General features: G+C 40.7%; 1 protein-coding gene across 8 annotated transcripts; it reads left to right on the top strand.

Moving 5' to 3' along the window:
- Positions 1-25,342: 25,342 nt before the first annotated feature.
- ZNF674 (zinc finger protein 674) lies at positions 25,343-59,748 on the top strand. 8 transcript variants are annotated; one of them, XM_070365430.1, is made up of 8 exons: positions 25,349-25,485; positions 26,438-26,546; positions 27,850-27,918; positions 28,480-28,522; positions 30,382-30,466; positions 30,753-30,851; positions 36,523-36,597; positions 56,599-59,748. In XM_070365430.1, exons 4-8 carry the CDS (start codon positions 28,508-28,510, stop codon positions 58,089-58,091), a joined length of 1,767 nt encoding a protein of 588 aa, XP_070221531.1. In that variant the 5' UTR covers positions 25,349-25,485; positions 26,438-26,546; positions 27,850-27,918; positions 28,480-28,507; the 3' UTR covers positions 58,092-59,748. The 8 variants fall into 8 exon arrangements, with proteins under 8 accessions (XP_070221526.1, XP_070221531.1, XP_070221529.1 ...); XM_070365426.1 differs by having other exon boundaries at positions 25,350-25,485; positions 30,340-30,466; positions 56,599-59,747; XM_070365425.1 differs by lacking the exon at positions 27,850-27,918 and having other exon boundaries at positions 25,343-25,477; positions 30,340-30,466; positions 56,599-59,746.
- Positions 59,749-72,089: the final 12,341 nt, after the last annotated feature.

Here is a 72,089-nt window from a genome sequence, read left to right as displayed (position 1 = left end):
ATATTAAAGCTTCTTTGTGAACCAGGGACAGAGGGAATCTTTCTTAAACTGGCAACCGATTTTTACAGAAATTCTACAGCAAAGACTTCTTCCAAATATGACAGGTTATTGTCTCTCATAGAATTCTTTGGCTGATAGAAACTATGACAACTAGATAAAATATGAAAAGAGCTTTTTAAAGGTATCATAGATAAAGCAAGGAAACCAGCATTGCTGCTGCTGCTGCTAAGTCACTTCAGTCGTGTCCGACTCTGTGCAACCCCATAGACGGCAGCCCACCAGGCTCCCCCATTCCTGGGATTCTCTAGGCAAGAATACTGGAGTGGGTTGACATTTCCTTCTCCAATTCATGAAAGTGAAAAGTCAAAGTGAAGTCACTCAGTCATGTCCAATTCTTAGCAACCCCATGGACTGCAGCCTACCAGGCTCCTCTGTTCATGGTATTTTTCAGGCAAGAGTACTGGAGTGGGGTGCCATTGCCTTCTCCGAAACCAGCATTAGAGAGGTCTAAATGATTAAGTGAAGGGAAACACATTGAGGTGAGCTGCTTCTTTTTCCCCTGAGGAATTTGTCAATTCCTAAGCTGTGTGGAGCCAAGGTGAGGAGCAAAAGGTAGTGATTCAGAACTTTGAGAAATTTAATGAAATAGGACACAAAAATTGGATTTATGGTTATTAAGAAAGCCAAGACTTCAAGGTCAAGATCCAATTAAAAAAAAAAAAAGGAACCACAGAAAATGGAGCTCCAAATTTTGAGCATAATTTCTAAACTACATAAGACAAGATGTCATGAAATCAAGTGGAAAGCAACAATTAAAAAGCTAAAAATTTAAGCAGAGCTTTTGGAAGTCTCATAGCAATAGAGGCACAAAAACTAGAAAACTAAAGATCAGGGTCTTCCAGGCTTTCAGGTAAAAGTTCTGAATGGTTTTGTCCTAGGATAGGCAAACCAGTTATGGATCAGCCCTCATGAAGACAAAATAGATTCTGAAATCATTTTAATCCTTGATGACTAAGGTTATCTTCTTATACTATATCTGGCCCCAAGAAGAAAAGTAAATTGTTTCTAGAGGATGAAACATCATCCAGAGAAATTTTTTAAACTCTTCATATACAATTTATGGCATTCAACAATAACAAAATATCACAAACATGCCATAAGTCAGAAGAAGGAAACCAAGATAAAACAGATAAGACAAATAAACCCAACAGTGATCCAAGATAAATAAACCCAACAGTGATCCAAGTATTTGAGTTATCAAATATTTAACACAACTTAAAAAAAAAAAACCTATGATTACTATGCTTGAGAAATTAGGTGACAAAATTACTGACATTAGAAAGAATCAAATGGAGATTCTAGAGCTAAAAAACACGCCTTAAATTAGCACTAAACAGATACTAAATGCCAAAGTCCATGCTCAGTCATGTCCAACTCTGCGACCCAAAGGAACATAGCCCGCCAGGCTCCTCTGTCCATAGGATTCTTCAGGCAAGAATCCTGGAATGATTAGCTGTTTCCTCCTCCACAGGATCTTCCTGACCCAGAGACTGAAACCACATCTGCATGGCAGGTAGATTTTTTTTTTTTTAATTAAAGGGTAATTGCTTTATGGAATTTAGTTGTTTTCTGTCAAACCTCAACATGAATCAGCCATAGATATACATATATCCTATCCCTTTTGAACCTCCTGCCTGATTTGCATCATCTTCTGGCCCAGAGGCCTGTTAACATTTAAGACCTTTTCTTCAGAAAACTTATTTTTCTCTAAAGGTGGTTGGTCAGAGCCACCCTCCAAAAGCATTAGATAAAGTTGCATTCCTACAGAGCAAGGTGTGGTGGGCTATAACAAGAAAAAGAATTAACTCAAGGGTCCCAGGTTACAAACATTAAAGCTACTATTTACACCAATTATATTAATCAATACACTGCCAGGGACACAGCAGGTAAGGGATATGGAAACTTAGCAGCAAACATTGGCCCAACAAGTGAAAAACCCTTCACCAATACAATTTCTAATCAATCTTTTAACTACTCAAAAATTTCCAGGAGACTCCTGAGGCTTGATCCCGCTTTGCGTATGCCAAGCCTCCTTCCTCATGACCTTTGTCATGGGTGGAGTTCCTCACGCTGGCTACCGGCAGTGATAGAATTCCAGTTGAGCTATTCCAGATCCTGAAAAGTGCTGCACTCAATATGCAATATGCACTCAATATGTAATATGCCGCTCCAGGCAACCTCCCTCCCTCCCCATCCCACCCCTCTAGATTGATACAGAGCCCCTGTTTGAGTTGCCTGAGCCATACAGCAAATTCCTGTTGGCTATCTGTTTTACATATGGTAAAGTAAGTTACCATGTTACTCCTTCCATACATCTCATCCTCTCCTCCCCTCTCCCCATGTCCTTAAGTCTATTCTCTGTTTGCTTTCTCCATTGCTGCCCTGAAAATAAATTCTTCAGTACCATTTTTCTAGATTCCGTATATATGCATTAGACTATGATATTTAACTTTCTCTTTCTGACTCACTTCACTCTGTATAATAAGTTCTAGGTTCATCCACCTCATCAGAACTGACTCAAATGCATTCCTTTTTATGGCCAAATAACATTCCATTGTGTATATGTACCACAACTTCTTTATCCATTCATCTGTCGATGGACATCTAGGTTGCTTCCATGTTCTAGCCATTGTAAATAGTGCTGGGATGAACAATGGGATACATGGGTCTTTTCCAATTTTGGCTTCCTCGGGGTATGTGCCTAGGAGTGGGATTGCTGGGTCATATGGTAGTTTTATGTCTAGTTTTTTAAGGAATCTCCATACTGTTTTCCATGGTAGCTGTATCAATTTAGATTCCCACCAATAGTGCAAAAGTGTTCCGTTTTCTCCACACGCTCTCCAGCATTTACTGTTTGTGGACTTCTTGATGGGAAGCCATTCTGACCAGTGTGAAGTGATATCTCATTGTGGTTTTGATTTGCATTTCTCTAATAATGAGCGATGTTGGGCATCTTTTCATGTGTTTGTTAGCCATCTGTGTGTCTTCTTTGGAGAAATACCTGTTTAGGTCTTTTCCTACTTTTTAGTTGGGTTGTTTATTTTCCTGGCAGTGAGTTCTATGAGCTGCTTGTATATTTTGGAAATTAATCCTTTGTCAGTTGTTTCATTTGCTATTGTTTTCTCTCATTCTGAGGGTTGTCTTTTCACCTTGCTTATAGTTTCCTTTGCTGTGCAAAAGCTTTTAAGTTTAATCAGGTCCCACTTGTTTACTTTTGTTTTTATTTCCATTACTCTAGGAGGTGGGTCATAGAGGATCTTGCTTTGATTTATGTCATCGAGTGTTCTGCCTATGTTTTCCTCTAAGTTTTATAGTTTCTGGTCTTACATTTAGGTCTTTAATCCATTTTGAGTTTATCTTTGTGTATGGTGTTAGGAAGTGTTCTAATTTCATTCATTTACACATAGCTGTTCAGTTTTCCCAGCACCATTTATTGAAGAGGCTATCTTTGCCCCACTGTATGTTCTTGCCAACTTTGTCAAAAATAAGGTACCCATGGGTGCATGGGTTTACTTCTTGGCTTTCTATTTTGTTCCACTGGTTTATATTTCTGTGTTTGTGTCAGTACCATACTGTCTTGATGAATGTAGCTTTGTAGTATAATCTGAAGTCAGGAAGGTTGATTCTTCCAGCCTCATTCTTCTTTCTCAAGACTGCTTTGCCTATTCAGGGTCTTTTGTGTTTCCATATAAACTGTAAAATTTTTTGTTCTAGTTCTGTGAAAAATTTCATTGGTAATTTGATAGGGATAACATCGAACCTGTAGACTGCATTTGGTAGTATAGTCATTTTCACAACATTGATTCTTCCTACCCAGGTAATCTCTCTCCATCTGTTTATGTGGTCTTTGATTTCTTTCATCAGTGTCTTATAATTTTCTGTGTACAGTTGTTTTGTCTCTTTAGGTAAGTTTATTCCTAGATATTTCTCTTTTTTTTGCAATGGTGAATGGGATTGATTCCTTAATTTCTCTTTCTGATTTTTAATTGTTAGTATATAGAAATGCAAGTGATTTCTGTGTGTTGGTTTTGTATCCTGGAACTTTGCTAAATCCACTTATTAGCTCTAATAATTTTCTGATTCTATCTTTAGCGCTTTCCATACACAGTATTATGTCATCTTCAGTGAGAGCTTTACTTCTTTTCCAATCTGGATTCCTTTTATTTCTTTTTCTTATGATTGCTGTAGCTAAGACTTCCTGAACTATGTTGAATAGTAATGGTGAAAGTGGACACCCTTGTCTTGTTCCTGATCTTAGGGGCAATGCTTTCAGTTTTTCACCATTGAGAATACTGTTTGCTGTATGCTTATCATATATGTCCTTTACTATGTTGAGGTAGGTTCCTTCTACACCCATTTTTTGAAGAGTTTTCATCATAAATGGGTGCGGAATTTTGTCAAAGGCTTTTTCTACATCTATTGACATGATCATATTTTTTCTTTCAAATTGTTAATATGGTGTATCACAGTGATTGATTTCTGTATATTGAGGAATTCTTGCATCCGTGGAATAAACCCAACTTGATCATGGTGTATGAGCTTTTTGATGTGTTTCTGAATTCTGTTTGCTAAAATTTTGTTGAGGATTTTTGCATCTATGTTCACCAATGATATTGGCCTGTAGTTTTCTTTTTTTGTGTTGTCTTTGTCTGGTTTTTGTATCAGGGTGATGGTGGCTTCACAGAATGAGTTTGGAAGTGTTCCTTCCTCTGCAATTTTTTGAAAGAGTTTTAGAAGGATAGGCATTAGCTCTTCTCTAAATGTTGGTAGGCTGCAGTCCATGGGGTCGCTAAGAGTCAGACATGACTGAACGACTTCACTTTCATTTTTCACTTTCATGCATTGGAGGAGGAAATGGCAACCCACTCCAGTGTTCTTGCCTGGAGAATCCCAGGGACGGGGGAGCCTGGTGGGCTGCCATCTATGGGGTTGCACAGAGTTGGACATGACTGAAGAAACTTTGCAGCAGCAGCAGCAAATGTTGGATAGAATTCTCCTGTGAAGCCATCTGGTCCTGGGCTTTGGTTTTTTTTTTTTGGGGGGCAGATTTTTGATCACAGCTTCAATTTCAGTGCTTGTAATTGGGTTTTTCACAATTTCTATTTCTTTCTGGTTCAGTCTTGGAAGATTGAACTTTTATAAGAATCTGTCCATTTCTTCTAGGTTATCCATTTTATTGCCATATAGTTGTTCACAATAGTCTCTTATAATCCTTTGTATTTCTGCATTGTCTTTTGTAACCTCTCCTTTTTCATTTCTCATTTTGTTCATTTGATTTTTCTTTTTTTTCTTGATGAGTCTGACTAAAGGCTTGGCAATTTTGTTTATCTTTTCAAAGAACCAGCTTTTAGTTTTATTAATCTTTACTATTGTTTCTTTCATTTCTTTTTCATGAATTTCTGCTCAGATCTTTATGATTTTTTTATCTTCTACTAATTTTGGGATTTTCTTGGTCTTCTTTTTCCAGTTGTTTTAGGTGTAAAGTTAGGTAGTCTATTTGATGTTTTTCTTGTTTGTTGAGGTAAGATTATATTGCTATAAACTTCCCTCTTAGAACTGCTTTCACTGCATCCCATAGGCTTTGAGTCATCTTTTTTTCCGTGTCATTTGCTTCTAGAAATTTTTTTATTTCCCTTTTGATTTCTTCAATAAACTGTTGTCTATTTACAAACATGTTGTTTAATCTCCATGTGTTTGTGTTTCTTACAGTTTTTTTCCTGTAATTGATATCTAGTCTCACTGCATCGTGGTTGGAGAAGATGCTTGATACAATTTAAATTTTCTTAAATTAACTGAGTTTTGATTTGTTACCCAAGACGTGGTCTATTCTGGAGAATTCTCTATGTGCACTTGAGAAGAAGGTGTATTCTTCTGCATTGTCCTCAAGATATCAATGAGATCCATCTCATCTAATGTATCATTTAAGACTTGTGTTTCCTTATTAATTTTCTGTTTGGAAGATCTGTCCATTGGTGTGGGTGGGGTGCTAAAGTCTCCTACTATGATTATGTTACTGTCAATTTCTCCTTTTTGTCTGTTAGTGTTTGTCTTATATAGAGGTGCTCCTATGTTGGGTGCATAGACATTTACAATTGTTATGTCTTCCTCTTGGATTGATCCCTTGATCATTATGTAGTGTCCTTCCTTATCTCTTGTAATCCTCTTTATTTTAAGGTCTATTTTGTCTGGTATGAGGATTGCTACTCCATCTTTCTTTTGCTTCCCATTTGCATGGAATATAATTTTCCATCCTCTCACTTTCAGTCTATATGTGTCTTTAGTTCAGAAGTGGGTTTCTTGTAGACAGCATATGCATGGGTCTTGTTTTTGTATCCATTCAGTCGGTCTGTGTCTTTTGGTTGGAGCATTTAATCCATTTAAGTTTAAAGTGATTATTGATATATATGTTCCTATTGCCATTTTCTTAATTGTTTGTGGATGATTTTGCAGATCTTTTTTCTTCTCCTGTATTTCTTGACTATATAAGTCCATTTAACATTTGCTGTAAAGCTGGTTTTGAACTACTGAATTCTCTTAACTTTTGCATGTCTGAAAAATTTTACTTCTCCATCAATTCTGAATGAGATCCATCCTGGGTACTGTAATGTTGGTTGTAGATTTTTCCCTTTCAATACTTTAAATAAGACTTATCAAGAAAAAAAGGGAGAAGAATCAAATCAACAAAATTAGAAATGAAAATGGAGAAATCTCAACAGAGAATACAGAAATATGAAGGATCATAAGAGACTACTATCAGCAACTATATGCCAATAAAATGGACAACTTGGAAGCAATGGACAAATTCTTAGAAAAGTATAGCTTTGCAAAACTGAACCAGGAAGAAATAGAAAATATTAACAGACCCATCACAGGCATGGAAATTGAAACTGTAATCATAAAACTCCCAGCAAACAAAAGCCCAGGACCAGATGGCTTCACAGCTGAATTCTACCAAAAATTTAAAGAAGCGCTAACACCTATCCTACTGAAAGTCTTCCCGAAAATTGCAGAGGAAGGTAAACTTCCAAACTCATTCTATGAGGTCACCATCACCCTAATACCAAAACCAGAAAAAGATGCCACAAAAAAAGAAAACTACAGGCCAATATCACTGATGAACATAGATGCAAAAATCCTTAACAAAATTCTAGCAAACAGAATCCAACAACATATCAGAAAGATCATACATCATGACCAAGTGGGCTTTATTCCAGGGATGCAAGGATTCTTAAGTATTTGCAAATCAATCAATGTGATAAACCACATTAACAAATTGAAAGATAAAAACCATATGATTATCTCAACAGAGGCAGAGAAAGCCTTTGACAAAATTCAACATCCATTTAGGATTTTAAAAAACCCTCTAGAAAGCAGGAATAGAAGGAACATACCTCAACATAATAAAAGCCATATACGATAAACCCACAGCAAACATTATTCTCAATGGTAAAAAATTGAAAGTATTTCCCCTAAGGTCAGGAACAAGACATGGGTGCCCACTCTCACCACTACTATTCAACATAGTTTTGGAAGTTTTAGCCACAGCAATCAGAGAAGAAAAAGAAATAAAAGGAATCCAAATTGGAAAAGAAGAAGTAAAACTCTCACTGTTTGCAGATAACATGATCCTCTACATAGAAAAACCTAAAGACTCCACCAGAAAATTACTAGAGCTAATTAATGAATATAGTAAAGTTGCAGGATATAAAATTAACACACAGAAATCCCTTGCATTCCTGTATACTAACAATGAGAAAACAGAAGGAGAAATTAAGGAAACAATTCCATTCACCATTGCAATGAAAATAATAAAATACTTAGGCATAAATCTACCTAAAGAAACAAAATACCTATATATAGAAAACTATAAAACACTGATGAAAGAAATAAAAGATGACACAAGTGGATGCAGAAATATACCATGTTCATGGATCGGAAGAATCAATATAGTGAAAATGAGTATACTACCCAAAGCAATCTATAGATTCAATACAATCCCTATCAAGCTACCAATGGTATTTTTCAGAGAAATAGAACAATTTCACAATTTGTATGGAAATAAAAAAAACCTTGAATAGCCAAAGCAATCTTGAGAAAAAAGAATGGAACTGGAGGAATCAACCTGCCTAACTTCAGACTATACTACAAAGCTACAGTCATCAAGACAGCATGGTACTGGCACAAAGACAGAAATATAGATCAATGGAACAAAATAGAAAGCCCAGAGATAAATCCATGCACCTATGGACACCTTATCTTTGACAAAGGAGGCAAGAATATACAACGGAGAAAAGACAATCTCTTTAATGAGACGTGCTGGGAAAACTGATCAACCACTTGTAAAAGTATGAAACTAGAACACTTTCTAACACCAAACACAAAAATAAACTCAAAATGGATTAAAGATCTAAACATAAGACCAGAAACTATAGAACTCCTAGAGGAAAACATAGGCAAAACACTCTCTGACATAAATCACAGCAGGATCCTCTATGACCCACCTCCCAGAGTAATGGAAATAAAAGCAAAAATAAACAAATGGGGCCTAATTAAACTTAAAAGCTTTGGCACAACGAAGGAAACCATCAGCAAGGTGAAAAGACAGCCTTCAGAATGGGAGAAAATAATAGCAAACAAAGCAACTGACAAAGAATTAATCTCAAAAATATACAAGCAACTCCTGAAGCTCAATTCCAGAAAAATAAGCGACCCAGTAAAAAAAAAAAAAAAAAAGGGTCATAGAACTAAACAGACATTTCTCCAAAGAAGACATACAGATGGCTAACAAACACATGAAAAGATGCTCAACATTACTCATTATTAGAGAAATGCAAATCAAAACCACAATGAGGTACCATCTCACGCTGGTCAGAATGGTCTATCAAAAAGTCTACAAACAATAAATGCTGGAGAGGGTGCTGAGAAAAAGGAAGCCTCTTACACTGTTGGTGGGAATGCAAACTAGTACAGCCACTATGGAGAACAGTGTGGAGATTCCTTAAAAAAAATGGAAATAGAACTGCCATACGACCCAGCAATCCCACTGCTAGGCATACACACTGAAGAAACCAGAAATGAAAAAGACATGTTTACCCCAATCTTCATTGCAGCATTGTTTATAATAGCTAGTACATGGAAGCAAACTAGATGTCCATTGGCTGATGGATGGATAAGAAAGCAGTGGTACATATACACAATGGAATATCACTCAGCCATTAAAAAGAATGCATTTGAATCATTTCGAATGAGGTGGATGAAACTGGAGCCTATTATACAGAGTGAAGTAAGTCAGGAAGAAAAACCAATATAGTATACTAATGCATATATATGGAATTTAGAAAGACGGTAACAATGACCCTATATGCGAAACGGCAAGAGAGACACAGATGTAAAGAACAGACTTTTGGACTCTGTGGGAGAAGGCAAGGGTGGGTTAATTTGAGAGGGTAGCACTGAAACACGTATATTATCATATGTGAAGTGAATCGCTGGTCCAGGTTCCATGCATGAGACAGGGTGCTCAGGGCTGGTGCACTGGGAGGACCCTGGGGGATGGGATGGGGAGGGAGATGGTAGGTGGATTCTGGATGGGGAACACATGTGTGCCCATGGCTGATTCATATCGATGTTTGGCAAAAACCACTACAATACTGTAAAGTAATTAGGCTTCAATTTAAATAAATAAAAATACTTTAAATATATCCTGCCATTCCCTTCTGGCCTGCAGAGTTTCTGCTGAAAGATCAGCTGTTAAGTGTATGGGATTTCCCTTGTATGTTACTTGTTGCTTCTCCCTTGCTGCTTTTAATATTCTTTCTTTTTTAGTCTGTGTTTATTCTTTCTGTGTTTCATCTTTGTTAGTTTGATTAGTACGTGTCTGGGAGTGTTTTTTCTTGGGTTCATCCTGTATGGGACTCTTTGTGCCTCTTGGACTTGACTGACTATATCCTTTTCCATGTTGGGGAAATTTTCAACTATAATCTCTTCAAACTTTTTCTCATATCCTTTCTTTTTCTCTTCTTCTTCTGGGACCCCTATAATTCGAATGTTGGAGCATTTGATATTGTCCCAGAGGTCTCTAAGACTATCCTCAGTTCTTTCCATTCTTTTTACTTTATTCTACTCTTCATAAGTTATTTCCACCATTTTATCTTCCAGCTCACTGATTTTTTTCTTCTGCTTCAGATATTCTGCTTTTGATTCCTTCTAGAGTGCAGTGGCACCCCACTCCAGTACTCTTGCCTGGAAAATCCCATGGATGGAGGAGCCTGTTAGGCTGCAGTCCATGGGGTTGCTAGGAGTCGGACACGACTGAGCAACTTCACTTTCCGTTTTCACTTTCATGCATTGGAGAAGGAAATGGCAACCCACTCCAGTGTTTTTGCCTGGAGAATCCCAGGGACAGGGGAGCCTGGTGGGCTGCCATCTCTGGGGTCACACAGAGTCGGACACGACTGAAGCGACTTAGCAGCAGCAGCAGCAGAGTATTTTTAATTTCAGGAATTGTGTTGTCTCTGTGTGTTTATTCTTTAACTCTTCTAGGTCTTTGTTGATTGATTGTTGCATTTTCTCCATTTTGTTTTCAAGGCTTTTGATCACCTTTACTGTCATTATTCTGATTTTTTTTTTCAGGTAGCTTGCCTATTTCCTTGTCATTTATTTGGACTTCTGTGTTTCTAGTTTGTTCCTTCATTTGTGTAGTATTTCTCTGCCTTTTCAATATTTTTTTTTTAACTTATTGTGTTTGAGGTCTCCTTTTCCCAGGCTTCAAGGTTGAATTCTTTCTTTAGGTTTCTGCCCTCCTAAGGTTGGTCCAGTCGTTTGTGTAAGCTTCATATAGGGTGAGATTTGTGCTGAGTTTTTGTTTGTTTCTTTTTCCTCTGATGGGCAAGGCAGAGTGAGGCAGTAATCCTGTCTGCTGATGATTGGGTTTGTACTTTTGTTTTGTTTGTTGTTTAGATGATACATTCTGCACAGTGTGCCACTGGTGGTTGGGTGACACTGAGTCTTGTATTCAAGTGGTTTCCTTTGTGTGGGTTCTCACTATTTGACACCCCCTAGAGTCAGTTTTCTTGTTGTCAAGGGTCTTGGACTCAGTGCTCCCACTCCAAAGGCTCAGGGCTTGATCTCCCTCCAAAGACCAGCCTAGGTCCGATCTACCAAGAGGAATTTCACCTGCAATGAGAGGGCCTTTACTTGAGTTCCAAAAGCCAGTGCACAAGAACACAACGGAGATCTCTGACTCAGCGGAAACTCGCTATTGCCTTCCACATGGAATGGCCTCCTTGGATTGCAACAGATGACTAGACGATCTGTCCTTGGCAGTGGTCAGCAGAACTGAAGCTGAGAGGGAACTAAAGGCAGAATCTTTACCACTGAGCCATCAGGGAAGCCCAAAATAGATGTTAGATATAGCACTAATAGAAGTTTAGTGAACTGAGAGAGTTAGTAGACACCATACAGGCTGGAGCATTATGCAAAAAAAGGAATGAAAAATAATGGAAAGGGTGTAAGAGACATAGTGTATATGTTTAATTGGAAGTAATAACAGATCAAAGAGATACTAAAATTGACAAGTGATACCAAGCCATTGATTCAAAAAAAACTAGTGATCTGAAGCAGAATGAATCAGAATGAAGCAGAATGAATCATAACTAGGTACTTCACAGTGAAACTGAGAAGACAGTAAAAAGGAAAATATAATTGCAGCCAGAGAAAAGAAAGCACACTACATTCAAAGGAGAAACAATAAGAAGAGCAACTGACTTTCAAGAAATACAATGAAATGATATCTTTAAAGTGCTGAAATAAAATACGGTACCTGCTAAGCCAGGACTTGACTCTCAGGGAAAATACTCTTTTAAATGAAGATGAAATAAAGTTTATTTGGTGGCTCAGATGGTAAAGCGTCTGCCTGCAATGCAGGAGACCCAGGTTCAATCCCTGGGTTGGGAAGATCTCCTGGAGAAAGAAATGGCAACCCACTCCAGTACTCTTGCCTGGAGAATCCCACGGACGGAGGAGCCTGGTAGGCTACAGTCCATGGGGTCACAAAGAGTCAGACACGACTGAGCGACTTCACTTTCACTTTTCACTTTCAGAAAAGTCAAAAACTGGTACAACTTATTGCCAGCAGACTACACTAAAAAAACACTAAAGAGATTTCTTAAAGTTAGGAAATACTGATCCTTAAAAAATAAAAAGTGAAAAAGTTATGAAGAATACTTCAAAAAGTAAATATGTGGATAAATCTATATGAACACTGACTGTATTAAGGAATTATAATAATACATTGAGAGGTTTAAAATATGCATAGAATTAAAATTCAGGTCAACAATAGTACACTAGATGAGGAGGGATTGAGTTAAAATATTTTATATCATTGAATTATGGAGGAAGTGGTAAAAGTATTAGTCTATAGAAGGCTAATAACGTGAGGATGTATGTCATAATCTCTAGCATAACCACTAAAAGAATAATTAAAAACTGAAAAACTAACAAGTCAATAGAAGGAAAATGGAATAATAAAAATTAACTGATCAATCTAGACAAATTGCCCATAATCTCCCAAGATTTCTTCAGCCCTTCATGGTATCAGTGTTATATCTTCTTATATCCATGAATTGTCACATTTTTACATGTACCTGACTTTCCCAAAAAGTCCTCTATCTGGTACATTCTATGATGATAAAACCTGAGAGTTTGGGCTGCATCAGCTGCCACAGTAGTGTCCGGATTTGGGGGGTCCTCTCTTGTCCCTTCCGAGAAGGCAACGGCACCCCACTCCAGTACTCTTGCCTGGAAAATCCCATGGATGGAGGAGCCTGGTAGGCTGCAGTCTATGGGGTCGCTCAGAGTCGGACACGACTGAGTGACTTCACTTTAACTTTTCACTTTTCACTTTCATGCATTGGAGAAGGAAATGGCAACCCACTCCAGTATTCTTGCCTGGAGAATCCCAGGGACAGGGGAACCTGGTGGGCTGCCGTCTCAGGGGTCACAGAGAGTCGGACACGACTGAAGTGACTTAGCAGCAGCAGCAGCAGCTCTTGTCCCTTTCTCATCATCTTTAAAAGAAGAGTAGCTGAGAGATCTAACAACGGTTAGCCTTGTTTCTCAGTGTCAATTTTTCATAGAAACATAGCTAAAGTATCTGCCCATTCTGTTGTGCATCTGTGGCCCCTAGATATTTTAACCACCCGGTGACTAGCCATCAAGAAGCAAATGAATTGCCCATTCGGCAATATTTTGGGGACTTACAGACATTGTGGCCATATCATAAGCACTAGTGGTGATTTGCCCTTGACACCAGAGAATATGCTTCCCACCCCTCGAATGAAACAGTTCAACTTTTCTGCCATGTTCATTCCACATTTGGTACCACTGTCAAGAAAAGGGTTCAGTCAATCACCAGTAAGATACATTGAGGCAGGCTGAGTCACAGACACATGGGTGAGCAAAAAGCACAAGTCCCATTCTCTCCTTATCCTATAAAGAGACATGCTTGGGTTGGGTGCAGCTGGAAGACCCGGACCACACTATGTCGATCTTCCTTTCCATACCATGAACATGAAAGTGCCACAGTAAGCACAGGATAAATATTTGAGCTCGGGTGCTGGTTGTTCAGGAGACATGTTGAAAACGAGAGATGTCCAGCAACCTTGAGGGAAGTTGAGATCATGAGAAGCCCCTCACTTTATTAGGGGGATGGAGGAGCCACTGGTCCCACTTAGACCACTGTCAAGTCACCCTGAAGAAGCCTGTTATTATTCCGTATATAATTTTTTTTTTTTAAATTTCCCAACATGTTTTCTGGGAAAAGTTCTATGGTGAAATACATTTGGAAAATGCTGTATTTTATAGACCCTTTGGGAAATAACAGAATGATCTCTGTTCATTTCCAAGGCAAACCATTCAGTATCATGGTAATCCAAGTCTATGACCCGACCACTAATGCTTAAGAAGCTGAAGTTGAATGGTTCTATGAAGACCTACAAGGCCTTTTAGAACTAACACCCCCAAAAGATGTCTTTTTCATTATAGGGGACTGTAATGCAAAAGTAGGAAGTCAAGAAACACCTGGAGTAACAGGCAAATTTGGCCTTGGAGTACAGAGGAAGCAGGGCAAAGGGTAATAGAGTTTTGCCAAGAGAATGCACTGGTCATAGCAAACATCCTCGTCCAACAACACAAGAAGACTCTACACGTGGACATCACCAAATGGCCAACACCAAAATTAGATTGATTATATTTTTTGTGGCCAAAGATGGAGAAGCTCTATACAGTCAGAAAAAACAAGACTGGGAGCTGACTATGGCACAGATCATGAACTCCTTATTGCAAAATTCAGACTTAAATTGAAGAAAGTAGGGAAAACCACTAGACCATTCAGGTATGACCTAAATCAATTCCCTTATGATTATACAGTGGAAGTGACAAATAGATTTAAGGGACTAGATGTGATAGGCAGAGTGCCTGAGGAAGAATGGTTGGAGGTTCATGACACTGTACAGGAGACAGGGATCAAGACCATCCCCGAGAAAAAGAAATGAAAAAAAGCAAAATGGCTGTCTGATGAGGCTTTACAAATAGCTGTGAAAAGAAGAGAAGAGAAAAGCAAAGGAGAAAAGGAAAGCTATACCCATTTGAATGCAGAGTTCCAAAGAATAGCAAGGAGAGATAAGACAGCCTTTCTCAGTGATCAATGCAAAGAAATAGAGGAAACCAATAGAATGGGAAAGACTAGAGAGCTCTTCAAGAAAATTAGAGATATCAAGGAAACATTTCATGCAAAGATGGGCTCGATAAAGGACAGAAATGGCATGGACCTAACAGAAGCAGAAGATATTAAGAAGAGGTGGCAAGAATACACAGAAGAACTGTACAAAAAAGATCTTCATGACCCAGATAATCACGATGGTGTGATCACTCACCTAGAGCCAAACATCATGGAATGTGAAGTCAAGGGGGCCTTAGGAAGCATCACTACAAACAAAGCTAGTGGAGGTGATGGAATTTCAGTTGAGCTATTTCAAATCCTGAAAGATGATGCTGTGAAAGTGCTGCACTCAATATGCCAGCAAATTTGGAAAACTCAGCAGTGGTCACAGGACTGGAAAAGGTCAGTTTTCATTCCAATCCTAAAGAAAGGCAATGCCAAAGAATGCTCAAACTACCACACAATTGCACTCATCTCACATGCTAGTAAAGTAATGCTCAAAATTCTCCAAGCCAGGCTTCAGCAATACATGAACCATGAACTTCCAGATGTTCAAGCTGGTTTTAGAAAAGGCAGAGGAACCAGAGATCAAATTGCCAACATCCACTAGATCATCAAAAAAGCAAGAGAGTTTCAGAAAAACATCTCTTTCTGCTTTATTGACTATGCCAACACCTTTGATTGTGTGGATCACAATAAACTGTGGAAAATTCTGAGAGGTGGGAATACCAGACCACCTGCGTTGTCTTTTGAGAAATCTGTATGCAGGTCAGGAAGCAACAGTTAGAACTGGACATAGAACAACAGACTGGTTCCAAATAGGAAAAGGAGTATGTCAAGGCTGTATATTGTCATCCTGCTTATTTAATTTCTATGCAGAGTACGTCATGAGAAACTCTGGGCTGGAGGAAGCACAGGCTGGAATCAAGATTGCTGGGAGAAATATCAATAACCTCAGATATGCAGATGACACCACCCTTATGGCAGAAAGTGAAGAACTAAAGAGCCTCTTGATGAAAGTGAAAGAGGAGAGTGAAAAGGTTGGCTTAAAGCTCAACATTCAGAAAACGAAGATCATGGCATCTGGTCCCATCACTTCATGGGAAATAGATGGGAAAACAGTGGAAACAGTGGCTGACTTTATTTTTTGGGGCTCCAAAATCACTGCAGATGGTGATTGCAGCCATGAAATTAAAAGACGCTTACTCCTTGGAAGGAAAGTTATGACCAACATAGACAACATATTAAAAAGCAGAGACATTATTTTGCTGACAAAGGTCCATATAGCCAAAGCTATGATCTTTCCAGTAGTCACATATGGATGTGAGAGTTGGACTATAAAGAAAGCTGAGTGCTGAAGAATTGATGCTTTTGAACTGTGGTGTTGGAGAAGACTATTGAAAGTCACTTGGACTGCAAGGAGATCCAACCAGTCCATCCTAAAGGAGATCAGTGCTGAGTGTTCGTTGGAAGGACTGATGTTGAAGTTGAAACCCCAATACTTTGGCCACCTGATGCAAAGAACTGAGTCATTTGAAAAGACCCTGATGCTGGGAAAGAGTGAAGGCAGGAGGAGAAGGGGATGACAGAGGATGAAATGGTTGGATGATATGACCAACTCAGTGGACATGGGTAAACTCTGGGGGTTGGTGATGGACAGGGAGGCCTGGTGTGCTGCGGTCCATGGGGTCGCAAAGAGTTGGACACGACTGAGTGAGTGAACTGAACTGAACCAGAGATCTATCTTGTAAATTAGTATCCTTGTGGTTCTAGAAGTCCCTCCATTAAAACACACACACACACACACACACACACACACACACACGTGTAAACAATGTTTTCCAAGTTTTCATGATTTATTGTTGTTCGGTCACTCAGTTGTGTCACTTAGTCACTCCATTGTGTTGTTCAGTCACTCAGTTTTTTGTGACATCACGGACTGCAGCATACCATTCATGATTAGAGAACCTTTTAATCACATCACTATTTTTAATAAGCCAGAGAACCACTGTTTCATTGAATAGATTCTATGAATGCTGACCCAGGACAGGCATGGCAAATAGATTTCAGCATGATTTCCAACTCTGACCAGTAGAGGTAGTCTAGAACATACTGTTGAGAAGAATATAAGAGTTTGTCTGATCTTATCAGAAAGAATACAATTATTGACAAACCATAGCTGCCGTGTAGGCAGACTATAATGGCAGCATAAGGGTAATGGACTTGCTGGTCTCGATCTAGGTTCTTTAGCTTCATTTTCTCTGGCAAAGGATTCCTCTAGTTCAGAATTAGTGACACAAGAATTCCTCCAATAGGAACTCAACTAGGAAAATGTGAAATCTTTATTCCTTATACTTTGTTCTTGTTCACTGAGTCTTTACTGAGTGGACTGGTCCTTCAGGAAGGGGAGGAGGTTCTTTATATTGAAGGGAATGCTCTCAAAGCTACCATATAAAATAAATCCTGGAATTGGAATCGAACTCCAAGCTCAGTACCCAGGAGGATACTCCATACCCAGATGTCCCCATGCCTGTAGCCTTGGTCAGGAGCATTTGAGCAGAATCCAGGAATTTCTCCCAATTCTCTGAAGCCTCTTTGGCTCTATCACCTATGAATATTTTGGGCTCTTCCACTGTGAAGCTGCTCAGGGCTTTGGAGCCCAGTGCTCTCCACCTGGGGATCTGTTGTCAGAGATGTGGTTTTGTGTGTGTACCTGCACACCTAGAAGTACATACATGTACAAGTGTGTACAAACATAGTGGGGTGCACAAACACAGTGGGGGGCACAGATTAGGACTCACCTGATATCCACAGGATCCAGGGCCAGAAGAAGAAAATTCTATGATACAAACCACTTCAGCAGCTGATGCTTCTTCAGTTTGCAGAGTGTCACTGGAGACACTGGTAGTCTGGAAGGAGGAAAAGGGAGACAAATGTTTCAGCTTTAATGGGATTTTCAAAGATGTGCCAGGTATTGTCTGCTGGGACTCCGTTGACACTCCCACCCATCCCCTCCCCTGTGCTGAAGAGACTGGAAGCATTGAGATGAGAGTTCTCAGACTCCCTTGCCAATGTGAGCTCTCTGCATGAAATTTGGAAGGGAGAAGGGAATTAGAAACCATACTTCCCCTCTAGCTGGAAAAGTAGATAAGTATCTTTCAACAGATGAGAGTTTAGTTTTCATTTTATTGTAGTTGATTTACAGTGTTGCATTAATTTCTGCTATAAGCAGATGTGGGCTTCCCAGATAGCTCAGTTGTTAAGAATCCACTTGCAATGCAGGAGACCCCTGTTTGATTCCTGGGTCAGGAAGATCCCCCGGAGAAGGGATAGACTACCCACTCCAGTGTTCTTGGGCTTCCCTTGTGGCTCAGCTGGTAAAGAATCCGCCTGCAATGTGGGAGACCTGGGTTCGATCCCTGGGTTGGGAAGATCCCCTAGAGAAGGGAAAGGCTCCCCACTCCAGTATTCTGGCCTGGAGAATTCCATGGACTGTATAGTCCATGGGGTCACAAATAGTCAGACATGACGGAGCAACTTTCACTTTCACAAGCGGATGTGAGTTTTGCAGCACCTGCTAGACTCCCTTACATGTTAATCACCCAGTCACCCTGGAGCCATGAAACTCCTGTGCTGTCAGCAATGATTTTCTGCAGTTTTCTGACCTCTGGGTCTCCGAAAAAACTTTCTGACCTTTTTCTGTACCATGGTGATCCTGAAAGGTAGTGGTGGCTCCTGATCTGTACTCCTCCATTCTCTTTTTCACTTCTGGAATGATGACAACCAGAGTTCCCTGGAAATCATGTTGAAGAGGGCAGAAATGTCAACAGCCTGGGTCCATATGGGGAATGCCATCTGTCATTATGGAATACCCATGGTTTATTTTTTTTTTCTTGTTTTGTTATTCTTTCTTTAAAAAATTAGTTTAATTGGAGGCTGATTACTTTAAAATATTGTGGTGGTTTTTGCCATACATTGACAAGAAACAGCCATGGTGTACATTCTAAACCCCACTCCTACCCCCCTCCCCATCCCATCCATCTGGGTTGTCCCAGTGCACCAGCTTTGAGTGCCGTTTCATGCATCAAATTTGGACTGGTGATCTATTTCACATATGGTAATATACATGTTTCAATGCTATTCTCTCAAATCATCCCACCATCGCCATCAGCCACAGAGTCCAAAAGTCTGTTCTTTAGATCTACGTCTCTTTTGCTGTCTCACATATAGGGTTATCGTTACCATCTTTCTAAATTCCATATATATGCGTTAATATACTGTATTGGTGTTTTTCTTTCTGACTTACTTCATTCTGTATAATAGGCTCCAGTTTCATCCACCTCATTAGAACTGATTCAAATGCATTTTTTAATAGCTGAGTAATATTCCATTGTGTATATGTACAACTTTCTTATCCATTAGTCTGCTGATGGACATCTAGGTTGCTTCCATGTCGTAGCTATTGTAAACAGTGCTGTGATGAACACTGTAAACAGTAATAAACATTATAAACAGCTATTGTACACAGTGCTGTGCGGTAAACGAGTCTCTTTCAATTCTGGTTTCCTTGGTGTGTATGCCTAGCAGTGGGATTGCTGGGTTGTATGGCTGTTCTATTTCCAGTTTTTTAAGGAATCTCCCACACTGTTCTCCATAGTGGCTGTACTAGTTTGCATTCCCACCAACAGTGTAAGAGGGTTCCTTTTTCTCAGCACCCTCTCCAGCATTTATTGTTTGTAGACTTTTTGATGGGACCCATTCTGACCAGGGTGAGATGGTACCTCATTGTGGTTTTGATTTGCATTTCTCTGATAATGAATGATGTTGAGCATCTTTTCATGTTTTTTTTTTTTTTTAGCCATCTGCATGTCTTCTTTGGAGAAATGTCTGTTTAGTTCTTTGGCCCATTTTTTTATTGGGTCATTTATTTTTCTGGTAATGAGCTGCATGAGCTGTTTGTATATTTTGGAGATTAATTCTTTGTTAGCTGTTTCATTTTCTATTATTTTCTCCCATTCTGAAGGCTGTCTTTTCACCTTGCTTACAGTTTCCTTCATTGTGCAAAAGTTTTTAAGTTTAATTAGGTCCCATTTGTTTGTTTTTGCTTTTATTTCCATTACTCTGGGAGGTGGGTCATGGAAGATCTTGCTGTGATTTATGTCAGAGAGTGTTTTGCCTATGTTTTCCTCTAAGAGTTTTATAGTTTCTAGTCCTACATTTAGATATTTAATCCATTTTGAGTTTAGTGTATGGTGTTAGAAAGTGTTCTAGTTTCATTCTTTTACAAGCGGTTGACCAGTTTTCCCAGCACCACTTGTTAAAGAGATTGTCTTTTCTCCATTTTATATTTTTGCCTGCTTTGTCAGAGATAAGGTGTCGATAGGTACATGGGTTAATCTCTGGGCTATTTTCTTCCATTGATCTATATTTCTGTCTTTGTGCCAGTACCATACTATCTTGATGACTGTAGCTTTGTAGTATAGTCTGAAGTCAGGCAGGTTGATTCCTTCAGTTCATTCTTCTTTCCATGGTTGATTCCTATGTAAGTAGGAAAGCAATTGTGTCTGAGCCATTATATATCTATATCTATATCTATATCTATATCTATATCTATATATATCTTTTGGTCTAATTCAGCCTAATACAAGTGTTTGTTCCATATGTGTAGTTACTGGTAGTCCCTGGAGTTTGTGGACAGGCATTTGAGCTTACAAATAGTGTGTGTGGGCATCTGAGAGGTGCCTAGGGTCTATTTTCCCCATGGTGTTACCAGCACAGATATGTAGACTTACAAAGAGAGCTATTTGGACCTTTTTCCTGGGCTCAGTACAGCTGGGTCCTCTTGAGTGGCTGACACCTGTACAGCATGGAGGACAAGGAGGCCTGGATTGGAGATCACTGCAGTGGTTCTTAAAAAGTCTTAAGTAATCCATCATTGAGCACCCATCCCTTTACTATTCTCCTCCCTCAGAAGGTCCTGTACAACAGAGGGAGGGAAGGAGTAGGGAGAAACATTGGCTGGGAAGTCAAGTAGATTAGGTCCTAGTCTCAGCCTATTAACAACTCTCTGAAGCTTCCTTTCCCTCCATCGGCTTGAGAGTCTTCAAACTCAGAAGGAAATTAGTGAGAAGCATCAGTACTGATAATCAGAGAGCACCCCAATCCTATCCCTCATCCCTGATTACATCTGTGTCTCTGTGTGTCAAGCAGGAGTCATAGCTGCTAAACTAGAGGGTCTGAGAAACCTTATTTGGATTCAAGGTGTATATTCTGAGGACCAGTACATTAGCACCACCTGGGAGCTCGTTAGAAACACAGACTCTCAAGGCCCACCACATAACTACTGACTCAGAGTCTGCAATTTAATCCCAAGGGGATCCCTCTGTGCCTTCAAGTCTCAGATGTACTGATCCAGAGGCGTGGGGGAAAAGACCACTGTCAGCTTGAAAATAAAGAATGGGATTTGCAGTCAGGAGACCTAGGCTCTACTTTGAGTTCTGCCCTTTACTTGCTCTACACAATTCACCAAAATATGTAACCACTCTCAACCTTATTCTTAATTGAGGTTGCTCTCATAACCACTGAATGGAGTAGAGGTTAATGGTATATATTCTGGAGCCAAACTGCCTAATCTTAATTGTTTATTTCATTTACTAGCTGTGAAGCTTTCAGTAAGTCACTTGACATGCACACCCTTCTGTTTCCTTATCTGGAAAGTATAGTTTAATAACGAGGGATTCTAATAATAATTTTAAGTTAGAAGTGAATATAAATAACATAGGACAGTGCCTAGCACAGCCTAAGTCCACAGCACATATTATTACACACTGGCTTCTTACAGCATCTTTTAAGAACACAAAGAGACCTTATTCCTTATGGGGTTTTCATGGTGCACACCCTTCTCAGCTGAAGGACACAAACATCCAAAGGCTGAGGTTCTAACCTCTAGGCCATCAGACATCCATGAGACTGGCTTCATGCTACCATTTTGGAGCCATCAACCAGTCCCCTGGGTTCGATTCCCACTTTGTCTATTCCAGCTCCACTCACTCCACACATATTCCTGCCTGCGGGAAATCTGCAGGAGTAGCGGCTCAGAGAGCTATTCAGTCCACCCAGGAGATGAACACTTGAATTGGCCTTCCCTTTTCCTACAGAAACTCATGCAGTTCAAAAAGCAGAATGTCATCAAGGCATTGCTCAACAGACCTGTCCCCACAGTCATTGCAGGGAAGACTTCCAGGAAGAGGGAGGTACCAGGGACCTTCAGCAGAACCCTACAGCTCAGCAAGAAAACAAGCTCCCTCAGCTGCCACTAGGCAAACCTAGACAGTGTATTAAAAAACAGACACATTACTTTGCTGACAAAGGTCTGTATAGCCAAAGCTATGCTTTTTCCAGTAGTCATGTATGGATGTGAGAGTTGGACTATAAAGAAAGCTGAGCGCTGAAGAATTGATGCTTTTGAACTGTGGTGTTGGAGAAGACTCTTGAGAGTCCCTTGGACTGCAAGGAGATCAAACCAGTCCATCATAAAGGAAATCAGTCCTGAATATTCATTGGAAGGACTGATGATGAGGCTGAAACTCCAATACTTTGGCTACCTGATGTGAAGAACTGACTCATTGGAAGAGACCCTGATGCTGGGAAAGATAGAAGGCAGGAGGAGAAGGGGACGACAGAGGATGATATATTTGGATGGCATCACCAACTCAATGGACATGAGTTTTAACAAGCTCCAGTAAATGGTAAAGGACAGGGAAGCCTGGTGTGCTGCAGTCCATGGGATCTCAAAGAGTTGGACGTGATTGAGCGACTGAACATCAATAGCTGCTGCCCAATGCACATCCTCAGGACCTCTGCTCCTCAGAGGTAGGAAAATCCCGGCCTTGCTCTCCGAGTGCTGCTCCTTAGGTTGGCCACCTCCTCACAAACACCAAGCAGATGTACTGCTGAGGGCACAGAGTGGATTCACGAGCCCCACCCACTGGGATGGTTGTAACAACCAACCTGGGAATCTACAGGGACAATGTGTGCAGGGTCCCCATGGCTGGATGATTCCCTAGGATGACTCAGGACTTGGAAACACTGTTATGACTTCTCAGAGTCTGGGAGTCCTACTGAATTGTTATATACATAGTTGATTTATGACAGTTAAAGTAAAATCAGCAAAGGGAAAGGCGCAGGGGTGAAGTCCAATGGAACCAGTTGTGAAATCCAGTTGTTCTCTCCCAAACAAGTCACATGGACAACACTTAATTCTCCCAGAAATGATCTGTGACAACGCATGCAGTGTCACCAATCAGGGAAGTTCAGCCATGACTAGGGGTCCAGGGATTGTACTGGAGGTCAGGCATGCAGGCATGCAGCTTCCATGTGACCACTTCAGCTACTCAGTCTACAGCCCCCAGATGTCAAATGAACACAGCATGGCCCAGGGCCTCAGACACAAAAAAGACGCTCATCATAAATTACACTGTTAGCAGGAGCTACCTGGTCAAATGAAACAGAGAGGGCTGGAATACTGAAATACCCTACTAGGCAGAACATGCCAGGGTCTTTGGGGTGGCTTCCCAGGAGTGGACAAGGACCAGTCTTCATCAGACAGGCTTTTCTTTGGAATATAAGGGTTTGAGTAACTGGGACCTTCTGGAGTTACCATTTACAATGAATTTTAACTTATTAATAATTAGAGACTTAATTGCCATTTAGAAATGTTTTCAGTTGGGTATGAGTGGTGATCCTGGACAAGGGTGGTGGCAAAGTGGAAGTCCACAGTGCAGGAAGGAGCAGTAATGGGGACTAGCATGCTCCCTAGTGTTGGGGAGAGGACAGCAAATGCTGCCACCAATTGCCATGTGCCTGCTGTGGGCAAAGTCCTGGGTTTGGAGTTCTAGAGATGTTCCTTCAAGTAATCATGAGAACTGTTTGGATGGGTGGTCTTTAGCTATGATGTAAACGAGGCTCAAATGGCCAGTAAGTGGTGGAGCCAAACCTTTTCTTCTATGGACAGAAAGGTCTTAACAGCTGGGCAGAGTGTGGGCTAGAAGAATACCTTGGCGTGTTTCCTGGATCCTGGATGCCCAAGTCACACTAGAAAAAATTGTCACTGTGTGAACAACCACACGTCCTTCACCAGCCCCTTCTTTCTGTGTGAACACTCATTCCTGCCAAGTCAGGATACGGGGAGAGTCTGACCAGGACAAAAGACCAGGTCTTTCTGCAACTAGGGGTTTCTCTACTGTCCTAGGGACACTATCACACTAACTCTATTAAATTTCTCTTGCCTCTTGACAGTGTTGTCAGAAAAGGTTATCAGGTCACTTCTTCTGGAACTAGACAGGTTAGGATCCCCAAATCTGGCCATCATTTAAAAATGCACAAAGAATTCATGGGGCGGGGAGTCCCCACTCACATGACAGTAAATAGACTCTTTTAGGACTTCTACACAAGACTGGGACAGAGTCAATTCCCAGGAGATGTCCAGGTTGTAGATTTGGGCTATGATTCATCCAACTACCCTGGGAGTATCAATTAACTCACAGGGGCAAAGGGAAAGAGAGGGAGAAAGCAATGTGTTCATATGGAAGAATAAATAAATGTATGCTGGATGCCATGACTGCTTTCCTCACTTCTATCTTTCAACAGTGCCTGGCAGATATTGGCTGTAGCACAGGAGTGGGCATCCTGAGCCCAGATTCTGCCCTGCCCAGACCAAGTTCTGCTTGCAACCAGGGAAGTGCCACAGGCACACAGCACACACTTAGCCTCTCTCCTCAAGACCCTGACAAGAAACAGAAAACTTTCCTGAAGAGCACTACAGGCTTTTTTAGCAGACCACGTTGCCACAGGCTGGCATCATCAGAGAAACCGTTCTCCCCCACTTTATGCTGCATTTTCAAAATGGGCAAAGCCCAGGTTCTCCAAAGACCCCCAGGCTCCAAGAAACCAGAACTCTTCGATTTATTTCAGGAGAATCAGGCATCATGGTTTCTTCATTCGTGCATGCTGCCGGCCCAGCAACCTGGCCCCCATCCGCTGCTCCAGGCAGCTTCTTGAACTGTGCCTGACCTCTGCTCTCTGATCCCTGACCTGACACCAGAGCCCGGTTCCAACGGGCCGGCCCCGCCTCCAAGATGGCCGCACTCATGTAGGTTGTAGTTATCGCTGAGGCTTCTTATTCTGATGATCTAAAGAAAGAGGAGACCGTGGCTTTGCGGGATGGAGGGATGGGAACTCCCCAGGGAGCACAGCCACAAGGAGGCCCGGCGGCGCAAGAGGACGGGGAAAGCAGGCCTCGGAGGCAGTGGACCCGGCTCCACTACGACAGTCTGCGCGGAGGCCGCTTGCCTCCCGCCTCCCGAGACGCTCCCCACCCCCCACGACGCTCCCCACCCTCCACGTCCCAGCCTTTCGTACGACTCGTCGCGGAAAATGGTCGCACTCCCTCGTCGCTTCATCTAACCTCAGAGGGAGCCACGTCAGAACCAGCGTCCCTGAAAGGCGCCATGTTGCCCATTGGCTGTCTTGCCATCCCCCCAGCCCCCTCATCTCCCGCCTGCGCGTGCGCAGCACTTGGGCTCCCAGGGCAACGGGGAGCGGAAGTGTTCTGCTCACCCCGAGGGCGGTGCGAATTGGCGCTGGCTGTTTTACGCCCTCAGACCTCGGGTTTTTACGCCCTCAGACCTCGGGTTCCTGGTAGTTTAGTAAGGGGAGGCGAAATTGGGGACGGGCTGGATGGGGAGGTCGGAGGGGCCGTGGGCCGTGGGTAATGAGCTCGCGCCCGGGGGGTGTTGAGTGACAGGGCTGTGGGGCGGGGAGGGGACTACGGAGTTAACGAGCGAATGATTCATTAATTGATTCCTTTAGCAACTGTTTACTTGGTGGTGGTTTAGTCGCTAAGTCCTGTCCGGCTCTTGTGACCCCATGGACTGTAGCCCGCCTCAGTCTATGGGAGTTTTCAGGCAAGAATACTGGAGTGGATTGCCATTTCCTTATCCAGGGGAATCTTCCCAACCCAGGAATCGAATCCGGGTCTTTTGCATTGCAGGCAGATTATTTACCGACTGAGCTATGAGGGAAGCCCAACTGTTTACTTAGTGCGTAGTGAATACCAGACAGCATTGTTTCACGTTAGTCATCACAATAGCCCCATGAGTAGGCACGATGATTCTCTTCATTTTACAGAGAGAAAGCAAGAACAGAAAGGCTCGGACACTTGGCCCAAGTCACACAGTAAACTAGGGGGATCCTTGTTCTTTTTTTCAGCATACTATTTATGTGTTTCTAACTAACATACCTTGAATTTATCAACTTTATTGCTTATTGTCTCTCCCCTGCTAAGAATATGGCTCCTCAAGATGGGGGAACTCTGTTCATGTAGAACAGGCATAGTAGGCACTCACCTCTGTTATTAACCGAAGAAAAGCAGCAGAGCAGGTGGTCAGCTTCATTCCAGAGCCCAGACTCTTAGGAAGTAAGGCAGTGCCTAGCTCTTTATCTAATGGTGGTGGTAACTGAGCTTACTAATGTCAATTTTTAAAACTAGAGGGAGGCACTGTGCCTTCTAGTGTCAAGGGAAACATTTGGATTTTTCTCAACTTTGCTCCATCATAGACTTTGCTAACTGCATCTCCTATGTGGTCATTCCCTTTCCAGGGTCAGGGTTCATAACAGCCAACAGCTCACCAGCTTCAGATGCCAGCTGATCTACCGTGGGCTTCCTTAGTTAGTCTACAGAAGACCCAGTCTGAGACCTCAAAAGGAGGTGAGTTTGCCTGGTTGAAGGTAGAGACATGGTCCTGAAGGGAAGGTCCTAGCAAAGGTATTTTTGTCTTTGAATCCTTGGGTCCTGCCTCCTTAGTAATAAGACAGCTCATTTGGGAATTCCCTGGTGGTGCAGTGGTTAGGACTCTATGCTTTCACTGCTGAGGGTCCAGGGTTCGATCCTTGGTAAGGGAACTAAGATCCCACAAGCTGAGCAGCCAGACCGAAAAAACAAAAAACCCTAAACCCCAAAAAGACAGCTTCTCTGAGGGGAGTTGGAAGAGAAGCACCAGACCAGACCTCAGGGCAGAGTGGGGAGATCCACAGGACAGACTCAAATGCTCTAGTTAGAGGAAAGTGGCTCACAGTATAGCAGGTTCTAGAAGAACTGAACCTGCAGTGCCCTCTGTCCCTTCCTTCAGCTGAAAGAGAGCAAGACTTCTAGCCACCATCAAGAGCTATGTCATGGTGGTCAGTTGAACCTCTATTGCAGGAGAGAGATGAAAGTTATGGATGGATGGAGGGATGCTGCCCTGTGGTAGTGCTAGCAAGGACATGATCAGGCTGGAAAGATTGACTCCCTACCTCCCAGGACTTTCTCCACTCTTAACACATTTGTGCACACAACATTTGTGCTCCCCTCTTGTGCTGTGGGCTATTTCAGTCAGTCCCATAGTAGGAACAATCCACTTGTCTATAGCAGAAATGTTGAATCTCCTCTGCCCTGACTAAATGACTAAATGTTTTTGGTTTCTGCATGTCTGTGAAATCTCAGAGTAGTCTCTAGGTAGCCATCACCTAACTATGCTACCCCATTTTCATGCTAGTAACTGGGTCTGGAAGCATGACTCATTAAGCTCCATCTTGCTGAACCCTGTGGTTCTGATACTAAGGCAGGGATTGCTAGAGTGGCAGTGGTTGACAAAAGCTCCTTGCTGAAAATTTGTTTTGAAAACTGCCAAATAAGGAAGAGCTTGGCAATCAAATGGCCATGATGGGAAATAAGGAAGTATTAGGGAGGGAACAGGGAGCTGGTGGGCTGGAAGGACCGGGGTGGGAGGGAGCAAGGTCAGTGGTTTCCAGTTCCGTGTGGACGTGACCAATGCCAGGCCCTTAACCTCCCTCCATCCCCCTACCTTTCACCCTCCACCCCTTTCCCTTCCGCCCTGCACTCAGCCCTGGTTAGTCTCCTTCCTCCAAACCGCAAGTTGTCCCTGTCTCCAGACTGCTCAGGGTGTGTCACTTCAAGGGCTCAGTGTGATAATTAGGTGATTTGTAATGATTTCTCCTTTTTATTTTACTAGTAATTAATATTGTCAAAAGTGATAAAATGCAAGTAAGCAAAAAAGGAAAGGTGAAATCAACCCTCAAAGGTAAGCAGGGTCAACATTTTAATAGATGTTCTTCAGTACATGCATATAGCTTAACAAAGGAGATCCCACCCACCTGCTTTCTGGTAACCTACTTTTAAATATGTTAAGACATGAGAACAGGATTCCGTTGCATTTTTAAAGCCCATGTGGTATTTCCCATTTTGTGTGTCTTATTTTTTTTAAACTTGAGTCCCCTTTACTGGAGGTTTAGTTGCTTCCAGATTGTTGAATGGTGGAAACACCTAAAGTTAACATCTTTGCAAATAAATTATGATAAATTCCCAGGCATAGAATTCTTGAGAGAAAGGAAATATCAGGTTGTTAATGGCTTCTGAGTAGAAGTCTTTAAACACAAGTCATATATCTGTCTAGGGAGAGAAAATCAATTCCCATGAGACTGTGCAAAATCATGGGATCTTAGCCAAGGGAACAGCCTGGAGCTACCAAGCCTTCTGTTCTGATCATCCTCACTGTGGGGCAGGGGTGATTGTTATTAGGTTGGTGATGGTGGTCTCAGGGCTATGTGCAATGACCTCAACCCTCCTGATTCTGCCTTCCTAGATCTCCATCCTTGGTCTGAGCAGGACTGATGGTCATGTCCCAGGTAAGTTCCTAATTTACCCCTACTTTGTTTCCAGTTAATTTGAGGCAGCAATTAGGAAATTATATGGTAACCTTGAAAAAATATCTGTTAGTTCCCTCAGCTCTGGCTGTTTTCTGCTCAACCTGTCATCCACCTCAGGTTTCTCCAGTCCTTCCTCTTTTCACCAAAAAGGAAAAAAAAAAGGAACAAGATAGAGAGGAAAAGACATTTTTGTCTACTTCTTACTCTTGGAACTGTGCTTCATATTTTTGCCTTCTCAAAGAAAATTGCTTAAATGCATAAACTTATCTTGCTTTTTCTATTCACTTTCAGTTCACTTTTTGCCTTTTCATTATGTTTAAAATTGTGAAAGTGTCTCATGTTCTAATATGCATAAAATAAACAGTATCCAAAAGATCCCTATTTCTTCCCCCAGTACCACATTCTTCCTCAGAGATGCCCACTGTTAGCAGTTTGTTGATAAGGTGCTGTAGATGCATTTACTTCAGTTTAATTAACTAAAAATAGAGGTACATGTTGGAGAAGGAAATGGTAACCCACTCTAATACTTGTGCCTGGAAAATCCCATGGATGGAGGAGCCTGGTAGGCTACAGTCCGTGGGGTCTCGAAGAGTCCAACAGGACTGAGCAACTTCACTTTCACTTTTCACTTTCATGCATTGGAGAAGGAAATGGCAATCCACTCCAGTGTTCTTGCCTAGAGAATCCCAGGGATGGGGGAACCTGGTGGGCTGTCATCTGTGGGGTCGCACAGAGTCAGACATGACTGAAACGACTTAGCAGCAGCAGCAGAGGTACATGTAATGTGTATTTTTTCTCAAATGCCATCACACCCCCATACCCATCTTGCTTTTCCCCCTTGATTATATTATGAGTGTTGTTCCCCATCAGTACATAGAAACTGTTTCAGTTCCTTTTTCATGGTATGGATGTCTCATTTAACTATTTCTCTCTTCATGAATATTTGAGTTTTTTTGTTTTATTTTTCTATTGTAAACAGTGCCTCATGAACCACTTTATATGTATCTGTTGGCCCACTAGTACAGGTATTTATGGAGAGTACACCTGGAAGAATTTTTGAACCAAAGGTATTCACACTTTAAATTTGCTTTCCCAAATCCTGGACTGATTGTACTTTCACAAAATTTTAAATACCAGATAATTTCTGTGTTCAACTCTTCTAGGCTGTTGTTGAAAGGTTAGAAGGAATCCAGTTCATGCTATGATGCCACCTAAATTCGAGGAAGTTACTACAGAAAAGTAAAAAGCGAAAGACCATTTTTATTTAAGAATATGGATGCGGAAATTCTAAAAATGTGTTCTGAATAGAGCATTAATAAATTGAATTGAGCATTTTTTAAAAATTACTCTGTACCTATGGTAAAACATTCAAACAAACACTTTGTTCAACAAAAGGTGAAAAATAATTTTCCTTCTCACCCTGTTTCCATATCTCCTTCATATTTCATGCATGCTGCCAGAAATCGTGTGTGCATATTTATTTGTCTCGATGGAAGAATCCCCCTTTCTTTTATTTTCTTCCTTTTCACATATAGCACATTCTAGTCCTTTCTGTGGCCATTCCATTTCACTGTGTGTTTGATCAACCTTAGCTTTTCTCACCTCAGCACTCTTGACCTTTGGGTCACATAATGCTATGTTGTGGAGGGGTGCCATGTGCATTGGAGGATATTTAGCAATATATCTGGCCTCTACCCTCTGGGTAGAGGGATGCCAGTGCTCTGCCCCCAACTCTCCCCCCCACCACCACCCCGCCTTGTTGTGACAGTGGGCTAAGGAGAAGTGTGTTGTTGCAGGAAACATTGACCTTCAGGGACGTGTTTGTGGACTTCACCCAGGAGGAGTGGCAGCAGCTGGATGCTGCTCAGAAGAACCTCCACAGGGATGTCATGCTGGAGAACTACAGCCACCTGGTCTCCGTTGGTGAGGAACCCGCCACAGGGTGACTGGAACACAACCCCTCGTGTTTCCCTCTCTGGGCTGCTGCAGCTCAGGGGCATCTGGGCCCTGAATGAGGCAGGCCTCAGGCTCCCGGTCAGGAATGGTCATGCTCTCGCCTTCTCTGTGGATGGTCTGCACTGAGGGCCCACTGGCTAGGCTCACAGGGCAGTCACCAAAGCCAGACTATCTCCACCCTGCAAGAATGGGCCTTGGTTCTGGGATGCTGCAGGTGTTCATAACCAAGTCCTCTGTCATTTCCCCTCAACAGGATACCTTGTGGCCCAGCCAAATGGGATCTTCAGGTTGGGACAAGGAGAAGAGGAAGCCAGGATAGCAGCTGGAGAAAGCGTGATATGGAGCTGTCCAGGTAAGCCCATGCCAGGCCAGCTGGGCCAGATAAGGGGACCTTCACGGCTCAGGGAGATCTTGGCCTCAGCGGCATGCCCAGGAACTTGTCTCAAAAGCCCCAGGCTTGGAGACACAACTGAGGGCTGATGGAACAAGCTGCTGTGATAGCTACATGATGTCCCACCTGCCACCCCTCTGCAGCCCCTTATTCTTGGGGTTCAGAAAGAGGCAGCTGCTATTGTTCTCTAGATCCTGTCTCCACCTTCTAGCATCTCCAGTATATGGAGATGTGCCTAGGTTTGTCTCTTTCCTCTTCCTCCCCCTTTCTGAAAGCTGTTAAACCTTCTCTCTTGGGTATTCACATGTTCATCAGAAGCCAAGCAGATGAAAGGATGATCTTTCCTCTTTATTTGGCATATTGTGGGCCCTTAAAGTCTGAAATGCAGTGTCTTTTACCTCAGGGAAATTATCCTGCCTGGTTTATTAATTTATTGGAGTTGGGATGGACAAAAGAGCTTTGCTTAGTGACCTTCAGCTCTACCAGGCCAGGTACCACTGTGTCCTTGTCTGTTCTCAGTTTGAGGCTAAACAGTGTCAACTTCACACAGATTTCTGTTTGCTTATTTCTCTCAGGCCATTCCAAATCTAACTTGATTCCACCTGTTGTCAGATTCCTCCTCTTATCAATACTTCCCTCCTGCTTAACTCTTTTGTCTTTTGTATTATCTCTGTCTATTAAAATAAGTAAACCTGAGAGCATATTACTTACACAGTGGCATGCTTCAGTGAGCACTGTCTGCTTTCCTGTTTGTTTGTTTGTTTGTTTTTGCTCAGGGTCCCTTATGGTGACCGAGGAAGTCTCGAGACATTGCTCTTCGTCTTTTTCTCTCCCACTCTTGGTGGTTACCCTTCACTGCACTCCATGGACCAGCAGCCTGGGCATGGCCTGGGCTCAGAGTAGAAGTGCAGATTTGGGATCCATTTCAGCTTTACTGATTCTGCATCTGCTTTTCAACAGCTGTTCAGAGATTAGTTTCATGGCTGCAGCTGTAGTCAGACAGGCCCAGCTGATTCCAGGTGACTCTCTAGATGGCTTCCCTAGAGTCCACTCCTGCCTGGCAGGTGCACCCTCTCACTCAGAGCATCCCTGAACCTTCTCCCAGGGACATTTTGACCTACAGTTTCCTCTTTATCAATCAATCCCATATCTGCTGCTCCATAGAGATTCATCAGGGTTTCTGGTCTGCAGATGGCCTGCTTTTTCCTGCTTCCAGTGTTTCCAGGAATTGAGTCTCATTCTTATTTCAATATTAATTGTGGAAGGAGGAAGCACAGACTCAAAGGCAGCTTCCACCCTTTGAAGACACATTTCCCATGTTGAGTCTGAGTGTGCAGAACAGTCTGGGATATGAAGTAATTTCAGTGCGTTTGCAGTCACACCTCCAAGGGCAGCTTCTTTTCAAGGTTTCTAATTCCTCTGATGAGCATCTCCAAAGGTCCAGGGAATACCTTCACACCTATATTTCTCTGTTCGCTTTCCCTCCTGTGAAAAATAAGGATTTAGTTCAATTAACCTTGGTCTTCTGCTCTGCAGGGCTTCACAATGTTCATTAAATTTTTATTTTTCCTTTCTTTGTTGGCTATCTATGTAACTTTCAGCAACATTGCTAAGCTTCTGTTTTTGCATTCCAGTTGGTAACTTTCTTTAAACCGTAGCCAAAAGCCTGTGGCTTAATTTTCTACCTGGAACACAAACCCCTAGAGGCAAGAGTCCATATCTTATTCTCACTCATCCAGGTGTGGGGCTGTAGAGGCACTAAGTAAGTATTGCTTTGATTGTTTTGGACTGGGGCAGAGGAAGGAGGTTTGTTATTCTTCCATAGCCCAGTGGTGAAGAGCTTGGACTTCGGAGCTCACAGCCTAGATTCAGATTCTAGCTTCTTCACTCACAAGCTGTCACTTTGTACACGTGACTTAGCTGCTCTTTGCCTGTTTGTAGAATGGGGCTAAAGGCTAGAACTTACAGGACTGACAGAATTTAATGCATTGATAAATGTCAAGCACCAAAAAAATGTGTGTAGAAATAAAGGAAGTTCTCAATATATGTTATCACTCTTTGTATTGTTGTTATTAGCCATATGGAATATATGTAATGGTTGTCAACCAGAGGTGTATCACCTGTGGAGGCCTACTTATGTGCATTGTCACATTCCAGATAGTTCTGATATCCATGTCTAGTTCAGATTCATTGCTTTAAATGTCTGCTGACAGAAGTTCAAAGGACTGTGAGACTTAGCAAGGCCATCACCCAGGAGCATGGGTCAGATGGGATAGTAAATAAGAGCACACAGCCTCACTACTGGATAGCTTGGTTCTCTTCCCCCATTCCTCCATTCTTCAAGCTACTTCAGGGCTTATATTTTCCTCTGGGCCCTGGATGAAATCTCTGACAGATCTCATAAATTCTCGGATTGTTCAGAGATAATAAAAATCTTCTGTCAGGATCCACATATCAAGAGTAGCCTTGCTGTCATATTTATTATTTTCAATTTGTTGAGGTTTTCACAGAAAGAACTACCTTTGTTAATTTTCTTTATTGTGTTTTCCATTTTGTTGATTTCTCCTTTTACATTTATTTCCATTTCTACTTCTTTGGGTTTACTTTGCTGTTCTGTATCAGTGTCTTTTTCCCTTCAACATTTTATTATAAAAATTTTCAGACAAAACAAGCAAAATAATTATAGTTTGAACATCCATGTAATACCATTTAGATTCTACAATGAATGTTTTGCTGTATTTGCTTTATTGCCTATCTGTGTGCTAATTCCTCTCTTCTTCCATCAGTCTCCCTTTTTTTGTGTGTGTGGAATGCATTTCAAAGTGAGTTGTGGATATCAGTACACTTCACACCTAAATACTCCCACAGGCATGTCATTAACTAGAATAAAATATTTCTTAGTATTTTTTCTATCCTTAATGCTTAACAGGTATTTTCATAAAAGGAAATGCAAAACTAGCACAATATGATCGTGGGTTGTATGTGGTAGTGTTTTAATGTAATTTCCAGATGCATTTTCCATGTACTGTCATGATATATGTAACTCCAGTGTCTTCTTGAAAATGAGGTTTGGGTTATTGAGGTATAATTTATATACCATGAAGTTCACCTCTCTTAAGTGTACATTTCTATATATATTGACAAATATATAGTCATTTAAATACCACCACAGTCAAGCTATTGGACATTTTCATTCCCCTAAAACATTCGCTTGTTCCTGTTTACAATTAAACTTCTCCCCTACTCTCACATCTGATCTTGTTTCTTCTAGTTTTGTTTTTTTCTAGAATGTTATACAAATGAATCTTACAGTATATAGCCTTATGCATCTTGCTTCTTTCATTTACCTTAATGCTTTTTAGGTTCATCTGTGTTGTGACATGTTTCAACAGTCTGTTCCTTTCTGTAGTCAAATGATACTCCATTTGCTTACCATAGACCAAGATATGTACTTTTGAATTTTTTCTTATTTTTGGTTATTATGAAAGAAGCTGGTATGAACACACTCATGTTTAGGCATTCGTGTGGACATATGTTTTCATATTTTGGGGGTAAATAGAGTGGGATTGCTTGGTCATGTGGTAAGTGTATGTTTAACTTCACAAGACATTACCAAACTGTTTTACAGTGTAACTGTACCATTTTGGATGCCTACTAGCAACATATAAGAGTTCCAGTGTTTTGCTCTCTTGACAGCACTTGGTATTATTAGTATTGTTAGTCTTTCTAGAAGCTGTGTAAGAGTAGCTCATTGTACAATTAGTTTGCATTTCTCCAATAACTGATATTCAGCATCTTTTCATGTTCTTTTGTTTGCCATCTATATATCTTTGGTGAACTATTTGTTGTAATCTTTTGCCATTTTTGTTATTATTAAATTGTGAGAGTTCTTTATATATTCTGGATGCAAGCCCTCTATCACTATGTGTTTTCCAAATCTTTACTCCCATGTGTGGCTTGTTTTTATCTTAACAGTATCTTTCCCAAAAAAGACATTTTTAATTTTGATAAAGTCCAATTTATCAAATTTTTCTTCTACAGTTCATGCTGTTATACCCTGTATAACAATTCTCTAACACAAGGTAACAGAGATTTTCTCATATTTTTATTTCAGAGGATTTATAATGTTAGCTCTTATATTTATCAGGCTTTCCTGATAGCCTAGTTGGTAAAGAATCCACCTGCAATGCAGGAGACCCCGGTTCAATTCCTGGGTCCGGAAGATCTGCTGGAAAAGGGATAGGCTACCCACTCCAGTGTTCTTGGGCTTCCCTTGTGGCTCAGTTGGTAAAGAATCCGCCTGCAACGCGGGAGACCTGAGTTTGATCCCTGGGTTGGGAAGATCCCCTGGAGAAGGGAAAGGCTACCTACTCCAGTATTCTGGGCTAGAGAATTCCATGGACTGTATAGTCCATGAGGTCACAAAGAGTTGGACACGACTGAGTGACTTTCACTTTCACTTATATTTAGGCCCATGGCCAATAATGAGATGAATATTTTTACCTGGTACGAGTTAAGGGTCATTGTTTTCCTTTTTTTTTGGCATATGCATATTTAATTGTTCAAGTAGCATTTTTTAGAATACTGTCTCTTCTCCATTGACTTACCTTGGTACCCTTATCAAAAACAGTTGAGCACATATGCATTGATCTGTCTGCCACAGGTATCAGGTACAGGTATCAGGTACAGTGAATCTTCCAACTTTGTTCTTTTCATAATGTTTTGGTCCTTGATATTTTCACATAAATTTAAAAGTCAGCTTGCCAATTTCTGCATGAAAGCCTACAGGGATTTTGTTTGGGATTACTTTGAGTCTGTGGATCATTGAAATACTAAGAATATTGAGTCTTCTAATTCACAAACATAGTGTATCTCTCAATTTATTTAGGTCTATAAAAATTTATCTCATTATCTCAGTAATATTTGGTAGTGCATAGGTCTTGCATAGGGAATACAACTGCAATTTAAATATTTCATTTTAAACACACCTATTTGCTTTTTGTCAGTATCTCCTTTGTGTTTTTTTTTAATTTAGTGGTTGCTCTAGCAATTAAGAGATACATACTTTATTAACCCTTTCACCATATATAGTTATATTTTAAGACTTCAAGTCATATGTAGAAAGTTTATAGCAATATAGGTCACTTCCCTCCCCTCTTTTATGTTATGCTATAGGTTTCAAATGTATCCACAACTGTCATACATATCTTAAAGAATTCAAAAGGAGAAAAATAGCCTGTATGTTTTTTTTTTTTTTTTTTGCAACCCCATGGACTGTAGCCCACCAGGCTCCTCTGTCCATGGGATTTCCCAGGCAAGAATACTGGAGTGGGTTGCCATTTCCTTCTTCAGGGGATCTTCCCAACTCAGGGACTGAACCTGTGTCTTCTGCAAGTCTCCTGTATTGCAGGTGGATTCTTTACTGCTGAGCTACCAGAGAAGCTCATTCTGTATATTTACCCAAATGTTTTTGTTGTGGTGGTTGTTAATTAATTTATTTTAATTGGAGGTTATAGTTACTTTACAATATTTTAGTGTTTTTTTCCATACACTCACATGAATCAGCCATGGGTGTACATGTGTCCCCCATCCTAAACTGTCTTCCCACCTCCCTCCCCATCCCATCCCTCAGGATCGTCCCAGTGGACCGGCCCTGAGTGCCCTGTCTCATGCATCGAACCTGGACTGGCGATCTATTTCACATATGGTAATAATACTTGTTTCAATGCTGTCTCTCAAATCATCCCACCCTCACCTTCTCCCACACTCCAAAGTCTGTTCTTTACATCTGTGTCTCTTTTGCTGTCTCGCATATAGGGTCATTGTTACCATCTTTCTAAATTCCATATATATGTGTTAATATACTGTATTGGTGTTTTTCTTTCTGACTTCACTCTGTATGATAGTCTCCAGTTTCATCCACCTCATTAGAACTGATTCAAATACATTCTTTTTAATAGCTGAGTAATACTCCATTGTGTATATGTACCATAGCTTTCTTATCCTTTCAGCTGCTGATGGACATCTAGGTCGTAGCTATTGTAAACAGTGCTGCAGTGAACATTGGGGGACATATGTCTCTTTCAATTCTGGTTTCCTCGGTGTGTATGCCCATCAGTGGGATTTCTGGGTCATGTGGAAAATTCTGAAAGAGATGGGAATACCAGACCACCGGACCTGCCTCTTGAGAAACCTATATGCACGTCAGGAAGCAACAGTTAGAACTGGACATGGAACAACAGACTGGTTCCAAATAGGAGAAGGAGTACGTCAAGGCTGTATATTGTCACCCTGCTTATTTAACTTCTATGCAGAGTACATCATGAGAAATGCTGGGCTGGAAGAAGCACAAGCTGGAATCAAGATTTCCAGGAAAAATATCAATAACCTCAGATATGCAGATGACACCACCCTTATGGCAGAAAGTGAAGAGGAACTAGAAAGCCCCTTGATGAAAGTGAAAGAGGAGAGTGAAAAAGTTGGCTTAAAGCTCAACATTCAGAAAACGAAGATCATGGCATCTGATCCCATCACTTCATGGGAAATAGATGGGGAAACTAAAAACAGTGTCAGACTTCATTTTTTTGGGCTCCAAAATCACTGCAGATGGTGACTGCAGCCGTGAAATTAAAAGACGCTTACTCCTTGGAAGGAAAGTTATGACCAACCTAGATAGCATATTCAAAAGCAGAGACATTAGTTTGCCAACAGAGGTTCGTCTAGTCAAGGCTATGGTTTTTCCTGTGGTCATGTATGGATGTGAAAGTTGGACTGTGAAGAAAGCTGAGTGCCGAAGAATTGATGCTTTTGAACTGTGGTGTTGGAGAAGACTCTTGAGAGTCCCTTGGACTGCAAGGAGATCCAACCAGTCCATTCTAAAGGAAATCAGTCCTGGAATTTCTTTGGAAGGAATGATGCTAAAGCTGAAACTCCAGTACTTTGGCCACCTCATGCGAAGAGTTGACTCATTGGAAAAGACTGTGATGCTGGGAGGGATTGGGGGCAGGAGGAGAAGGGGATGACAGAGGATGAGATGGCTGGATGGCGTCACTGACTCAATGGACAGGAGTTTGGGTGAACTCCAGGAGTTGGTGATGGACAGGGAGGCCTGGCGGTTCATGGGGTTGCAAAGAGTCGGACACGACTGAGTGACTGAACTGAACTGAACCGAACTAATGGCCATTCTATTTCCAGTTTTTTAAGGAGTATCCACACTGTTCTCCATAGTGGCTGTACTAGTTTGCATTCCCACCAATAGTGTAAGAGGGTTCCTTTTTCTCTGCACCCTCTCCAGCATTTATTGTTTGTAGACTTTTTGATAGCAGCCATTCTGACCAGGGTGAGATGGTACCTCACTGTGGTTTTGATTTGCATTTCTCTGATAATGAGTGAGCATCTTTTCATGTGTTTATTAGCCATCTGTATGTCTTCTTTGGAGAAATGTCTGTTTGGTTCTTTGGCCCATTTTTTTTATTGTTACTCAGATACTTTATCATTTCTGTTGGTCTTCCCATCCACCCTGCAGAAGATCCTGTTTCATTTCTCTTAGAATAAATCTGATGACAAAATCTCTTTGCTTCAATGTAGAATTCTGGGTTGACATTTTTTTGCCTTTAGTAATTTTAAGAAGTTCCAGTATCATCTGACCTTCATTGTTTCTGATGAGAACATCAGAGTCATTTGAATAATTGATTCATATGCAGTGTGCTTTTTTTTAACTGACTACATTCAAGATATTTTCTTTTAACTTTGCTTTCCAGATATTTGACTGTAATATTCCTGGGTGTTTCTGTGAGTTTATGTTGTTTCTGCTATGCTGAGCATCTCGAATGTGTCATTTTATGTCTTTTTCCAAATTTGGGACTTTTTAAGCCATTATTTCTTCAGACCTTTTCTTCTGCACTAGTCTCATTTCCTTGGAGGACTCCAGTGATGTGAATGTTGGACCTTTTGATACTGTCCCATGGATACCTGATGCTGTATTTCTTTTATTTTTCTCAGTCTTTTTATCTCTGTTCCTCATATTGGCAGGTTGGACCATTTCTCTCAGTTTCATTGACTCTTGCCTCTCTCGTCTCCATTCTGCTGCTTAATTCACCACAGGTGTTGGTTGTCTTTCTGCTTTCAGATGCTATCTTTTCTAGTTCTAAAATTTCCATTTTTTAATAGTTTTTTTTTTATCTCAGTTGAGAACTTCTGTTTATACATTCACTTCAAGTGTGTCTGTCTCATAGAGCTGTTTCCATAGCTGCTTAAAATGTCTTTGGTATTTCCAGCATCTGGCAGCTGTTGGTTATCTTTTCTCTTGAGAATTGGTCACATTTTGCTAGTTGTTTGTTATGTTGAATGATTTTGGATTCTCTCCTAGATGGTGGTGATTGTTTTGTTGCTTTTAATCTTTATTTATCACTTAATAAACCTAGTTAGACTCATATCACTGGTTTTGTGTTGCCCTCTGTGGGTATTGATTCTAATCGATATGGTGTTCAAAGCCTTTGCTTTGTGTATGCACCATTCAGGGGTTAATTTGAGACTTGAATGATGGTTTAAGTCTTTGGGCAGTTTTCAGAACCTTTGCTGGCCTGCTTCATGGTTGTCTCCATACATTTGTCACTCAGGTGTTAGTCTCAGACTGAGCTGTGGTTGAAATATTACTTTCGTTCAGTTCTTAAAGCTTTGGTGTGAGGCTTTTGCTTGGATGAGCTCAGGACTTCTGGAGGTTTATATACCATTGGGACAGAGTCTTGTGAAAAAAGAATGAGGACTAAAAAGAAACGCCCTGGTATATGGGCTGCTTCTTCACTTGACTCACCTTCAGAGTCTGCCTGCTTTATTTTGCTTTTAACTTGTCAGAATCCTGCATAGCTGCTTTACATATTTTGTCCAGAGTTCTTAGTTGCAATGATCAGTAGGAGAGGGGCTATAGTAGACATACTCCATTGTGCCCAGAAATGGAAACCTTAGTTTCATTCATTCTTGCTTTTATCTTTATTATTTCTATCCTCCTGGTAGTTTGAATTTAATTTTCTCTTTTCCTAGTTTCATAAGGTAGAAGCTTAGATAATTCATTTGATAGCTTCCCTGTCTAATATAAGTATTGTGAATGCTATGACTGCCTCTAAGAACTGATTTAGCTGTTTCAGCCTCTCTGTATTATACCACAATGTACAAGAAACATACAAGAAACTGCATGTATTTAAAATGTATAATTTGATAAGTTTTGACATGTAAACACCCAAGAATCTATCACCAGAATCAAGATAGTGAAGTCATAGAATGAGCTGGGAAGTATTCCCTTCCCTCTTTAGTTCTTTTGGAGAATTTATATGAAATTGGTATTATTTCTTCCTTAAATGTTTGATAGAATTCCCCAGTGAAGTCATTTGTGCCTGGAGTTTTCTTTATAGGAAGGCATTAAACTACAGTGTCAATTTCTTTAATAGATACTGGATTATTCAGATTATTTCTTCATGAACAAACTTTGCTAACTTGTGTCTTTAAAGGAGTTTGTCCATTTCACCTAAGTTGGCAAATTGATTGGCATAAAGTTGTGCATAGTTATTTCCTTATTATGCTTTTAATTTCTGAGGGTCTGTGGTAGTCGCATTTTAGTTTTAAAATAGTAGTCGTGTGTAGAAGTGAAAACTATGAACTTCATTTAAAGGGAAATCTCTCCCCCCAGCGAAGCTTTTAGTACCAAAGGAAGCATGCTCAGCTTTTTCTTTCTTTACTCTACTCTCCCCACCCCTGGCCCCTGCCACTTGCCAAATCACCAACTGGGCCATCTCTGGCTCCTTGGGTGAAGCAAGTGAAGAAGGAGGGAGTTAGGACAAAAATAGTTTGCCCTAACTGATAAAGATATAATCTGATATTGACACCCTCTGCATGTGGCAGATTCTAGAGACTGATTTCTTTCTGTCCCTGGTATGTTTTGGGCTTCCCAAGTGGCACCAGTGGTAAAGAACCCACCTGCCAATGCAGGAGACATAAGAGACACAGGTTCAATCCCTGGGTCGGGAAGATCCCCTGGAGGAGGAAATGGCACCCCCGTGGCAGGCCCCTCCAGTATTCTTGCCTGGAGAATCCCCATGGGCAGAGGATACTGGTGGGCTTCAGTCCATAGGGTCACAAAGAGTTGGACATGAATGAGCACACACAAACTGGTATGTTTATGGTTTCTTTGGAGATGCCCCAGCTAGGGCCCTTGATTGCTGGAAAGAGGCGGTGCCTCTTTTCCAGCAAGTTATTTAATATATCTCCTTCTTGTCCTCAAACAACAGCACCATCGTAGACATCCAGTCTCTTTTTTCTAAGGTCACCTTGATGCTAGGAGAAAGCCCCCTCTCGAAAGTAACCCAACCCTGTTTCTATCCAGAGGGTCCACATCTGGCTTGTGGAATGTATGTCTGTGTGATGGGGCCTTGATCTCTTCATCATCTCCCCCGACCACCCAATGCAACCTTTTTTCTGTGGCCACAGACTGCCACAACCTGCCTGTCACCTGTAGAATTTTCTAGCCACAAACCAGGTGCCTAGTCCCATGTGTCTCCCAGACTCTAGTGGACATATATCAAGCAGGTTGTCTCCTTGAAGTTATCCTTACTAGATTAGGGCTGGGGCAAAAGTACTCCTCCTGCCCCTATTGTGTGAGAGAAAATGCCACCGCTTTCCAACAGCTCTGTCTGAAGACGGTTTCTTCCTCAGCTTCTTAAACCTTAATACTACTTAATACTACTTAATACCTACTTTTATTTTTTTTAACTCGTACTTGTAAGGTGTCTTACTGCAGAGGGACTCCAAGTGGTTTAGACCTACTCCTTTAAGTCCTGCAAAGGTCTCGACTGCAAAAGCACTTGGTAGTATTTTATTACCAGCCTTTGAAATTAGTAGGTTTTTTTTTTTTTTAATATTTTATTTTCTTGTAGTGAGAACTCTTAAGATTCACTCTCTTAGCAACTTCCAAATACACAATACAGTATTATTAGCTACACTTGGGCTTCCCATGTGGCTCAGTGGTAAAGAATCTGCCTTCCAGTGCAGGAGACGCAAGAGATGTTTGATCCCTGGGTTCGGAAGATCCCCAGAGGAAGAAATGACAACTTGCTCCAGTTTTCTTGCCTGGAAAATTCCATAAACAGGAGGAGCCTGGCAGCTAGAATCCGTGTGATCGCAAAGACTTGGACATGACTGAGCGACCAAGCATACACACACAGCTATAGTCACCATGCTGTTACTACTTCTGCAGTGTTTATTTAGAAAGCCCCAGGCTGGAATCAAACTAAGAAAAAATGTCACTGCTGTTTCCCAATTTACAGAGGAGCTGCCTCCTCACCCCTCCCCCCATGTTAGTATTACCTTAATCCATGTGTACAGATCATTGTTGAATCTTGAGATGTGGGCAAGAGAAGTGGAAAAATAAAGGGCTCTACCAATGGTTTTTTCAAAGCAAATGGCCTGCAAAGAGCTGTACTGATATCATGTTAAGCCAGTTCCTTCAGAGCATGGATTGCAACTGGGTGGCAGATGTAGCTTCTGAAATATGTGAAACTTCGGGTTTTGAACAGGAAGCATCAGTGTAAAAATGCAAAGCTCTGTAACTTTATGCAGCCAAACTGATGATACAGACAGTGCATGATTTAGACCAGTGCTGCCCAAGAGAACTTTCTACAATGATAGCACTGTTCTCTCTATATAGAACTGTAGTACAGGCACACTCCTTGGGCTTCGCAGGTGGCGCTAGTGGTAAAGAACCCTTCTGCCAATTCAGGAGACGTAAGAGATGCGGGTTTGATTCCTGGGTCAGGAAGATTCCCTGGAGGAGGGCATGGCAACCCACTCTAATATTCTTGCCTGGAGAATCCTGTGGACAGAGGAGCCTGGTGGGCCATGACTAACAAAAGAGTCAGACACAACTGGAGCAACTTAGCATGCATGCATACAGGGGCACACTCTACATTACATTTTGGTAATCTGTTAAGTACGAATTGGTATCTTACTGTAATTTTTGTTTCCCTGATTACAAGTCAAGGTATTTATCATTTCATATTTGGTGTGGACTGGATTTCCTCTTCTGTGGCTTACTTGTTTATATCCTTTATTTGTGTTTTTGTTGGGGGTATTTGTCTTTTTCAGATTTATACAGATTCTTTATATAGTCCCGATTCTGATTTTGTGTATAGTCAATATCTTTTTAAAAATTTTTTATTGGAGAGTATAGTTGATTTACAATGTTGTGTTAGTTTCAGAGGCATAGCAAACTGAATCAGTTACACATACACATATGTCCACTCTTTTTAGTTAGTATTCTTTCTTCATCTTGGTTATTGTTGGTGTTTTTTGAGTAGAAGTTTTCTTTGTAATGTAATTTCTTTGTAATTGATTGATTTTTTAGTTTGTACTTTTTGTGTAATTTCATGTAACTTTTCTCTGACTGAGCTCATAAAAATGTAATTTTCTTCCCCAAATTTCATATTTTGCATTTTACTTTCTTAAAATCTGCCTCAGTCAGTTCAGTCACTCAGTCATGTCTGACTCTTTGCGACCCCATGAACTGCAGCATGCCAGGCTTCCCTGTCCATCACCAACTCCCGGAGTTTACTCAAACTCATGTCCATTGAGTCAGTGATGCTATTCAATCTTCTCATCCTTTGTCATCCCCTTCTCCTCCTGCCTTCAATCTTTCCCAGCATCAGGGTCTTTTCCAGTGAGTCAGTTCTGTGCACCAGGTGGCCAAAGTACTGGAATTTCAGCTTCAGCATCAGTCCTTTCAATGAATATTCAGGACTGATTTCCTTTAGGATGGACTGGTTTAATCTCCTTGCAGTCCAAGGGACTTTCAAGAGTCTTCTCCAACACCAGAGTTCAAAAGCATCGATTCTTTGGCACTCAGATTTCTTTATAGTCCAACTTTCACATCCATACACGACTACTGGAAAAACCATAGCTTTGATTAGATGGACCTTTGTTGGCAAAGTAATGTCTGTGCTTTTTAATATGCTGTCTAGGTTGGTCATAGCTTTTCTTCCAAGGAGCGAGCATCTTTTAATTTCATGGCTGCAGTCACCATCTGCAGTGATTTTGGAGCCCCGCAAAATAAAGTCTCTCACTGTTTCTGTTGTTTCCCCATCTATTTGTCATGAAGTGATGGGACCAGATACTATGATCTTAGTTTTCTGAATGTTGAGCTTTAAGCCAACTTTTTCAGTCTCCTCTTTCACTTTCATCAAGAGGCTCTTTAGTTCTTCTTTGCTTTCTGCCATATATATAGGCATATATAAAATTTGCCTAGACTTTACATAATTCATGAAGAAGGGAACTATTAGTTGTCCTTTTTTCCCCATGTGCACATCCACTTGTACCATGCCACATACTAAACCCTTTCAATGGTGGTGTGGGATACCCCTTCAACTAGAGGTCAAGTTCCATATCTGTGTGGGGCTTTTCCAAGGCTCTCTATTTTATTCCATTAGTCTGTTTGTCCCTTTGCCATTTGCATGTTTTTCTAACTTTATAATGAATATGTAAAGCACTTTAAAGTGCCTAAGTGAATGCTATATACATGTCAACTGTTATTCTTACTGTTCTTGATGTTGTTAATAGCTGGTAGGATGATTCTCCTTATCTCTTTGGACTCTTTGGTCTTCAAATAGGAATCTAAGGATTAGTTTGTCAAGTTCCATGGAAAACTATTGGAGATTTCAATTGTAGTTGACCTGTGTTTGGAGATGAGTTGGAAGTATGTTGGGGTTTGATATCTTTACTCTATTGAATTTTACCATCAGTGAACTCTTATTCAACCTGTCCTTTCTGCCATTTAGTAATATTTTGAACTTGTCGTCAGGACATGTTTGCACATCTTTTGTTACACTTATTCTTTGATACCTCCTAGCTATTATTGCAATTGTGATGAGGATTTTTTTTTTCATAGTATGGTTCCTAATTGGTTAATACTAATGTATGACAATGCATTGGTATTTATACATTCAATTTGTGTACAGAAACCTGTCTGAATGCTTTTATTAATACTAATAGCTTTTAGATTCTCTTGGGTCTTCTATGTAAACAATTATCTTCTTAAAAGCAATTTTGGATTTCCAATTATCACTTCAGTTCAGTCGCTCAGTTGTGTCTGACTCCTTGTGACCCCATGGACTGCAGCACACTAGGCTCCCTGTCCATCACCAGCTCCTGGAGCTTGCCCAAACTCATGTTTGGGTATCATCGAGTCAGTGATACCATCTGACCATCTCATCTTCTGTCATCCCCTTCTCCTCCTGCCTTCAATCTTTCCCAGCGTCAGGGTCTTTTCCAATTATACATTTTCTTTTTCATTTCCCATTCTATTAGTCAGGGCCTGTAATACAGTGTCTAATAGATATAATGATAGTGAATTCCTTATTTGTTTCTGATTCTAATGCAGATATTGGTGAGGACAATGATAGAAATGTAATGATAGTCAATGTGTAAGCATGTGCTGTGTCCCACAAATGCAGTACTCTGTCTGCTTTATATACGTTATAGAGTTTAATCCTCCAAATGATCTTGTAAAGGAAACTGGTTATTATTTTATAGATGAGAAACTGAGGCACAGAGAGAATGTGATTTCTAAAACGTTCATCATTAAGTATATTTGCTGTGGTTTTTTGAAAAAATACCTTTCATCAAAAGCGTTTATGTCCCTGGTTTACTAAGACATTTAAAAAAAAATCATGAATGTGTGGTATTTTCTTGAATGCTTATTTTCTGCATCTATTGAGAAGATACTTTTTTCTCTTTTAATCTATTATTGTGGTAGATTATATTAACATTTTTTCAATGTTGTACTGTTCTTGCATTCCTGTGCTAAACTCTTAATTAGTTTTAAAGCATTTTAATTGATTGAATTCCGTTTAGTCATGTTTAAGAGTTTTCCATTAGTGTTCAGAGTGAGACAGATCTTAGATTTTCTTTTCGTGTACTGTTCTCTTATTCTGGTATCCAAGGTTATCCTCACTGCATAAAAAAGACTGTGTACTTTTCGCTTTTTTTCTAGTTTCTGAAATTATATTGACTGAACTATACCTGTTCTTAAGAGTTTGATAGCAGTCATCTACAACAGCATCTGGATAGGAAGCCTTTTTTAGGGGAAGACTTTCAAGTACAGAGTAAAATTTATAGTTTTTTAAAAGCAATTCCTGATTTATTCATGTTTTCTCTATCTTCTATCAGTTCTGGTAATTTTTTAAGATAATCATGTTTCGTCTGAGACTTCAGATTACTGACCTAGGGCAGTATTCTCTTTTGATTAAAAAAGCTTTAATTTTTATCAAATTAAATCATGTCCATGGTTTAAAGAATAAAATAAATGTGATAAAACTATAATGAATGTCAAGGGCATAATAGTGTACTTGGTCTTAGCTAACAAGCTGAGAAACAGGGCATGACAAATATAAAATTCAGGATAGTGATTATCTGAGAAGAAAGAGAATGAAATGAGCACATGAAGAACTTCAAAGGTAAAAATAATTTTTTTAATGAGTGGTGGATATGCAGATAATTTTTGATATCTCTGTTCTTTATAATCTACGTATTTCTTATAAAAATTATTTAAAACTTTATGCTATGGAAGATGAAGATTTAGCTCACTTCATTGTTTTTGCCATTCATACACACACACACACACAAAGACTTCTTTTTTGAATATCAAGTTTTTTTCTTTTTTTTGAAGTATAGTTGATTTATAATACTGTGTTAATTTCAGGTATACAACACAGTGATTGGATATTTTTATAGGTTATATTCCATTTAAAGTTATTCTAAAATATTGGCTGTATTCCCTGTGTCTAGTTTTTATTTTATACCTAGTAATTTTTATCTTTTTAAAAATATTTTTTGGCTGAGCCAAGTCTTAGTTGCAGCATTCGGGATCTTTAGTTGTGGCATGTAAACTCTTAGTTGTGGCATGTGGGACCTAGTTCCCTGATCAGGGATCAAACTCAGGCCACCTGCATTGGAAGCACATAGTCTTAGCCACTGGACCACTAGGGGAGTCCCAGTTTTTATCTCTTAATCCCCTTCTCCTGTTTTGCCCCTCCCATTTCCCTCTCCCAGTTGGTAACAGCTAAATTGTTCTCAGTATCTGTAAGTCTGTTTCTCTTTTGTTACATTTATTTGTTTTATTTTTTAGATTCCACATACAAGTGAAAACATACAGTATTTGTCTTTCTCTGACTTATTTCACTAAGCAAGACTCAATGGACATTAGTTTGAGCAAACTTCAGGAAATAGTGAAGAACAGGGAAGCTTGGCGTACTGCAGTCCATAGGGTTGCAAAGAGTCAGACATGACTTAGCAACTGAACAAATATACCCTCCAGGTCTATCCATGTTCTTACAGATGGCAGAATCGCATTCCTTTTTATGGTTAAGTAATATTCCATTGCATGTATGTGTTTGTGTATGTGTGTGTCTTCGTTATCCATACATCTGTTGATGAACACTTAGGTTGCTTCCATATCTTGGCTTTTGTAAATAACGCTGTTTTGAACATTGTGTCTTTTCAAATCAGTGTTTTCGTTTTCTTTTCAAATATGTGTCTTTTCAAATTAGTGTTTTCATTTTCTTCGGCTGTATAACTAGGAGTAAAATTACTGGATCATACGGTAGTTTTTGTTTTTAACTTCCTGAGGGACTTCATAGTGTTTTCCATAGTGACTGCACTAGTTTGCATTCCCACCAACAGTGTGGGAGGGTTCCCTTTTCTCCACATCTCTGCCAACATTGGTTGTGGTCTTTTTCATAGTAGCCATACTGACAGGTGTGAGGTGATAGCTCACTGTGATTTTGATTTGCATTTCCCTGATGGTTAGTGATGTTGAACCTCTTTTCATGTGCCTGGTGGCCATCTGTATATTTTCCTTGCAACACAAAGACTTCTTGTTTGCCCATGTTCCCAGTATGATTATACCATAAATTTGCTTTCCATCAATACTATTGTTTACATAATGACTATATGAACAAAATGACTATATGAACACTATAGATAGCCATGTAGTGACCTATGATTAATTTACCTTTTCTGTAAAACTTTTAGTTTCCTCTGGTTAATAATTGCTTTGTTTCTTTCATTTGCTTCTTTCTCTGAGTACTTCTCGCTAGTTCAGCTTAAACACTTCATGACCCATGATCCAGAGTGATTTTAAATGTTTCCAGAGCTAAAAGTGCTCCAGCAATGTCATATGCCTGAGTTTGTCTGGGGCTCTCTGACCACTCCCTTCTGGGTGGATTATCTTCATTCCTGTTTTGTGCAGCCACCATCCTAACATTTCTCTTCACCATCATTCTGGGAATTCCCTCCACTTTCTCATTGTTGGGAGTCCTCATTTGCTTTAATGCCATGCCTTCCTCTACATTTCACTGGAGCACATTCTTCAAGTGCTTTCCTAAGAAAGAATGTAGGTCCATGGGAGATAAATTTTTTTTTTTTTTAGATTTTTGAATATCTGAAAGCGTTTGTTGAAATCTCACCCAAGATGGGGAGTTGAGCTTGGAGTAGAGTTCTAGGATGGACATTTCTTTCCCTTAGACTTATGAAGGCATTGTTCCATTGTCTTCTGACTGAAATTTTCCTTTTGAGAACTCTGAAGCTTCTAAGACTTTTTCCCCCTTTATTTCCTGCTTTCTGACATTTCTTCATGTGTCCTAATAGGGTTCATTTCCACCCATATTGCTGGGCACTTGGTAGGAGACAAATCCCTACAGCGATAGTTGCCCCTTTCTCATGCAAATCCAAGATGCTGCAGGGCTAGACAGCTGCAGTTCAAGTCCACGTGGCAAGTAAGACTTTTTAGAAAGCCCTTTTCGCTTTGTGGGAGATTCTCAGTTGACCCACTAAATAAAAATAGGCACATCCAGGTGTCTAGACACCCAGGAGAAAATCAGGTATTCAGTGCCCCAGGTAGGCTAAAATCATCAAAATAGGGAACATTCCACAATCTGCATTCCCAAACATCAGCCAGGAGCCAAGTGTGCCACGTTAACACCTTGCTGGACATTACTTTTACTGGTGCTCTCTATTTTTTCATGGGGATTGTAGTTACTATATACTGTTTGGAACCGAGTTCCAAGTTAGATCAAGGTAGTAACAAAACTCTGGAGATGGGGCTTCCAGTGGAGCTCCCTTCAGCTGCTGTGAGGATGCCAGTTTTCATTCCTTCTGGACCACAGAGTTGAGGAGCCAGGGGTCTAGGGTGGAGGTGGGGGTGGGGAGAAGTAACACCAAGTAAAAACCACATACTTGGCTGTTCTCAGTGAGGTTCACTGGTGGTTCTTGAATAAATGCTTTTTAACGTGGTGTATGACTTTGGTTAATTTCCAAAGTCCTGAAATGATAGATTTTGATAATTTTGCCAATATTTTCATTGCTTTTAACGGGAAGACAATTTACTAAGGTCCTCACTCCACTGTTCCAGAAGCCCTGCTTTAAGGCATTTCTCTTGAAACTGCACAGAAGTATAGAAAGTCATAGTCATAAGAAATACTGTCATAGTTACCTTCCAATAATAGCAAATGCTAAGATTTTGTCATTTGGTGGTAATGTTTTTTTGTTTATAAAAGAAATAGAGGTTTACAAATAAAGGTGAAGCGTCCCTTTTCCCCTCCTGAGTCCTCTTGCCTTCATTTCCTCCATAGGCAAATGGTATCATGAATTTGGTGAGTATCCTTCTAACCCATGTTTTTATACTTTTACTACATAAATTTGCACTGGTAATCAATATAGCATTCTTTTTGTAAATTTACCAGATTAGTGCCCTAGAAACCATAGGAGGTCTTTGTACAACTTACTTTCTGTATTCAGTATTCACCTTTGAGTTTACCTGTGTTAGATTTAATTCATTCATTTTAACTCCTGTATAGCATTCCAACACCTCAGTATCGGAGTCTACCAATCTAAGCCTCTATTGGTGGGCATTTAGTTGTTTCTAATACCTTGTTGCCATTCTTGTACGTGTACATATTTGCAGAATTTCTCTGTGGTGTAACTAAGTATAATACATAGTAGAATATATACATTTTCAACATTATTAGGTGTCTAACCTTTTTTCTCTCATAAATAGAATCAATTTGTCATGTATATTTAAGTGTTTTGCATCTATGTAACTGAAATTGCTTTATAATATTTTCATATTCTGTCCTTATTTGCTTTTGGCATCCAGGTCATTCTGTTTTGTATAACATCAGATCAGATCAGATCAGATTAGTTGCTCAGTCTTCTCCAACACCACAGTATAACATAACTGTTGTTTTACCAATTTTCTTTGGTTATTAAGTGCCAGGTGTATCTGTCTATGATTTTAACATTTCCCATTTTGTTGTAATTGTCTTTTAAAAACACATAGCTGATTTTTAAAAGCACAATTTAATATGGTTGGCCTATACTTAATGGGGTTAATATTTATTTATTGTTCTATTACTGTATTTGTATTTCTTCTTTTAGAGGAAACTGTATTTTCTAAAGATCCTGCTTTTCCTTTACCTTTTTTCATGCCTTTGCTGGGTTTTCTTTACCCTCCCCCCATACCTTTTTTCCCCTTTACTCATTTTCCTCCTGAATAATTCAAGTACAAAGCATATTCTTAGCAAGCTTTGTGTGTGGCAAATTCTCTGTTTTCTTGTCCAAAAGCATCTTTATTTTGTCATCTTCCATTGCAATAATTTAGCTGGGGATAGAGATATCTAAGGTTGTCTAAGGTGACAGCTTGTCTCAGGACTTTGAAAATATTCTTTTGGCTTCTTTTTAGCTGATGAAATCTGTTGTTGACCTAATTGTTTCTTTATAGGTGGTTTTTAAAATTTCTCCATGGTAGCTTTCAATACTTACTTTCTTAAAGTCTTACAGTTACACAGAACTATGTCTCAGTACTGTGTCTCACCACACTCAGGACTCTGGACATTCAAGGTTAGGATATAGGGGATATATGTATACCTATGGATGATTCATGTTGAGGTTTGACAGAAAACAACAAAATTCTGTAAAGCAATTATCCTTCAATTAAAAAATAAATAAATTTTAAAAAAGGGTAAGACACATGACAGAAATCTCTCATTCATTATCTCTTCAAATGCTGCCTAGACTGGGGGTCCCTCAAGACCACTGCCACTTTCAGAGATTCTTGAGAGGGACTCCCAGGCCTTGGCATCTAGCTGTATATACAGCTAAGATTATTACAGCAATGTAGTAAGGATATACAGGCCTCCCCAGTGGCTCAGCAGGTTACGAATCTGCTTGTAATATAGGAGACACAGGAGATACAAGTTCAGTCCCTGGGTCTGGCAGATCCCCGGAGGAGGAAATGGCAACCCACTCCAGTATTCTTGCCTGGAAAATTCCATGGACAGAGGAGCCTAGCAGACTGTCGTCCATAGGGTCTCAAAGGGGCAGACACGACTTAGCGACTGGGGATATAAGGATATACAACTAGAGCATAAGGGGAGAAGACAGGAGCAGAGTCTGGAGGACTCCATGTAGAGTTCCTTATGTTCTCTCCCTCCCATGTAGGGTCACACAGCACATACTTCTCCCAGCATTGAAAAGGCAGCAACATTTGTGTGTTTGCGCACAGAGAAGCCCATTAGAGAGACTCAGCATCTATACATACACCCCGCACTTAGCAACATTCCAGACTCCCAGAAGGAAAGCAGATCACCTTGTTTGTACAAGCAGCCTTATCAGTTAGCGAATGGTGGGGACATTCCTGAACTCTAAATTCCCAGATGGTAGCCAAGGGCCAGCCTTGCAAGCTGGCCTTTCTAAGTATAGCAGTCTCAGTGTTGCTCTAGTAACCCATCTCTTGGCATATTGCCTCTCCCTTTTTCTCTAGTCCTCCATTTGGATTAGCTGTTAAACCTATTCTGGAACTTATCATTTCTATATTTCTCTTACCATATTTCCATTGTTAGCTCTTCATGCTACATTCTGGGTGATCTCAAGGTCTGTCACCTAATCTGTTAAATCTGTCTTTATCTATGACTAGATAGAAAGTAGGCAGAGTTTTTCCCTTATTTCTTTAAACAGTTGAAATATATTTATCTTGAAGTCCACATGGTTTTACTAGCTATAGTTCTAGAAATGGGAGTATCTTTAAATATATATGCTGCTTCTCTTTCATAGTAGGTCATTTCCTTGTGAGGTTGTTAATTTTTTACTGTTAACTCTTCAGTGATAATTAGTATACCATAGACATCCTATGAGCCCTAAGCTATAAAAATACAAAAATATATCTTTTGGAAGATGTGCCACCACTGGGAACCTACTAATACAGGACCAATTTTTAGTCTAATTTTTTAGCTTAGGGGGCTCTCTACTACACTTAGAATCATTTGGATTGAGTTACAGAACTAGGCTTTTGATTTTTTTATCTTATTAATGTATAATTGACTTACAATGTTGTGTACACTCTGCTATACAGAAAAGTGACTCAGTTACACATACATATATTCTTTTTCATATTTTTTTCCATTATGGTTTATCACAGAATATTGAATATAGTTCCCTGTGCTATAGAGTAGGACCTTATTCATTCATTCTATACATACTAGTTTGCATCTACTAATCCTAAACTCCCAATCCAACTCGCCTCCATCCCCCCTCCCCCTTGGCAACCACAAGTCTGTTCTCTATGTCTGTGAGTCTGTTTCAGTTTCATATATAGGTTCATTTGTATCATATTTTTGGAGAAGGCAATGGCAACCCACTCCAGTACTCTTGCCTGGAAAATCCCATGGATGGAGGAACCTGGTAGGCTGCAGTCCATGGGGTCTCGAAGAGTTGGACACAACTGAGCGACTTCACTTTCACTTTTCACTTTCATGCATTGGAGAAGGAAATGGCAAGCCACTCCGGTGTTCTTGCCTGGAGAATCCCAGGGACAGGGGAGTCTGGTGGGCTGCTGTCTGTGGGGTCGCACAGAGTGAGACACGACTAAAGCGACTTAGCAGCAGCAGTATCATATTTTAGATTCTACATATAAGTTATTTCATATGGTATTTGTCTTTCTCTGACTTCACTTAGTATGTTAATCTCTAGGTCCATCCATGTTCCTTCAATGGCATGATGTCATTCTTTTTATGGCTGAATAATATTCCACTTTGGATATATATCTTTTTTACCCATTCATCTGTCAGTGGACATTTAGGTTGTTTCCATGTCTTGGCTATTATAAATAGTGCTGCTATGAACATAGGGTGTATGTATCTCTTCGAATTAGTGGTTATGTCCAGATATATGCCCAGGAGTAGGATTGTTGGATCATATGGCAACTCTTTTTTTAGTTTTTAGAAGAACCTCCGTACTATTTTCCAGTGGCTGCACCAATTCACATTGCCACCAACAGTATAGGAGGGTTCCCTTTGCTCCACACCCTCTCCAGTATTTATTTGTAGACCTTTTAATGATGGACATTCTGACCTGTATAAGGTGGTACTTTATTGTAGTTTTCATTTGCATTTTTCTGATAATTAGCGATGTTGAGCATTTTTTTCATCTACCTATTGGCCATTTGCATGTCTTCTTTGCAGAAATGTCTATGTCTTGTGCCCATTTTTTTTTCAGGAAAATTTTTTTTTATTGCCATATAATTGCTTTACAATGTTGTGTTAGTTTCTGCTGTATAACAGAGTGAATCAGCCATAGGTATACATATATCCCCTTCCTCTTGAGTGTTCCTCCTCCCCGTCCCATTCCATTCTTCTAGGTCAAAACAGAGCACCAAGCTGAGCTTCCTGTGTTATACAGCAGCTTCCCACTAGATATCTGTTTCACACATGCTAGTATATGTATGCCAGTGCTATTCTCTCAATTTTTCCCACCCTCTCCTTTGCCCCTTTGTCCAGAAGTCCATTCTCTACATCCACACCTCTTTTTCTGCCCTGCAGATAGGTTCACCAGTATCATTTTTCTAGATTCCAGATGTATGCATTACTGTATGATATTTTTCTGACTTACTTCACTCTGTATAACAGACTCCAAGTCCGTCCACATCTTTATAAACGACCCAAATTCATTCTTTATAGCTAATTAATAGTCCATTGTATATATGTACCATATCTTTATCCCTTTATCTGTTGATGGACATTTAGGTTGCTTCCATGTCCTGGCTATTGTAAATAGTGCTGCATTGAACATGGGGTGCATGTATCTTTTTTGATTTGTAAATTGGAACTCTAAAAATGTATTTGTGCATGTGTGCTCAGTCATATCCAATTCTTTGTGATCCCATGGACTATAGCCCATCAGGCTCCTCTGTCCATTTTTCCCAGGCAAGAATACTGGAGTAGGGTGTCATATCTTTCTCCAGGGGATCTTCCCAACCCAATGATCAAACGTGTTTCTGGCATCCCCTGCACTTGCAGGTGGGTTCTTTACCACTGTGCCACCTGGGGAGCCCCCAAAATGAAGTGTGTTAGTTGCTCAGTTGTGTCTGACTCTATGTGATCCCATGGACTGTAGCCCACCAGGCTCCTCTGTCCATGGGGATTCTCCAGGCAAGAATACTGGAGTGGCTAGCCATTCCCTTCTCCAGGGGATCTTCCTGACACAGGGATCGAACCCAGTCTCCTTCATTGCAGGAGGTCTCTTTACCATCTGAACCACCAGGGAAGTCCCCATCCCCCACAAAATTATTTGTCCATTTATTTATTTATGGCTGCCCTGTGTCTTTGTTGCTGTATGCAGGCCTTCTCTAGTTGCAGCGAGCAGGAGCTACTCTAGTTGCAGTGCAGTGGCTTCTCTTATCATGGAGCTCAGGCTCTAAGCCCATGGACTTCAGTTGTTGCAGCATACAACTTCAGTAGTGAAGGCACACGGGCCCTGGAGTGTTTGGGCTTCAGTAGTTGTGGTGCACAGGCTTAGTTGCTCCACAGCATGTGGGATCTTCCCAGACCAGGGATTGAACCCATGTCCCCTGCTTTGGCAGGTGAATTCTTAACCACTGGACCATCAGGGATATCCAGAATACACTTTCTTCTTACCTGAGAACAGTTTTTCAAACACTCAGTTACCATTTTTTCTGTCTATCCTTTTTTCAGCAAGGCAGAAAGGATCCTTAGAAACAACACCTCCTTGCATCCCAGGGCCCTCCCTTGACGCAGTACTCACCAAGGACAACCTGAACCACAAGATGACCAGCATTATGACCCTTAGGCCCATTTTTTGATTAGGTTGTTTTCTTGTTATTGAGTTGTATGAGCTGTTTGTATATTTTGAAATATACAAATTTTGGAAATATACAAATATAGTTTGTATATTTAAGCCCTTGTTGGTCTCATCATTTGTAAATATTTTTTCACAGTCCATAAGTTGTCTTTTCATGTTGTTTATGGTTTTGTTTGCTATGCAAAAGCTGGTGGCTGAAATGGTAAAGAATCAGCCTGCAATGTGGGAGACCTGGGTTCAATCCCTGGATTAGGAAGATCCCCTGGCAGAGGGCATGGCAACACACTCCAGTATTCTTCCCTGGAGAATCCCCATGGACAGAGGAGCCTGGTGGGCTACAGTCCATGGGGTCACAAAGAGTTGGATACGACTGAGTGACTAAACACACATGATTTCATTTGCTATGTAAAAGCTTATAAGTTTGATTAGGTTCCATTTGTTTATTTCTGCTTTTATATCTATTGCCTTGGTAAACTGACCTAAGAAAACATGGGTATGATTAATGTCAGAGAATGTTTTGCCTATGTTCTTTTCTAGGAGTTTTATGGTATCCTGTCTTATATTTAAGTCTTTGAGCCATTTTGAGTTTATTTTTGTGCATGGTCTGAGAGTGTGTTCTAACTTCATTGATTTACATGTCATAGGTAATTTGATAGGTATTACATTAAATCTGTAAATTCCTTTGGGTAGTATGACCATTTAAACATATTAATTTTTCCAATCAAAGAGGATGGGAGTTTTTTCCTTCAGACCATCTTCAGTTTCCTTTATCAATGTTTTAGGTTCTCAGCGTATTAAGTCTTTCACCTCTTTGGTCAAGTTTATTCCTAAGTATTTTATTTTTTGATGTGATTTTAAAAGGGATTTTTTTTTTTTTTTTACTTTTCTGATATTTCACTGTTAGTATAAAGAAACATAACCAGTTTCTCTGTGTTAATCTTGTATCCTGCTACTATGCTGAATTTATCAGTTCTAGTAGTTTTTGTGTGGAGTCTTCAGGGTTTTCTATATATAGTATCATATCAGACTTTTAATTTTTTATATATAATAGCATTCTTCCCAGTTTCTTTGACCAGTGGGGAGTCTTTCTAGTTCGTGTTTAATAAGCATGGATACCCTTTGTGGTTCCTACTTTAAGTGAAAATCACATTCCAGTTTCCTGAACATTTGTGCCCTGTGGTCTGGATTCCCCAGTAAATCCTCAAGCTTCAGTTTTTGTTCACCCCATCACTTTAAATTCTCATTTCACTTTTGATGTCTAAAATTTATATTTTCTTGGTCTTGAGCTTGACTGTGAATTAAATTATTTTTGTTAAATATAGGCCAGCATTTCTTTGTATTTACAGTTGAGGGAAGTGGTGGAGTATAGGGAGGGTGGTAGAATATAGGGAGGGTTCATTCACATCAGCTCAGGTCCCTTAATAGGAGTTCACAGCAGGGCATTTATGAATGAATTTTGTCCCATAACATTATCATAGAAATACTTACAAGTTTGATGAATCATTGCATTTTTCCCTAGAATTCTGGAAAGTTAATGACCAGACAGATAACCACAAGGAAAGCCAAGACAAACTTCTATGGCAAGCTGCATCCATAAATAAGGAAACACTGAAGGATAAAAGTGGCCAAGAATTCAGAACATATGGAGAAATCATTTATCCAAGCACAGGCTTTGTTTCTATAGGACAAAGACTCACTAAATATTATTCATGGGGAAAGTGTTCAAAACATAATTTCAATTTTCTTAGTCAAAGTAGAAGCTGTGTAAGAAAGAAAGGTGATGAATGTAAGGCATATTGGAAATTATGCTTCCATTCTAATCTTGATAAAGCTCAATCTGGAGAGAAATTCTTTGAGCCTAATGAACATGGAAAAGCCCTCCACTGTAAGCAAGCTCTTAATAAAAGTCCAAGAATTCAAAATGGGGAGAAACTCTATCAATGTTCTGAATGTGGAAAAGTGTTTATCCAGAAAGCAAACCTTGTTGTACATCAGAGAACTCACACTGGAGAGAAACCTTATGAATGCTGTGACTGTGCAAAAACTTTCAGCCAGAAGTCAACCCTAATTGCACACCAGAGAACTCATACAGGGGAAAAGCCATATGAATGCAGTGAATGTGGGAAAACATTTATCCAGAAGTCAACTCTGATGAAACATCAGCGAACTCATACAGGAGAGAAACCATTTGTATGTGGTGAATGTGCAAAAGCTTTTAAGAGTTCATATCACCTTATTAGACATGAAAAAACACACATTAGACAAGCATTTTATGAAGCTATCAAATGTGATAAGTCCAGCCTTATATATCAAAGGACTCATATGGGTGAGAAATCTGAGTGCAATAAACATGGGAAAGGCTTTGATGAGACACCCACACCCATTAAACATCAGCTAACTCATACAAAAGAGACACTTTATGAGTGTAGTAAATGTGGAAAAGGCTTCAGGGGAAAGTCACATCTTTCTGTTCATCAGAGAGTTCATACACGAGAAAAATCCTATGAATGTAGCATATGTGGGAAGACTTTCAGTGGAAAATCACATCTCTCTGTCCATCATAGAACTCACACAGGAGAGAAACCTTATGAATGCAGAAGATGTGGGAAAGCATTTGGTGAGAAGTCAACCCTTATTGTACATCAAAGAACTCATACAGGAGAAAAACCCTATAAATGCAATGAATGTGGGAAAGCTTTCAGTGAAAAGTCACCACTGATTAAACATCAGAGAATTCATACAGGAGAGAGACCCTATGAGTGTAGTGAATGTAGGAAAACGTTCAGTAGGAAGTCAACTCTCATTAAACATCAGAGAATTCATACAGGAGAAAAACCTTATGAATGCAGTGAATGTGGGAAAGCTTTCAGTGTGAAATCAACTCTCATTGTACATCACAGAACGCATACAGGAGAGAAACCTTATGAATGCAGAGAATGTGATAAAGCCTTCAGTGGGAAGTCAACTCTCATTAAACATCAGAAAAGTCACACAGGAGATAAAACCTATTAATATACTTACTAATAACCTATAATATGATATAATAACATATTATAACCTATTAATATATTAATATAGAGATAATTTCACTAGTTATACCTCATTATATATCAGTTCATCCTGGGAGTAACCTTATAAATATCAAGAATGTAAAAAACTTCATATACTATTTAATGTTCATTTAACTTAAGAAAGCAGAAAAGCACAATTCCAGAAGCATCTGATAAATGTGACCAATTTTTCATCCAGAATTCTTACACGAGTGGAGAATTATATATCAGAGAATTCAGAAGTGACAAAACTGTGAATATATTGATATAGAAAAAAATTTACAAAGAATTTAAATGTCATTGACTATCAGAGTATGCTGAAAAGAAACTAAGAATTTAAAGTCTAGAAAACTGTTAGAAGTTATGAGAGAAATATGTTCCATATTCTATACCACACATTTTGTGGGAAAGGTCTAGAGGTTCCAAACAAGCACTCAGTAATTAAGACATGTTCACTGTGGAGTAAGTATGACATTTTTGAAAGAAAAATATAAAGTATAAAATTACTAATCCTAGCTATGGCAAACTACGTTCACTTCTTAAACAAATAGGAAAATTCCTCCCTTAAGTGATATAAAGGGGGATGAGTCATCATGATCCCTGAAACAAGCACTCAAACAGGAGATCTTACACATGTTCATCAACACTTTGAGTGTAAAATACAAAGCCCTTTCAGAAAAGGCATATAGTAAGCTTTAACACACCTCACTTAGGAACATAGCTTACAACTTAATATTTAAGGGTGACCATTTTATGGTTACATTTTATGCCTCATTTTATTAGTCAATAAAAATTTTTAATTTTCAGATTATCTTCCTTAACACAATATTATTTGAAATAGGAAAAAAATTGACTATCCAGTAGTCAATTGATTCAAAATTGACATATCAATAAGATAGAATAGTATGCACTAATTAAAAGTGTTCTTGCTGCTGCTGCTAAGTCACTTCAGTCGTGTCTGACTCTGTGAGACCCCATAGATGGCAGCCAACCAGGCTCCTCCCTTCCTGGGATTCTCCAGGCAAAAATACTGGAGTGGGTTGCCATTTCCTTCTCCAAAAGTGTTCTTATGTTTGAGGATTTAAGGAAATGTTCATGATAATTGGCTAAGTGAAAAAAATTTTTAAATGTACCACATGATTTACATTGTAAAAATGCATTGAGAATGGATATGCAGCATTATATCAGTGATTCTGGGTGGCAGAAAAATAGTTGTATACTGAGTAAAATTATATGCACATATATGTATACAAATATATTTTATATTGGTATGTGTTTTAGATTGTATAGGTGGACACAGAACAAAATGCTTAGAAGGAAATATACCAAATTATTAAGCAGATTATCCAGATTATTACTTGGGTGTTAGGACTGTTGATTTTTTAATTTTTAAATGTAGTCTCCAGAAACTACCAGTAAAATAAAGTGTTTAAAGTAATCTTGGGCATGCTTGATTCTGTCTTTCCATCCATACTTTAATGTATGACATCATTGTTTTCTTAAAATAACCCCATTTTCATGTATGTGTATATATTCCTTATTCCATTTTCATGTGGTTATCTGAGGGTATGGTTTTGAGTATATGTTTTGCATCTTGACAGTGAATATCCTGCAATTTTAATATCTGTGTGATTTTTTGGATAAAAATGTGTCTCCATAGTTATTTACTCTGTGACCACCAAACCTCATTACATAAATTATCAGCTAACAAACTTTACAGGTGAGGTAGTAAATTGGTCAAAGGTACAAGTAATGAGACAAAACTGACTTCTGACACCAAATAGAAATCTCTTCAATTGTGATACTTGTGAATGTTCCTATTCCCTCTTTGCTCCTTGTCCTGTTGTCAGCAGTTTTGTCAGGCACATCCTAGGTGACTCCAGTGATTTATGCCGTATATAATCCTCTCTGCTTAAGTGTAGGCAGAACTGAGACTTGCTTTCAGCCAATAGTTTATGGCAGAGGTATAGGATGCCACTCCCATGACTATGTTATGTTATACAACACTTCATCTTAGGAGACCAGAGAGAAAATTTCCTTGCTGGCCTGATAAAGTAAGCAGCCATGTTGAAGAAATACATGTGACAAGGAATTGCAGCTGGTTTCTAGGCCCTGAAGGCACCCTGAGCTAAGACAGTGGGACTTGGGTGGCAAGCTCATGCAGGCAAGAAAAGTAGCAATAGACAGCTACTTTTTTCCCACAAGGAGCTCACTGATTGGTAAATGGCATAGGACAAATTCAGAGATGTATAGCAGCCAAGAACCTTATGTGCTAAAGAGATCAGCTTGGAGATCAGACCCCACTAGTGATTATGGGCCCAGGTAATTATCAGAGTTTCAGTTGGAACTTCTGAAGAACTTAGGAGGAAATTCATAAGAAAATATAAGTTAATCCCAATAATTATTTACTTTTTTGCTTAGTTTTTTATTTTCCTGGAGTTTCTAACAATGCTTTTAAAAATTTTCTTGTTTATTTTTCCAGGGTCATAAAACATACAATCCTATCAATGGAATTCTCCTCTCTGGTATTAGAATTCAGGATAGTTAATAACTTTGAGGGGGAGGACTTAGAAAGGGCAAGGGGAAGATCCTCAATTAGGGTCAATAGCAGGCTAGAAATTTTTTTTCTCTGAAGAATATCTGTCCGCAGAAGATGGCACGCTATGCTCCAAAACCCTCACAGGCTGTACTGTGACTCACAGGGACCTTCCAAAATTTCCATACTCCGTGTCCATCTGCCACAAACACTTCATATGCTAGGTCATTTGGTAATCCACACCTATTTCAAAGTCTATTCTTGCTCTAGGCCACACTGAAAATTGGCAGTTTTGTGGGTTATTCAGTAAATGGAGCAGAGCAGCAGGATAGAAGGAGGTTTATTGTGCCTAGTGCTCCTCATGAGTTATGGGACCCTGCTATCTCAAAAGTAGTATAATTCTCTGACACATATTTCATGACCTTACTCAAAAATCTAAGGGGCTTGTTTCTCACTCTGCATCTTTTCCCGCCACTGACACCTTCAGCCCCTTAGGGCAGCCAGACCATATGGTGCAAGCAACAAGACTGTTGGCACTAGAGCCTGGGCCAACTACAGAACCTTTCCTGCCCTAGGCCCCAGTCAAAGCTGGCAGCCTTTTGTGTCACCTGGAATATGGGCCAAACAAGTATTTCTAGGTGTAAAATGTGTCACCTCTGATCCCAAAGAGGACCTCAAGGTGCTATATTTCTCTCTTGTGAAGTTAAACTTGGTGTGGTTGAGCTTGTGGTAGTTTAAACTTATTCTCTGGGATCCAGCTGGTTTCTTCAGGGGCCAGAAAGATGAAATAAATAGAACTGTGGTAAGGACCACCACCCCTTAACCCCTGACCTGACATGGGCTTACCTGGACAGCTCCATAGTGGGCTTTCTCCAGCTGCCATCCCGGCCTCCTCTTCTCCTTGTCCCAACCTGAAGATCCCATGTGGCTGGGCCACAAGGTATCCTATTAAGGGAAATGACAGAGGACTTGGTTATGAACACCTGTAGCATTCTGGAACCGAGGCCCATCCCTGCAGGGCGGGGATGGTCTGGCTTTGGTGACTGCCCTGTGAGCCTAGCCAGTGGGCCCTCAGTGCAGACCATCTACAGAGAAGGCGAGAGCATGACCATCCTGGGCAGGGGGCAAATGCCATTAGGAATTCCTGACCAGGAGCCTGAGGCCTGACTCATTCAGGGCCCAGACGCCCCTGAGCTGCAGTAGCCCAGAGAGGGAGACACGAGGGGATGTGTACCAGTCACCCTGTGGAGGGTTTCTCACCAACAGAGACCAGGTGGCTGTAGTTCTCCAGCATGACATCCCTGTGGAGGTTCTTCTGAGCAGCATCCAGCTGCTGCCACTCCTCCTGGGTGAAGTCCACAAACACATCCCTGAAGGTCAATGTTTCCTACAACAACACATCCTTAGCCCAGTGATTAGCTTGCAGATGGAGATAGTACATCAAATCAAGTGCCCACTCTGTGCCTATCCTATGTTCTTCATATGTAGAAAGATTTCAGCCCTCCCCACCACCCAGGAGAACCCTGACAGATGAGGACAGGAGGGTTCATAGAGTGCAAGGTCACCTGCCCCGGGTCACACAGGTAGGAACTAGGAATCAAAATCCATGCAGTCTGGTTTCTGCACACACACTTTTAGACACTGCATTGCCTTTCTCTATGTAATTGTTATACTGTTCATCATCCACAATTTGACATAGTGTAGTATATAGGGTGCTTATGTAACTAAAATTATTTAAACTATGGGAAAAGAGATGAAGTGTTAGAAATATCTCACCCTGGAAGTTCATTCTTCCAACACATATTTATTGACTAGAGACCAAGCTGATAAGTTCTGAGGATTTAAAGATTAATAAAAAACAAACACCTCCTGAGTTGAAGGAGTTACATACATTCTAGTAGAGGGAGAAAAACACCACTTATAAACTTACACATGAAAGGGCAGGAGGAAAGGAAGAAGGCAATGGCAGATGTAGGGCAGGGAATCCAAAAGAGGAAGAACTCAGTTCTGTTTGGGACCGACAGAGAAGGCTTTGGAAGGGATGTAGATCTAGAACAGTTCAAAACATAGCCACTCAATCATGACCAACAGCACTGATTATCAGATCAATCACGAGTCAAAGAACAGGACAGTATCTGGCCTGGTCAGCAAATTTAGGTAATAAAGAAAAGGTCTCTATTTGATCTTATCACCACCAAACAAGGATTTACTTCTCTAACTGCCTGGAGAGCAATAACCCACCCATTTCCATTCTGGATCCCATCCTGTCCCACTCACCCTCGGTGGCCTTAAATTCAAGAAGACATGTTGCAGCCACAAGGCTCCCGTGGGCCATGTGTGGCACCAGTTTACTCAGCTTTGCAGAGGGAGACAGGAAACAGTGGGCCAAAAGGTAGTGACAGGCCTGTGTTGCCAGCAGGAGGACTTTGTACAATCCAGTAGCTCAACCTGCCCCTGCCACTCCCCTCCGCCATGTACTAGTTGAGGTGCCCAGGAACCACACTGTCAAACACAGCCAGTATCTGGCCTAGAAGCCAAAAGCTGCTCCATACACCAGTATCTCTTGTAACAGACCCCCAGGCACACGTTTTGCCAAAAGTTTTACTTTCATTTTAGGTTCAAAGGATTCATTAGCAGAAGAAACCACTCGTTACTCACACAACAATTTGAATATTTAATACAGGATTATCTGACTTATTTTCAATATACAGTCATTAAAAGAAAAGAAATAAAAGCAACAGAGAGAAGTAACAGCATATACATCACCAAATTGGGCCAACACCTACATCCAGAATTTAACAGCACTGGGATGTCCCAAGTAACAGCAATCTGGAGTCCCAATTGGGAGAAGGTCCTGGGCAATGCCTCCACCCCACTGGTGAGATCAAATTGCAGCTTTGGGGGTTCCTCCTTATAATCCCAGGCTGCAAATTGATACCATCATCAGTTTGTGAACAAAAATGCAGCTCTGGTTTTTCTTTAAACTTTGACAGTGCTGTTTATTCCATCTTCTGAGTCACCAGATTTTCCAGACCCTAGAGGCTGGCCAGGCCTCTAAGAGCTCAAGAAAATTCCAAGACCCATTCCCTCTCTTATCTGAAGAGCTGCTTGATAGCTGGTAACAATCTGCATGCTCATGGGCAGGCACGTAACCCAGGGAGTGTCCAGGCAGGTCAGAAGCAGGTCAGAGGCCTGCTCCCCTGCCTCTGAAGCCTGAACAAGACTACCTCCATTTTAATTTCTCTAACAGCATATTTTCCAGGGTCCTGGTGAAGGACATGCTCAGTTATGAGAGTTACCCTGGACCTAGGAAAACCCAAATCAATGGCTTCCTACCAGCTATTTTTAGTTATTCGCAGGCCTCCCAGTCCAGGTGCAGTTTGTTTACCAATAAAGAATCATACTGATCCTAAGTAACAATGCCTGGTAATACAGCTGTTATTCCACAATTATTGGATTTACAGAGACACAAAGCTAAAGCCAGGTTATCTCAGATTTCTGTGATGAGGAGAGAGAGTTTTATTCATACTACACTCAGTGTTATGCTTTAATAATGACAATGAAGGAATTTAAAAACTACTAATAGATCCTACACATACAGGGTCAGAATTTAGTTCAGAACGAAAGCATCTCAAATTGCTGCAGAAAAGAGGTTATTAGCAAAATCTGGCTACGTATTTATGCAGGAAAAAAGCATACCATAAAACTGCATTAGCTACCCCACTCCAAATTACAAAATAAATTGCAGATGAAATTAGAGATTTAAATGTGTACAGGATAACCATAAAATTACTAGTTAAAAGTTTTTATAAATGCAAAATAGCGAAAGTCTTTCTAAACCATCCCCAAATTCAGAAGACATACAGTTAAAGACTGGCAAACTTGATTACCTAGACATTAGAAATATCTAAATTGAAGAAAATAACTTTTTAAATTCTCAAACATCAATATCAAAGTGGTAATGATATTTGTTTATTATATAACAATGATCTAATTTCCTTCATACACTAAAATTCTAACATCTTTAAGAACCACAACCTCCTCCAGTATAACTGGAGGAATGTGAAATAAATTTATAATAGTATACCATTTATCACCCTTCAGATTCTTTTTCTTATTTAGATATAATTGACATATAACACTGTGTAAAGTCTGGATTTCCCTGGTGGCTCAGTGGTAAAGAATCAGCCTGCAATGTGGGAGACTCAGGTTCGATCCCTGGGTTGGGAAGATCCCCTGGAGAAGGAAATGGCAACTCACTCCAGTATTCTTGCCTGGAGAATCCCATGGACAGAGAAGCCTAGTGGGTTGCAGTCCATAGGGTCGCAAAGAGTCGGACACTGAGGAACTGAGCACAACACATACAACATATTGACTTGATACATTTATATTTTGTAATATGATTACCACCGGTAGCATTAGCTAACACCTCTATCATGTCACACAATTATAATTTCTTTTTTTGTAGTGAGAACAATTAAAATGTAGTCTCTTGGCAACTTTGAAGTTTATAATACAGTATGGTTAACTATAATCATTATGCTGGGCATTAGATCTCCATTAATTATTTATACTGTTCAGCTTCTTAAACATTAAACAGGTAAATACCTAGTGCAATCAAGTGTGTAGAAAAATAACAAAGAAGTTATAAATGATTTAAAGCATTGGGTATGGGTGGAGAAACTGGTTAATATACATCAAAATGTATATTACAAATACTCTTTAATGCAGCAGTGCCATTTCTAGGATTTTACTCTTGAGTTTTTGATAAGTCAGTTAAGAAAAGACAACAGAATGGATAAAATGTTCATACCAACAGAAATAATTAGTTGACTAAAAATTTCATTTAGGTTTTTCTGTAAGATGGCATGGAAAAACCTGAATGAACTTTTTGGCCAAACCAATATAAGCAGCTGCTAAAGATACAAATAGATTATAAATCTCAATAGAGTTCAAATATATGCTAATTAAATAGTAAGAGACTCTTTTTTACCTATAAGGTTAGTAAGCATTCAAAAGATAGAGAAGAGCCACTGTTCATGAAGGTATAGGAACATGAGTACTCTTAGTGTGGCAGTAACTATTACATTTTTTTTTCTCATATTTTAACTAGGACTTTATCCTACTGACTTCCCTGGTGTCTCAGACAATAAACAATCTTGCCTGCAATGCAGGAGACCCAGGTTCGATCCCTGGGTCAGGAAGATCCCCTGGAGAAGGAAATGGCAACCCACTCCAGTATTTTTGCCTGGAGAATTCCATGGACAGAGGAGCCTGCCAGGCTACAGTCCATAAGGTCACAAAGAGTCAAACTCCACTGAGTGACTAACACTTTCTTTCTATCTTACTGGAATATTTATATGGCCACATGGATGTTAAAGGCAGCATTATTCATATTAGCTAAAAGAAAAGGGACATGACTCAATTTCCTATGTTCCTGAGAATTCAATAATGGTGGCATGACAGTCATATCACCAGGTGACGTCGCTTCTGATAAAAATGACCTTTGATAGTAAACAAGCTGCATCTGGACTTGGAGGATGACAGTGTTTAAACTGTTATGGCTACACTCTGAAATGGCCATTATAACAATTGGCTGACATGAAAAGATGTCTGATGTATTTTTGTTAAATGATAAAAAGCACTTTAGTCAGAGTGGAGAGTGGAGGGATAGTCAACATTTCTGCCAGAGGCAGGAGGCATGTTCATACTAAGGGATTGACTCAAATCCAAAAATAGCCCATGGCATAAGGGGGAAGAATAAGGTGTGTACACAAGTATGTCAGCATGGGGTAAAGTCCTGTGAAATTGTAACCGAGAAGGACCCTTTGGGGTCTTCCCAGGCAGATGTCCTCCACCTGCCTCTTGTTTGTAGAAAAACTAGTCTCCTAGGCCTTCCCTCAGTTCCAAAGAATAAATTTAATCAAAGAAATGAGAAAATGCAGAAACAAAGGAAAACAGTCAAACAAGACAAAAGAGTAATAGTTAAGTCATTAAACAAAGTCAAATACTTTTAGTTCCTTCTCAAGGACTATAGATAATACTTCTGAGCCATATCCTTTGAGCTGTTTTGCAGAGACGGAAACTCTCACCAGGTGGAAGGAGTTAACTGCATGTTGACTACAAGCACAGAGACCCCCAGATGGGTTGGAACCAGAAGGTCGATAATGTTAACTCCCACTTATCTTACCACAATTTAATCAGAAAAATGTTTACAAACTGATCATGGATCCTATAATCCCCCTCAGTCACCCTGTCTCAGTCACCCTGTTGTAAAAAAACCTTTTCCTAACAGTCACCAGGGAGGTCGGGTCTTTTAAGCACTAGCTGCCTGGACTCCTTGCTTGGTGCCCTGTAATAAATGCTGCATTTTCCTTCACCACAACCCAGTTTTAGTAGATTTGGCAACCAGATGCAATTTGGTTTGGTAACATGGTGGGGAGTGATCCTTCCTAGCTTGATCCTGCCCTCACAGGCACTACAGCAGGGCACCTGCCCTCATGGCAGTGTCTCTCCAAACACTTCTAACTTTCATCTCTCTCCTCTGATAGGGATTTAACTGCCCTTTGTAACCTGGTCCTTCATGGGTGGCTGGAAGTTGAGTCACCATGCCAGTGTTGCTCTCTCTCAGCTGGGAGAAGCGACAGCACATTGCAGGCCCAGCTCTTGTAGGATCTGCTGTTCTTTGAGCCTTCCTCTTCTGCCCTGGTGTCTGGGCATCTCCTGCAACTCCCCTCAGAGGAGCTTATTCCTAAGGAGGCAGAACCAAACACATTTCTGCAGAACCATCACTTCAGCACCCTATCTCTGCCTCTGACCTGGGAACTTGCCTCCTTATGAGGTCTTTTGTAGATTAAGGAAACCCATGGCAGGTCAGCTGGTGTTTGAAGCTAGTGAGCCGTTGGCTGTTGCCCTGACCCTGGAAAGGCAATGACCACACATGAGATGCCATTAGCAAACCATATGATGAAGCAAAGTTGAAGAAAACTTAAATGTTTTACTCAACACAAGGAGGCACAGTTCTTCATTCTGTGTTTAAGAGGTAAGGGCTCAATTGCTGACAGGGTCTCCTTCAGTGTCTGCCGCTGAGGATTTTGGGCCTCTGGATGCGTGCAGGGATCTGGGCCTTTGGACCGCCACCTGGCGCTGGATTCGGCCCTTGCTGCTGGAGCCGCCCACCTGGGCCTGTGTGCTGATGTTGAAGAAGACTCTTGAGAGTCTCTTGGACTACAAGGAGATAAAGCCAGTCAATCCTAAAGGAAATCAGTCCAGAATGTTCATTGGAAGGACTGATGCTGAAGCTCTAATACTTTGGCCACCTGATGCGAAGAAGTGACTCACTGGAAAAGACCCTGATGCTGGGAACGACTGAGGGCAGGAGGAGAAGGGGACGACAGAGGATGAGATGGTTGGATGGCATCACCGACTCTATGGACATGGGTTTGACCAAGCTCCAGGAGTTGGTGATAGACAGGGAAACCTGGCGTGCCGCAGTCCATGGGGTTGCAAAGTTGGACACGATTGAGTAACTGAACTGAAACAAAGAGCTTGGTTATCGGCAGACAATGAGCTACGACTGCTTTACTTCTTTGAGAGTCCAGCCTCTGAAATCAAAGTCCTCTGCAGGTTTCACTCATTCAATATAAGAAGTGAGTGCCTACTATGTACTTATTCTATGTGTTGGATATACAAGAGTTCCCTGATTGTGTGGAGCTGTACTCTTGCAGAGGAGAGAGAGTAAGCAACAAACTTGATAAGTAAATTAAGGGTATGTTAGTTACAAAGGCATAAGTGCTATGTGGGGGGGTAGTGCTACCTGTAAGTCCTTTGCATCCTCCTCAGCCCTAGTCTGGCTAAGGCTCTCTGCCTCAGTTGGGGAGGGTTTTTTTTCCATTCCAGTTTGAGCAGCTAATAATGAAATGGAAGCTGAGATGTACACAGCACAAGCTTTATTCAGTGGCCGAAGAATGGAGAAGCAGGAACTGAGTTCACAGAGCAACTTCTCCTCACCCACCTGCAGCAGGGATTTAATTTTAAACAGTGAAGACAAAAGGGGGAGGAGTGAGGCTAAAGATGGGGACGCATATGCATTAGTCTAAAGACGCTTACTCCTTGGAAGGAAAGTTATGACCAACCTAGATAGCATATTCAAAAGCAGAGATATTATTTTGCCAACAAAGGTTCGTCTAGTCAAGGCTATGGTTTTTCCTGTGGTCATGTATGGATGTGAGAGTTGGACTGTGAAGAAGGCTGAGTGCTGAAGAATTGATGCTTTTGAACTGTGGTGTTGGAGAAGACTCTTGAGAGTCCCTTGGACTGCAAGGAGATCCAACCAGTCCATTCTGAAGGAGATCAGCCCTGGGATTTCTTTGGAAGGAATGATGCTAAAGCTGAAACTCCAGTACTTTGGCCACCTCATGTGAAGAGTTGACTCATTGGAAAAGACTCTGACGCTGGGAGGGTTTGGGGGCAGGAGGAGAAGGGAATGACAGAGGATGAGATGGCTGGATGGCATCACTGACTCGATGGACGTCAGTCTGAGTGAACTCTGGGAGTTGGTGATGGACAGGGAGGCCTGGCGTACTGCGATTCATGGGGTCGCAAAGAGTCGGACATGACTGAGCGACTGATCTGATCTGATCTGACTGGGGAAAAGGTGGTGCTTTTTCCAAGGGGTGTGGTATTACCCCCTTTTATCATTATTATTATTATTGTTTGGTCTTTAATCTCTGGTCATGGCACCGGTAAGTGTTATCTAAAATGCGAATGTAATAAAATCAGCGTATACTGAGACCCAGGGTCTGTTGGAGATCTGAAGAGTGAGCATCTCGGTCCCAGCTGGTTTGTAGTTTCCTTTCTAATCTCTGGGCCCTTTAACAGTAAGATTTCAGTTAATTCCTGCTAAAGGTGGGGGTTGGCATGTTTTGAGTAAGTTGGAGCAGCCCTGGCAACAAAAGAATCCTTTGGGTTTACTGTGTGATTTTGGCTAGGTTTCCAAGCCCTTTTGTTGTTTTCTCCCTAGAAAATGAACAGAAGGGTAGTATCAAAGTACAAACAGGGCAACTATGAAGACAAATGTGAAAAACAGTGCCAGGCATTTAGTAGACACTGAGTAAACAGTGGCTGAATTAATCAATTAATGAAGCAATCACTCGCTGACCCCGGAGCCCGCCCTTCTCCCACCACAGAGGCCTGGTGACTCAACACCGCCCCCACCCCAGGGGCGGGAGCTCTTTATCCATGGCCCCTCCTCCGACCTTCCTAAGTGGCCAATCCCCAACTTCGCCTCCCCTTAATCCACCACCAAGAACGCGAGATCTCTGGGCGGGTAACACCAACCAGCACCAACTTGCACCTCCCCGGGGTCAGCAGAGCACTTCCGTTCCCCATTGCCTGGGGAGCCTGAGTGCTGCGCACGCGCAGGAGAGGGTTGAAGGGGCGAAGGGCAACCCAGCCAATGGGTAACATGGTACCTTTAGGGACACTGCTTCTGACGTGGCTCCCTCTGAGGTTATATGGAGCGAGAAGAGTGCGACCATTTTCCGCGACAAGTAGTACAAAAGGCTGGGCAGACGTCTCGGGTGGCGGGAGGCGAGCGAGCTCCGTGCGGACTGTCATTGCAACCCGGTTCCACCGCCTCCAAGTCCCGCTCCTCCGGTCCTCTTGCGCCGCTGGGCCTCCTTGTGGCTATGCACCCTGGAGAGTTCCCGCCCCTCCATTCCCCAAAGCCATGCTCTTTTTCTCAGAATAAGAAAACCAGCACTGGTCCCCAGCAGCACATAGTTTCGGGCATTTTGGGGGCGGAGCCGGCCCATTAAAGAGGGGTTATGGTCCCAGGTCAGTGGTCAGTCCAGAACTGGCCTAGAGGAGGGGCTGGGCAAGGTTATACTTTAAAAGGTTATAGTCTGTTTAGTTACTATAAAATATTGACTGTATTCTCTGTGTTGTACAATATGTCCTTGTGGGTTATTTTATACATAATAATGTGTACCTCTTAATCTTATACCCCTATATTGCACCCTTTCCCCCTTCCCTCTCCCCACTGGTAACCACTAGTATATTCTCTATATCTGTGAGTCTGTTTCTTTTTTGTCATATGCACTAATTTGTTGTATTTTTTAGATTCTACGTGTAAGTGATACATGGTATTTGTCTTTGTCTTACATTTTATTTAGCACAATAGCCTTTAAGTCCATCCATGTTGTCACAGAGGGCAAAATTTCATTTTTTATGGTTGAGTAGCTTTCCTGTGTGTTTGTGTGTGTTCGTGTGTGCATGTGTGCACGTATGTGTGTAGTCACATCTTTATCATTCATCTTTTGATGGGAATTTAGGTTGCTTCCATATCTTGACTATTGTAAATAGTGCTGCTATGATTATTGGGGTCTATGTATCATTTTAAATTACTGTTTGTTTGTTTTTTCAGATATGTAGCCGGGAATGGAATTACTGGGTCACATGGGAGTTGTATTTTTAGTTTTTTGAGAAAAACTCTGTTTTTCACAGTGATTGCAGCAGTTTACATTCCTACCAGTGGTGTACAAGGTTTCTCTTTTCTCCACACTGTTGCCATCATTTGCTTGTGTTCTCACTCTCTTTCCTGATTTTTTGGCCACACCATGTGGCTTGTGGGATTTTAGTTCCCTGACAAGGGATTGAACACACACCCTCAGCAGTGAAAATGCATTACAGATGTAGTCTTTACCGCTGAGCTACCAGGGAAGCGCAAAATGTCTTAAATATGTAACCTTTAAAATTAATCTGGTTTTAAATACTCAAACAGTGCCTTAATAGTTTTCTCATTGCAGAAATATCATTGCAGCCTTAGTAGAGAGGGGTGACACGGTCTAATTCAGGGTCATAAGTGTTCAGAGAGCTTTTTATCTGAAAATAATAGAAAATAGCAAAACTCATCATCTTTAAAAAATTTCTAAGTGGACTATCCCCACGTTCCTGCTGTGTTAATACTTGCCATGGGTGTCCCATTTTCTTGGCTGGAAGCCAGAAGGCTAGGGAGCCTGGTGGATGCAGAGAACAGCATCCTGGGACACACAGCAGGATAGAGAGGGGTGGTGAGTAAGAATTTGTAGGAGAAAATGGGAATATTTGGCACAGACATGAGGGGATAAACTTTTGGTTAGTAGAGTTGTTAAGATTTGGAACCGAATGTTGATTGGTGAGTTGTATTAAGTCTTTATGGAGTTGGAAAAGCCCTTCATTGTTATCCCTAGTTAAAGCAAAGGTGCCAGGCCTTGAACCACACATCTCCCAGTTGTTGGATGTGGAGGTAGGGCATGACTTTACATTAGACGACTTTCTTGAGCCAAGGGCAATTCCTGAGAGAGACTCAGCTGAGAGTTATTGGCTGCTAAATCTCTAAGCTGCTGAGAGAATGAGTAACTTAGTCCTGAAGAGGGAGACATC

Source organism: Bos mutus, chromosome X, assembly GCF_027580195.1.
Source record: "Bos mutus isolate GX-2022 chromosome X, NWIPB_WYAK_1.1, whole genome shotgun sequence".
In the NCBI taxonomy this organism is placed as follows: domain Eukaryota; kingdom Metazoa; phylum Chordata; class Mammalia; order Artiodactyla; family Bovidae; genus Bos; species Bos mutus.
Note: the sequence above shows the minus strand (reverse complement) of the source record. Positions and strands in the feature narration are given on the sequence as shown.

Coding starts and splice junctions, on each gene's coding strand:
- ZNF674 (XM_070365426.1), top strand. Junction 30,852..36,522: donor CGTGATATGGAGCTGTCCAG/GTAAGCCCATGC, acceptor CCCATCCCTCAG/GATCGTCCCAGTGGACCGGC. Junction 36,598..56,598: donor GGCGATCTATTTCACATATG/GTAATAATACTT, acceptor ATTTTTCCCTAG/AATTCTGGAAAGTTAATGAC.